General features: G+C 46.6%; 2 protein-coding genes across 4 annotated transcripts; one reads left to right on the top strand and one right to left on the bottom strand.

Annotated features, from left to right (window-relative positions):
* Positions 1 to 15830: 15830 nt before the first annotated feature.
* On the top strand, positions 15831 to 57318 carry FGD1 (FYVE, RhoGEF and PH domain containing 1). 3 transcript variants are annotated; one of them, XM_034649001.1, is made up of 18 exons: positions 15832 to 16889; positions 34075 to 34248; positions 34556 to 34733; positions 34860 to 35298; positions 36606 to 36695; positions 37406 to 37554; positions 38908 to 39064; positions 39170 to 39308; positions 48236 to 48294; positions 48432 to 48578; positions 48947 to 49039; positions 49202 to 49281; positions 53372 to 53402; positions 53916 to 54017; positions 54390 to 54515; positions 54692 to 54853; positions 56144 to 56287; positions 56826 to 57318. In XM_034649001.1, exons 1-18 carry the CDS (start codon positions 16583 to 16585, stop codon positions 57129 to 57131), a joined length of 2883 nt encoding a protein of 960 aa, XP_034504892.1. In that variant the 5' UTR covers positions 15832 to 16582; the 3' UTR covers positions 57132 to 57318. The 3 variants fall into 3 exon arrangements, with proteins under 3 accessions (XP_034504893.1, XP_034504892.1, XP_034504894.1); XM_034649003.1 differs by having other exon boundaries at positions 16765 to 16889; positions 34059 to 34248; XM_034649002.1 differs by lacking the exon at positions 56144 to 56287 and having other exon boundaries at positions 15831 to 16889.
* A 393-nt stretch (positions 57319 to 57711) lies between these two features.
* On the bottom strand, positions 57712 to 62997 carry TSR2 (TSR2 ribosome maturation factor). Its single transcript, XM_002929669.4, has 5 exons — positions 62846 to 62997; positions 62592 to 62682; positions 59737 to 59828; positions 58991 to 59161; positions 57712 to 58762 (listed from the first exon to the last, which is right to left on the bottom strand). The coding sequence occupies exons 1-5, from the start codon at positions 62927 to 62929 to the stop codon at positions 58628 to 58630; spliced, it is 573 nt and encodes a 190-aa protein (XP_002929715.2). The 5' UTR covers positions 62930 to 62997; the 3' UTR covers positions 57712 to 58627.
* Between the last annotated feature and the right edge of the window lie 7866 nt (positions 62998 to 70863).

The raw sequence follows: 70863 nt of genomic DNA, 5'->3' as shown, positions 1-70863 counted from the left end.
GATTCTTGCTTTCTTGGGATAAATCCCACACAGGCATGGATTCTGTTTGCTAATATTTTATTTAGAATTTTGCATTGCTAAAAAAAATATTTTGCGTTGCTATTCATAAGTGAATATTGGTCTATATCATTTTCTTTTTCTTGTAAAATCTTTGTCAGTTCTTGGTATCAATATTATGCTCACTTTATAGAAAGAATTTGAAAGTGTTCCTCCTTCATCCAGACTCAGGAAAATAAAAATAGCATTCAAATTACCTGCTTTTTAGTGTTAGTAGACTTCCCCTGTGAAAGCATCATAGTCTGGTACCACTGGGGAAAAGTACCTCTATATAGTTTTCTCTACTTCTTCCATGGAAATTGGCCTATATGGGTTTTTCTCTTTTAGAGTCAAATTAAAGTAAATTATATTTTCCTAGGATGTTTTCCATGTCTTCTAGGTATTTAAATAATTTGCATAGAGTTGGACAAAGAAGTCTTTTATGCTTAAAATGTCCTTACTATGGTTATGTCCAACTTTTCATCTCCTAATTTGTAAATTTGTACTTTCTCTTTTTTTCTTTTTCTTTTTTTTAGAGAGGGGGGAGGGGCAGAGGGAGAGAGAGAATCTTTTTTTTCCATCTCTTTGTTTTCCTTTTTTTTTTTAATGATTTTTTATTATATTATGTTAGTCACCATACAGTACATCCCCGGTTTCCGATGTAAAGTTCGATGATTCATTAGTTGCATATAACACAGTGCACCATGCAATATGTGCCCTCCTTACTACCCATCACCCGTCTATCCCATTCCCCCACCCCCTCCCCTCTGAGGCCCTCAGTTTGTTTCTCATAGTCTATAGTCTTTCATGTTTCAATCTTAAGCAGGGTCCATGCCCAGCACAGAACCCGATGCAGGGCTCAATCTCATGACCCTGAGATCATGACTTGAGCTGAAACCAAGAGTCAGATGCTTAACCAACTGAGCCACCCAGAGGCCCCAGCTTTCTCCTTTTCTCAATTATGCTGTTTAATGACATACATATTTCTATTTAACAGAATCAGCTCATCTATTTATTTATTAGTTCTACTGTTATCTGTTTTCTAACTTCTTTATTTGAACTTTACTGTTAATTTTTTCCTTCCATTCTCCTTAACTTTATTTTCTTTCTCTAACTTTTTAAGCTGGATGCTTATTCATTTATTTTTTTTCCGGTTTTTAGTACAAGTATTTTAAGGCTATGAACTTTGCTTTATCTGTATCCATGGATTCTGATATGTAGTATTTTCATTATCATTATCTAGAAATTCAGCAGTTTTGATTTGAGTTTCCCTTCTGACCCAAGTTGTTTGACAGAGAGATTTTACTATTCAGATGGAAGATCCATTTTACATTGATTTCCAGTTTTATTCAGTGTGATCAGCAAACATTGTATTAGTTCTAATTTTTGGAATTTGTTGATATTTTCTTCTTGGTCTTATATTGATTTTGTTATTTAGGCTTTTTATACTCTTACTGTTTGCTTGTTTGTTTGTTTGTTTGTTTGTTATGGGTGTTGTTGATTTGATCTGTCCTGGAATGAGAAAGGTGAGTTAAATTTCTCCTGTTTTTAGTGTGTTTCAATCTATTATCTATTTTTCCTTGTATCCCTTAATATCTCAGCTTTATGAAAGCTGCTATGTTATTTGGTACAAAAATAGTCATAACTTTATATGTTCATTGTAAATTATGGCCTTTTTGCCTCAATTAATGCTTTTTTATAGCAAACTTTCTATTTTGGAATAATTTTAGACTTTCAGAACAGTTGAAAATTAGTGCAAAGTTTCCATATACCCTTCACCTAGTTGCCCCTCATGTTAGTATCCTGTATGACAGGGGCACCTGGGTGGCTCAGTCAGTTAAGCCTCTGACTCTTGATTTCAGCTCGGGTTGTGATCTCAGGGTCCTGAGATTGAGCTTCACGTTGGTCTCCAAGCTCAGTACAGAGTTTGCTTGTCTCTCTCCCTTTGCTCCTTTCCCCATTCTCTCTCTCTCTCTCTCTCAAATAAATAAATAAATAAATGAAGTCTTTAAAAAATATCTTGTATGACATTTGTCAAAACTAAGTATTGGTACGTTGCTATTAACTAAACTCCAGGCTTTATTCAGATTTCACCAATTTTCCCACTAATATTCCTTTTCTGTTCCAGAACCCAACCCAGAATCCCATATTGCATTTAGTCATCATATCTCCTCCAATCTGTGACACTTCCTCAGTCAATCCTTGTTTTTCATGACCTTGACAGTCAGTTAATGCCTTTGGTTCTGAGTTACTGATTTGTCTGATAATTAAGATTGCAACCCATGTTTTCTTTATTTACATTTGACTGATATACCTTTTTCTTTTCTTGTATTTTTAACCTTTCTGAATCAATTTGTTTTAATTGATTTTTTGAAAGATATTTTATTAATTAATTAATTAATTAATTATCTGAGAGAGAGAGAGTGCACACACGAGAGGGGGAAAGAGCAGAGGGAGAGGGACAAGCAGACTCCACCTTGAGCACAGAGCCCATTGCAGGGCTCAATACCAAGACCCCACCCAAGACCAATAACCCTAGCCAAAATCTGGAGTCTGACCCGAACCAACTGACCCACCCAGTCACCTCTTAATTGATTATCTTGAATACATCATTTGGGTTTTACTCAGTGATCCAATGGAAAAAAAGTTTTTCTTTAAACAAATTAGTTAAGACCATTTATATTTATCGATACAAAAGATGTTTGGTGTTAATATTGTCATATTATTCTAAGTTTTATTTTCTTTTTTAGCTATACGTTTATATATTAAAAGTATTTTATTATGTAGTTTGTTTTGTTTGGTATTTTAATAGTTACCTTGATATTTAGAAAAGTTTACATTTTGGCCTAGTGACTAATTTTAGGTATCTTATTTTTAATTACCTTTTTTCTATTTATTTATTGCTAATGTAAAGAAATATTGTTCCTAGAAGAGAACACAGGCAGTAATTTCACTGACGTCAGCCTTAGCAACATTTTTCTAGATATAACTCCTAAGGCAAGCAAAACCAAAGCAAAATTAAACTGTTGGGACTATACCAAAATAAAAGGCTTTTGCACGGAAAAGGAAACCATCAACAAAGCAAAAAGATGACCTACTGAATGGGAGAAGATATTTACAAATGATATATCTGATAAGGGGTTAATATTCAAATATATAAAGAACTTACACCAGACCTATGAAAAGACGCTCAACATCACTCATCATCAGGTAAATGCAAATCAAAACCACAATGAGTATCATCTCACACCTGTCAGAATGGCTATAACAAAAAGACAAGAAATAACAGGTGTGGAGAGGATGTGGAGAAAAAAGAATCCTCATGCACTATTGGTGGGAATGCAAACTGGTACGGTCACTGTGGAAAACAGTATAGAGGAATGCATCAAAATCCTAGAGGAGAACACAGGCAGCAACCTCTTTGACCTTGGCCACAGCAACTTCTTGCTAGACACGTCTCTAAAGGCAAGGGAAACAAAAACAAAAATGAACTATTGGGACTTCATCAAGATAAAAAGCCTTTGCACAGCAAAGGAAATGGTCAACAAAACTAAAAGGCAACCTAGGGAATGGGAGAAGATATTTGCAAATGTCATATCAGATAGAGGGCTAGTATCCAAAACCTATAAAGAACTTATGAAACTCAACACCCAAGAAACAAAAAATCCAGTCAAGAAACGGGTAAAAGACATGAACTGACATTTCTCCAAAGAAGACATACAGATGGCTAACAGACACATGAAAAAATGCTCCACATCACTGGGTATCAGGGAAAGACAAATCAAAACTACAATGAGATACCACCTCACAGCAGTCAGAATGGCTAAAATTAACAAGTCAGGAAACAACAGATGTTGGTGAGGATGTAGAGAAAGGGGAAACTTCTTACATTGTTGGTGGGAATGCAAGCTGGTGCAGTCACTCTGGAAAACAGTATGGAGGTTCCTCAGAAAGTTGAAAATAGACCTACCCTATGACCCAGCTATTGCACTTCTAGGTATTTATCCAAAGGATACAAACATAGTGATTTGAAGGGGCACCTGAACCCCAATGTTCAGAGTAGCAATGTCCACAATAGCCAAACTATGGAAGGAACCCAGATGTCCATCGACAGATGAATGGATAAAGAAGAAAAGAAGATGTGGTGTATGTGTATGTGTGTGTGTGTGTGTGTGTGTGTGTGTGTACACACACACAATGGAATATTACTCAGCCATCAAAAAGAATGAAACCTTGCCATTTGCAACAACGTGGCTGGAACTAGAGGGTATTATGCTAAGCGAACTAAGTCACTCAGAAAAAGATAAATATCACATGATTTCACTCATATGTGAAACTTAAGAAACAAAACAGATGAACATAGGAGAAGGGAAGAAAAAAGAAAATAAGATGAAAACAGAGATGGAGGCATATATGCAACTGATGTATCACTAAACTCTACCTCTGAAACTAATATACTATATGTTAATTAAATTGATTTTAAATTAAAAAAAATAAAAATACAAATGCCATATGATCCAGTGATTTTATTACTGGGTATTTACCCAAAGAAAGTGAAAACAGTAATCCAAAAACATATATGCACCCCTATGTTTATTGCAACATTATTTACAATAGCCAAGATATAGAAGCAACCTAAGTATCTATCAATAGGAGAATGCATAAGGAAGATGCAGTATATATACACAATGGAATATCACACAGCCACAAAAAAGGATAAGATTGTGTCGTTTGAGACAACATGGAATGACCTAGAGAGTATTAAGCTAAGTGAAATAAGTCAGATAAAGAGAAATACCATTTGATTCCACTCATAAGTGGAATCTAAAAAATGAATAAACAAAAAGCAGAATCAGACCTATAAATACAGAGAACAAACTGATGGTTGCCAGAGGGGAAAGGGTTTGAGTGAGGCAAAATGGGTGAATGGTAGAGGAGTATACAGTCTTCTAGTTATGGAATGAATAAGTCAGGGGAATAAAAGGCACAGCAGAAGGAATACAGCCAGGGTGCCTGGGTGGCTCAGTCTGTTGAGCATCTGATGCTTGATCTAGGTTCAGGTCTTGATCTCATGGTCTTGAGTCAAGTCCCATGCTGGGCTCTGCAGTGGGAATGGAGCCTACTTAAAAAAATAAAAAGAAAAGAAAAAGGAATATAGTCAATGATATTGTTATAGCAATGTAATGGGACAGAGGGTAGCTACCTATACTTGCGGTGAACGTACCATAATGTGTAAACTTGTCAAATCACTAAGCTGTACACCTGAAATTAATGTAACATTATGTGTTAACTGTACTTGAATAAAAAAATGGGGGGGAAAGAAACTCTATTGATTTTTATAAGTTGGTTTTGTACCTGGCCTCCTCACGAACTTTTTTTTTTTTAAGTTCTAATAGTGTGTCTGTTGAATCTGTTGGTTTTATTTCTTCTCTTCCAATCCTTATACAACTTACTCTTTTTCTCCCATTATAGCATTGACCAAGACTTCCAGTTCTATGTTAAACAGTAGTTGGTAAGAGTAAGTATCTAGTCTTATCCTCAGTCTTCAAGGAAATGCATCTTAAGTTTCTCCATTTAGTATAAAATATGTTGTAAGGTTTGGGTATGTAACCTTCACCAAGTTAAATTTGCCTTCTGGGGTGCCTGGCTGGCTAGGTTGGTAGAGCATGTGACTCTTGATCTCAGGGTCATGAGTTCAAGCCCCAGGTTGGGCATAGAGCTTACTTAAAGAAAAAAAGAAATTTGCCTTCTATTCTTAGTTTTCATCGTAAGTGGAAATGTAATATACTTATTCTACATCAATTGAGATAATCATATGAGTATTCTCCTTTAGTCTATTAATGTGGCAAATTACGATTTTCTGAAGTTGAATGAATTCTCTTTGCTTTCTTGGAATAAACTCGATCTGATTGTGATGTATTATTTAACCTACTGTTGGGTGCAATTAGCTAATATTTTATTTAGGATCTGTGCATCTATATTCACAATTGAAATGAGCCTATAATTTTCTTTTCTTTTATTATCCTTGTCTAGTTTTAGACTCAAGGTTTTGAAGATTGTACTAAACTAATAAAATGAGCTGGGCAGCTTTCCCTCCTTTTCTATTTTCTGGAATGACTTGTATAAAAAGAAAAGTAACTGGGGCGCCTGGGTGGCACAGCGGTTAAGCGTCTGCCTTCGGCTCAGGGCGTGATCCCGGCGTTATGGGATCGAGCCCCACATCAGGCTCCTCTGCTATGAGCCTGCTTCTTCCTCTCCCGCTCCCCCTGCTTGTGTTCCCTCTCTTGCTGGCTGTCTCTATCTCTGTCAAATAAATAAATAAAATCTTTAAAAAAAAAAAAGAAGAAGAAGAAGAAAAGTAACTATTCCTTGTGAGTCTGGCACAATACACCTGTAAACGTATCTAGGCCTGGATTTGGGGGGAAAGAATGTTCTTGCATACCATTTCAGTTTCATTAATAGTTAGTGGTTTATTCAAGTTCATTACTTCTTGCTATTCCATTTTTGTCATTTTATATTTTTCTAGGAATAAAATTTTACCTATATTTTCTAATTATTTCTGCCTAGTTCCTAATAGGTGTCTGGCTTGACTGCCTAGTGCCTTCATAGACAGGGGGTCACTGAAGGAGCAGCATGTCTGTCATTTGGGGCCAGAGGGAGTTTGGCTACCTTTGCACTTCCAGCAAAGCAATGGCTTTGTGTGATTCTCTGTTGCTTTGGAAATTCGTGATTGTATATGAATGTGTGCACTTTTATAAATGTGTTTGTTTACACATGATGCTCTAGTGTGTTTCTATTTATATGAAAATAGACCAAAAGAAAACAATTTTTCAAAGGGAAATTAGCTGGATGATTCTCTGTGTAGCTATTTTTCTGTGTCAATTTGTATGTGTCCCTGAGCTGTGAGGGGGTAATTCCATGGGCCTCTCAATGTCTCTGTGTATGTCTGCATCTCTGCCAGTGTTGATTCATTCTGTGTGTTTTTCAGTGTCTCAGAGTTTCTGCAGCTATGAGGGTTTGTGATTCTATGTGCATCTTTATGTCTCTGCACACGTCTGTGTCTCTAAGTGTGTGTCTTGGGGGCGGATTCTGTATGCATCTCTGTGTTTCACTGTAGAAATATATGCATGGAGTGCACATGCTACGTGGCAAGTTCAGACTCTCCAAGTCTGGAAGAAACATTACAACAGGAAATGCTCCGGATTCCAGCTTCCGGATGGAATTTCACTCAGAAAAATACCCCTTCCTGGTCCTCCCAATAACTGCAGCATTCTTTGTCTTTTTTCAAGAGGCTGGGTTGAGGGGGTTTATACTAACCTTGACCTCAGAGGCCTTGTCTTTCAGGAGGATTTGGCAGAGCCATGAAATTCCACACCCTGCCACTTTCCTCTTGCCAGGCCTACTTCTTCCTCCTAAAGCCTTTTATAGCTCCACATTATCTACCAGACCAATTCTGATCCAAATTGTCCAGAGAGGCCAGGGGAAAACATAGGGAGATGAGGAGAAAGAAACAGAATAAGATTTTTTAGAGTAAATAGATAAATAAAGATTTGATTTGGGAAGAGAGGAACAGATAAAGAAATGATAACAGGAGATAAAGAGACAGAGACAAAGAAATAGGGCCTGAAAGGAAGAGCAAATAGTCAGAAATTGGGATGAATAAATAAGGATGGGAAGAGAAAGATATACAGAGAGATGGTGTGGGCAGGGTGGAGAAAGAAGGACAGAAATGAGGCAGGAATGTAGGGAGAGGGAGAGAGATAAGGTCAAAGAGGCAGCTACATTAAAGATGAGGACAGAGATGGTAACAGCCAGGTATATAGAAAGGGGGTGATTGGATTAGATAAACAAAGACAGAAAGAGATAGGGATGAAGATGAGTAGAGAGGTTGATGATGTAGCAGCTGACATTTTTGAGCATTTGTTATGTCTGAGGCATGGCCCTACAAACTGCGCATGTGTTAGTTCATTTAATGTTCACAGTAATTGTGAAGCAGGTACTGTTATCAACCCTATTTTACAGATGAGGACGCTGAGGCACAGCAAGCCAGAGGCATAGCTAAGATTTGAATCCAAACAATCTAGCACCAGTGACTGTACTCCTGACTACTCTATCAGTGACAAAGAGAGACAGAGGAATGGGGAGCTAGGGACAAGATACAAACAGAAACAGATGAAATCCACATAGGGACAGGGAGATGGAGAGAAGAGACAGGCACATGAGGAGAGCAACCCAATAAGAGAGATGGTAAGAGATTGAAAAGGAGTGATAGAGAAATGAGGAGAGAATCATATAGGGAAACAAGGGCAAAAAGACCAACACAGAGGGTAAGAGAGACAGAGACAAAGAGTATAAATGTTAGAGGGAGGAGAGGAGATAAAAGAATGGAACAGAAAGGTGAGAATAGAGAAAGATAGGTGGGGAAGAGAGACAGAGGAATGCAGCAGTACAAACAGAAAGAGGAGGACTGGGAAACAACCAGACAGAAGTAGGGACAGAGCAATGGAGACAGAAAAGCAGACAGTAAAGAGGCCAAGGAGCCAAAGGAAACTGAAAGAGAAATAGAAAAGACAGAAATTCTGGAACACACAGAAATTCATAAACAGATGATGTAGAGCAATGTGGTATTATATATATGAGAACAGAGACTCAGACCAAGATGAGAATCATAAGTTAGATAGGGACGAAATGGAGACACAGCAATCCCCAACATATACAATATAAAAAGAATGGAGCAAGAAGAGGAGAGAGAGAGAGAACAGGAGAGACAGGAAAGAGAAACCACCAGAGAGATGTAAACAGAGAGACAAGAGAAAGTAAAACGTAGACAGAGATGAGGGGTATCTGAGAGGTGGTCACAGGGATGGTGAACTTGGGGGGCAGTAAAAAATAAGAAAGAGAAATAGAGACAAAGATAAAGTCATCTTGATCCAACAACTTACAAGTCTCTTGGATATATCAGGGCTGGCACTGGGCAGCATGGTGCCTACTAGACTATAAGCTTAGGAAGGCAAGGCCCTGGCCTTTGTTATTCACTACTGTATCCTCTACCCACAATATAGTCCCAATCATATGGGGGACTACTGTTTGTTAAATATTAGGTCCCAGAAAATGTGCATGCATTGCATGGATTTTGTATTGAATCCTTACAACTCTGATGTAGTAGGTATTACCATCATTCCCAGTTTACAGATGGGGAAACTGAGGCTCAGAGTGATGAGTAACTTGGCCAAGGTCACACAGAGGAACTAGTGAAGCCCAAGCCGAGTCCAATGGCAAAAGTGTTTCACGAACCAAGGATTAGGATGAATCTTTCCCTGACCATGCACTTGAGGTGCAAACAAATTCTAGTCTGCCTGATTCCAAGGTCTACACATTTGACCACCATGACACACTGCTTCAGTGAAGGCTTGCTGACACTGATGGAAGCCTGCTGAGCCAAGGTGCACATGTCCTAACTCCTCACCCTCTGGAGCTCCCTCCATCCAGTGAAGAAGGCTAACCAGGCTAGCTCAGAAAGACTTGAAAAAGTCCTATGAGTGGCAGTAATAAAGACCTGTGGAAGAACCCCAGCCTGGGGCAATCAGAGAATGCTTCCTGGAGAAGGAAGTAATTCAAAGAGGCCAGAGGCAGATTTACACAGAAGTTAGTGAAGGTTCAAGACCCCTTCTTTGCACAGGTCCCTTCTAAGGCCCTGCTTAACAACTGAAAAATCAGAGTACTAAGGATTTGTTATTTTGCAAGAAAATTGAAATGCCCTAACATCTTACAGCTCATATATGAAGGAAACCAAACAGAAGTTTTCCCAAATTTGGGGCACCTGGGTGGCTCAGTTGGTTAAACGTCTGCCTTTGGCTCAGGTCATGATCCCACCCAGGGTCCTGGGATTGAGCCCCACGTCAGGCTCTCTTCTCAGCAGGGGAGTCTGCTTCTCCCTCTTCCTCTGTCCCTGCTCATGTGCTCTCTCTCTCTCTCTCTATCCCAAAGAAATAAATAAAATATTTTTTTAAAAAAAGAAGTTTTCCCAAATTTGACTAGTCCTAAAAATGTACATTATTGTGAAGCTGAAACTTTTCCAAACTATCAATAGAAAAAACAAATTTCTATTGACCATGCTATCAAGAAAGTCTAATATTTTTATTCTTTCTGTAGAAAATAGCCTTACCTCATGCTTCAGTGACAAAATAGAAGCCATTGGACATGGTTACTGGGCCCTCATCTTCAAACCGCCAAATCTCTAAACCTCCCAGTAACTGTGTTCATCTTGTCTTGATCCTACCAGTTACAATGAGGGGCCTGAGGACCTCTCCTCCTCTTGCCCCAGATCCCAACCCCTCCTTTCCCTTCCTCTTCTGCATCTTTGTCCTTTCCCTCTCTATTGGATCATTCCCAGCAGCGAACAAGCATAGTCTAGTATCACCTATCTTTAAAAAAATCATTCTCTGACCCTCTTCCTACCATCACCTTATCTCTCTGGGCTCTGTTCCCATTCACAGCCAAGGTTCTCCGTGGAATTGCCTATACACGTAGCTCCACTTCAATGGGGGTGAGGGAAGTGTTCTGTTCCCTCTGATTTCAGGGAGGGTCCTGTAACAATTTATACTCTCACCAGCACTCTGTACAATTATTACTGTTTGTTAGTTAATTTTATTTTTCATTGTATACTTTATATATTTTAGAATCTACATATATAGACAATTTGAATAAATAATAAATATCTATATACCCATCACCCAGCTTCAAAACCAGATCATTTCCAATGACAAAAGCCCCTGGGTAACACTCAGTCACATCTCTTTCCCCTCCCTGAGGTAACCACTGCTGAATTTTTCATTTTTCATTCTTTGCTTTTCTGTATAGTTTTATAACATATGACTGTATCCATATACTGCATAATTTTTCATGTTTTTCAACTTTATATAAACATATTCTTCTATGACTTTTTTGAATCAGCATTAGGTTTTCTGAGTTTCATCCATGTTGTATGTGTAGCTAGAGTTCATTCATTTTTTATTTCTTTACAATATTCTATTGTATAAATATGTCTGAATTTATTCATCCCATGCTTGTTTCCATTCCTTGCTGGTACTAACAGGCTTTGGTGAATATTCTTGTAGTGTCTCCCAGTACACATGTGCAAGGATTTCTCTAGGGAAGCAATTCTCAAATTTTTTTATCTCAGGACTTCCTTTACATTCTTAAAAATCACTGCAAGATAAATAAATAAATCTTTAAAAGGGGGGGCAGGGAGAGCCTGGGTGACTCAGTAGGTTAAGTGCCTGACTCTTGATTTTGGCTCAGGTCATGATCTCAGGGTTGTGAGATCAAGCCCCCACCCCACGCACAGGCTCCAAGTCTACTTGAAATTCTCTCTTTCCCTCTCTCTCTCTGCCCCTCCCCCCATTCTCAAGCAGTGTACGTATTCTCTCTCTCTCTCAAATAAATAAATAAACCTTTTTTAAAAAATCACTGCAAGACCTCAAAAAGCTTTCACGAATGTCAGTTATATCAATTGATATTTGCTGCTTTAGAAATTAAAACTGCAAAACCTTCAATATATTAATTTTAAAATAACAGTAATAAATCCATAATATTCAAATAAATAACATATTTTATTAAAAAATAACTATTTTCCAAAACAAAAATAATTCAGTGAGAAAAGTGGCATTGTTTTACGTTTTTGCACATCTATTTATTGTATGGCTTAATAGAAGACAGCTGGATTCTCATATCTGCTTCTGCATTCAATCTGTTGTGACATTTACAATACTCCACTCTACAATCTTGAGATAATGAGAGTAAAAGAAGCAAATAATACCTTACTAGTATTAAGGTTTTGGCTCCCTGCCCCCCATTTCTACCCCCAGGATAATCCCAGACCACTGCTCTAGGATATATACCTAAAGGCTGGGTCATAGAGTATGTATATCATTCAACTTTACTAGAAAACATCCAGCTTCTTCTAGAGTGGTTGTATCAATTTACACTCTTACCAATGGTATATCCCATCCCTCTTCACCCATTCTGGTGTTCACCCTTACCACTCCATCAAAACTACTATCAAGGTCACTACCAATATCCATGTTGCCATATCCAATGGGCCCTTTTCAAATCTTCATCTTAGTTGACTTCTCAGTACTCTTTTTAAAAATCTCCAACACAACCCTAGTTATGTCCCCATCTCTTTATCTCTTTCTCAGTCTCCCTGCCACCTTCTGCTCCTTCGCCCAGTCTCTAAAGTTGGAGCTCCTTGGAGCTCAGTCAAGGATCCTCTTCCTTTCTCTTTGCTCTCTTTCAAACTGACCTCTTCTCTCATGACTTTTAATGCCATCTCTATAGTGACAACTCTCATTTATACCTGAAACTCAGACCTCTTCCCTGGAATATATATACCATTCCCTGCTTTGACCTCTCCACTTGATTACCTTAAGAGAGTGTAGAAATGAACCCTTGATCTTCCCTCTGAAAACTTGTTCTTCTTCCTGTTTTTCTCATCTCAAAGAATGACCTAGCCCACATCAGATCTGTGGGAGCCACCACAGATGCCCCCCTCTCCCTCCCTCCCCCAAGCCACCACAGCAACCCCTTTCAATTCTAAATATCTCCCAAATCTGTCTACATCTCTCCATCTCCCCAGCCACCACTTTAGTCCACTAACCAGTATCTCCGACTGCAGTAAGCTTCTAATCTTGCCTACCTTCAATCCAATCCACAGCAGCCAAAGTACTCTTTTTAAATCATACCACTTCAGGGCCGCCTGGGTGGCTCAGTCGTTAAGTGCCTGCCTTTGGCTTGGGGCGTGGTCCCGGAGTTCTGGGATCGGGCCCCACATCGAGCCCCACATCGGGCTCCTCCACTATGAGCCTGCTTCTTCCTCTCCCACTCCCCCTGCTTGTGTTCCCTCTCTCGCTGGCTGTCTCTCTCTCTGTCAAATAAATAAATAAAATCTTTTTAAAAAAATCATACCACTTCAATCCCAAATTAAAAACCTTTCAATGTAGCGTATTTCAGCATTTGGGAGATGTGAATTATCTACAAAAGAGATACTATTTCATCATGTTTCAGTTCATATGATACAACCTGAAACAAAAGTTTCATGAAACAAACTTACCCTTCCTACATGATTCTATGATCCATCAATATTTTCTATTCTTTTCTCAACTTGATTTCAGTACCTTCTGCAGTTTGACCCACATTTAAAAGCACTGCTTCAATACCTTTCCATTGCTCACAGACTAAGATCCATTCTCCTTTCCATGGTCTATAAAGCCCTATATAATATGGCTCTTGCCTACCTCTTTGACCTCATATCCCACTCCTCTCACTCTCAGCTCACTATGTTCCAGCCACCATGGCCTTCCTACAGTTCCTAAGTATACCATTTTCCCTCCTCCCCAGGGCCTTCCCACTTGCCGTGTCCTCTGTGTGAAACGCTTTTACCTCCACTCGTCATCTGCTAACGTCCACTCCTTCACATCTCAGTTTAAATATCAGGCTCTGCCTGACCCCTCAGACTTAATTGCCCCCACCCGTTACTCTCCCTCATATCACCCTGTTCTATCTCTTTATACAGCCTTATCACAATTTGTAATTATGTGTGTGTTTATGTGTTGCAATTATGTGTTTGTTTACTTCACATCCTTTCCAGCACCAGACCATAAACTCACGGTCTGGTTCATGTCTGTCTTATTCATTGCTGCATAGCTAGTGCCTCACATGGCACCTGGCCCATGGTATGTGCTTAAAAAGACATTCATCAAATGAGCAGAGATCTGAAGAAAAAATGAAGTGGAATTGGGGAAATGTGGAGTTTCACACAGAGGCAACAGCATATGCAAAAACTCAGAGTCTAGAGAGACTAAGGAATGGTTTAAGACTTTCAACTTAGACTCAAGAATGAAGTCTGGAGAGGCTGGCAGGCATCAAATAAATCATCAAGGGTGCGGCTTAATCTTCCTTGTTGAAGAAGATAGGTTTTCTTTGAGCCAGTGGGGACTCAATGAAGGGTTCTAAACATGAGAGTGATATGAGTTGATTTACCTTTTGGAAAGATCACACTGCCTACAGTGTAGAGAAGGGATTCCAGGGAGCAAGACTGAAACAGGGAGGCTGTGACGGTATTGCAGTTTGGATGTGGTGCTGGCCTATACTAGGGTCATGTCAGCAGAAATGGAGAGACTGCATAAATAAATTTGGGAGATATTTGGGAAGTAAAAATGACAAGATTTGGTGATTGCATGGGGGTGGAGGAGAGAGAAGAGTCAGGGTATAACTCAGGTTTCTGCTTTGACTGGGGTCATTCACAAAAGTAATTTACAAAGAAGGACAAACAGGTTGGGAGGAGGATGCCTTGAGGTGGTAAGAAAAAAAACAACAACTGAGGTTTTAGGTGCTTCTGGAGTGCTCAGGTAAAGCTGTCAACCAGTTGAATGCATTGGTCAGGAGAAATATCTGGCCTTGAGGTATCGATTTGGGAGTCATCAGCAAAGAGATGATAATTGAAGCCATGAGAGCAAATGTAATAATTGCAGGAAAGAGCATAGAGAAAGGTGAGAAGAGAGTTCAGACCAAATCCCTAAGGAGCACCACCATTTAAGGATTGGACAAAGAGAAGTCTGGAAAGTAAACAGGAATTTAATCAAGGCAATAGAAAAAAATGAGAGTGTGCTGTCATGGAAGTAGTTTAAGGAGGAGGGAGTGGTCATAAGTGCCAGATACTACCAAGAAGTCAAGTAGGATAACCTCTGAAAAGATTCTATTGGATTTTGTGACATAGGCCATGGCAGACCCTGATGAGAGAGCAGTATTAGGCAAGTAGTGGAATCAGATTGGAGTGGGTTGAAAGATAAGTGGAAAGTGGGAAAATGAAGACAGTTAAGTTAGGCAACTCTTTTGAGAAGTTTATGGAGAGGAGAAGAGAAGATGGTGGTTGGAGAGGGAGACTTTTCAGCAATTGTTTATTGTTTTCAGATGGAAGAGACCGACCTGAATATGTTTAGATGATGATGGGAAGAAGCAAGGACTCTGTAGGTTTGGTGGCCAGAAGTCCAGAACTTCCTTTCAATGACTTCTGTTTACTCTGTGAAGTAGGAGGTCGGGTCATCTGCTGAGGCTTGGGGCATATGGAGAAGTTGGGGGTTTGAGGAGAGGGGAGGTTTGAAAGGGCTGCTGTGGAGCATGGGGGAAAGGGCAGTCGAGGGACACAGTAGAGTTGTGGGTCAGTACTGAGGGCCTCCTAGATGCTGGGGACCATGAGTTTATAGTGGCACAAATCTGTGAGACTGAATAGTTTTCTCCAGCAGTGTTTAACTGCCTTTGCGCAGGCATGGAAAAAGCGGACAGTTGGACTGATCCAAGGTTGGGATGTTGCCAGGCGGACGCAACAATCCTGACAACTGAGGCTGTTGGCAAGAGAGTTAAAGCGAAGTTAAAGACCATAAGGTCTGGTCTGAGCAGAGTGAAGCGTATCAAAGACAAGTCCTCTATGAGCCAAGCACTAGGGAGACTCTGGAACCTGTGGAAAGGTTTCTGGGAAAGAGATTGAAGGACGAGCAGTCAGAGGAAGACCTGAGAGAGGGGCAGAAAGGCAGCTTAGGGGTTTGAGCCCAGAGACTTGCCTGTGTGGGACCACGGAGGGATGGGGAACGAAGGCTGAGGGGAATGTTTAAGGGGAAGGAGGGCTTTTGGGGGCGGTCGCAGCGAGAAGCGAGGCGGGTCCGAGTCAGGGGGCGTGGCTAAGCGCAAATCCCGGGCGAGGGGGCGGGGCCCGGGTAACTGGGTCCCAGCGCCGCTGTGGCTGCGTCTGCCTCAGCGACGGCTCCCGCCTCCCCACCCCCCTTCTCCGTCTCCTTCCTGCCCGCCGCCGCGGAGACCTAGGCCGAAGCTGTTACCCTGCCCCCGCGGCTGAAGCATCGTCCAGAGGGATTGGCTGAGGGCGAGCCCCGCAGCCCAAGCGCGCGACGCACACGCGCGCCCCCCGCCAGCGCCGTCCTCTCCTCCCTCTCTCCCCTACCCTGCCCTCCCTTCCCCTCCCCTCCGCCCCCCAGCCTCCGCTGCGGCGGGAGGAAGAACCCTTTCCGACCAGTCAGAAGAGCCCAGATCGATTCCCATTCGGGGAGAAAGAGACCCCGCACACCGAACAGACGGACCGCTCGCCCCGGGGCCACGGAAGTGGCTCTCCTCCTAAAAGAGAGCCCGCGCAGAGCGCAGCCCCCCGACCCTCACCCAGCCGCTGCCGCATAGACAGCGCTCCTCAGCGGGCCCCCGGCCCCGCCGAGCCCAATCCCCGCGCAGGGCCCGGGCCGGCGATGCCTGGCACGGCAGCGGCGGTGGCTGCGGCTGCTGCTGGTACTGCCACTGCTGCCACGGCTGCTGGCCCGGGCCCCGGGCCGGGGGCTTGAATCTCCGCAGTGGGGCTGAGCCCGCAACCCCGCCCCCCGAGCCTGAGGCCGCTGCTCCGCCGGGCGCCGGGCCTCCTCCGCCCGCGCCTCCGCCCCAGGAGCTGGAGCCAAGCGGGGAGCCCGGGCCCCGCGCCCAGGCCCGGACCATGCACGGCCACCGAGCCCCGGGGGGCGCCGGGCCTTCCGAGCCCGAACACCCAACCACAAACGCCCCCAGCGCCGCTCCACTGGTCAGTGCCGACACCGACCCAGGAGCCTCCGAGACCGGACTGCCTGTGTTTAGGGGATCAGGCTCGGCTCTCGGCGGCCCCCTCGATCCCCAGTTTGCCGGACCCTCGGACGCCAGCCTGGGCGCTACTCCAGGCCCCCGGGTCTTACCCTGCGGCCCCAGTCCACAGCACCACCGGGCCCTACGCTTCTCCTACCACCTGGAGGGCTCACAGCCCCGGCCTGGTGAGTGATCGAGAGAGCATGGGAGCCCGGGCCACGGGCCTGGTACTGGGAGCGGGTTCTTGTTCTCGGGCCCTCTAAGCCCCACCTCGGAGCCGGCCCGCTCACCGGGGCCCTTTGAGTCTTCTCAACCCCCACCCCCTTCCCTCGCTCCTCTTCCGTCCAGTCCTTTCAACCTCTGTCCGCGATCTCCTCTCTGTCCCCTTGCCCCCTCAACCCTTCCCACCTCCTTCTTGTCTGTCTGCTGAGACTAATGGGAGAGGGAGCACTCCAAGAAAAACGGGCAGAATTGCAAGACAGTAAGGGGAGTTTGGTTGGGGGAACGGAGTTTGTTTGGGGGAATAGGAGAAAAGGAGTCTCCCATTTGCCAAGCGCCTACATTGTGCCAGGCACTGGGCTGGGTGCTTTATACGGGCTCTCATTTCATCTTCAGGAGCCTCCTGTGAAGTAGGTATCATTAGTCCCATTTTGTAGGGTAGGAAACTGAAGCCCAGAGAAGTTGAGTAAGTTGCCCAAGGTCCCACAGCTAGAATGGAGCCAGGATTCAAAACCAGATATATTTGAGTCCAAAGTCTGTGGTCGTTCTCTTTCCCCAAACTGAGGTTGGAGACCGTGAAAGTAATGCCAAGCCTTCTGCTTATGTGATTTTCTCCTGTACTGTTCAGCAGCTCTGGAGTATGAGTGGAAAGAAAAAAAAAGAGGGATGGTGGATTGATCCAAGGTTGGGGTTTTGCCAAGGTGTGTGTGGCAGGAGGACAAGGGAAGGAGGGAGTAGAAGGTGCTGATGGGCGAGATAGGTGGAGGAGGTGGGCCTTGGGGGTCAAGCTGGAGGAGAGGGCTGGGAGGGCTGGTAGGTAGGGAGACAGCAGATGGGGTGGGGGGCAGAAGTCAATTGTAGCAGAGCTGTAGAGCTGCAGGGCTGCAAGGATGGTTGTGAAGAGAAATCAAGAGGCTTGAACTTGGATTTGCAGAGGTGGAGCAGCTCTAGGTCAGGCTGGGGCCACAGACTACTGCCTGGAGAGGCATTTGCGCTGCACAGACCTGAGTGTCTGAGGAGTCCAGCAGGGCCACCCCCATCTGGGAACATCCCCATATGGACCTGAGCCCAGGAGCCACAGAGAAAGAGCAGTGTATTTCTGGTCTGCCTTCCACTGGGCAACACTGCCAGAGCTGTTGAGCCCCTGCAACCCTCCCCCGACCCCCCCACCCCCACCCCCATCTCCAGGGCTCACATCCCCAGGGTCCATAGGTCTCTGGGACTGTGGCCCAGCACAGTTAGCAGTAGTGCTGTTGTGACCTTGGGCTAGTGATGGAACCTCTGGGAGTTTCCAGGGTCTCCCTCAGTGTGGGGTGGTGATATCCAGCTGACAAGAGGCCTTTAACACCCTGCCCTGCATGTTGCTCCTGCTGGCTTTCCAAACACCCCTCAACAGATACTGTGTGGAGCAGGCCACTTGCCTGCCTTACTGCAGCACCTTCTTTCAAAGACCAAAATATGCCACAAGGACTCCCACCTCAGGGTCTTTGCATCTGTTTTTCCCTCTGCCTGGCAGCTCTTTCCCCTGCTCTCCACCTGGCTTGTTTCTTATCTTTCAGGTCTCAGCTCAGATGTCACCTCCTCCAAGAGACCTTCCCTGACCACTCTGGGGGGGGGGCACTTGTGAGTCTCTGACACAGCTTCCATCCTTGCCCTTAGTACAGTCTGAAATTATCTTATTGTATGTGTCTACTTGTTTATTGCCCATCTTCCTCCACTAGAATGTGAACTCTGTAAGGGCAAGGGGGTTGTATGTTTTGTTCACTGTTGTATCCCCAGGGAGTAGGGCAGTGCCTAGCACACAGTAGGTGCTTAATAAATCCTTGTTGAACAAATGCCTGAACAGATATGAAGGGAACACATAGTAGGCCCTCAGTAACTATTGTCTAAGAGAAGGACAACAGAATTCCTGCCCTCCAGATGCTCTTGGTCTGAGAATCAGTAGCTGGGCAGTGTCTCGACCCCTGGTTTCTAGGCTCTGATTGATACTGTCACTGCTGCCACCCCCATGATGGTGATTCTTTTTTTTTTTTTTTTTTTTTAAAGATTTTATTTATTTATTTGACAGAGATAGAGACAGCCAGCGAGAGAGGGAACACAAGCAGGGGGAATGGGAGAGGAAGAAGCAGGCTCATAGCGGAAGAGCCTGATGTGGGGCTCGATCCCATAACGCCGGGATCACGCCCTAAGCCGAAGGCAGATGCTTAACCGCTGTGCCACCCAGGCGCCCCTCATGATGGTGATTCTGAGTTGCCTTCCCACTCTATCAATCCTTACAAATTACCAATCACAATACCCATCCTGAACTACTCCCCTTCTCCCCAAAAAAGCAAAACAAAGTTTCTAGTTTTTGCCAATGAAGTCCTTGTGTCTGTAATTGGTGGCTGATATATATATATATATATATATATATATATATATATATATATATACACACACACACTCCAAGATGGGGATTAGGAATAAGAAGAGTGTTAGGCAAAGACCTGGCTTCCCAACCAGCCATTCCTAGCTGACTCACTGTGTGACCATGTGTGAGTGACTTCCCTTCTCTGAGCCTCGATTTCCTCATCTGGAGAATGCCATGAGGAGTCTATGAGATACTGGTGAGATGCCTGCAGAATTAAATAAAAATTTTTAAAAATAAGGGAAAAACCTTCTGAAGAGGAGGCGGAGGAATTACTCAGGCCCTGGCAAAGCAGGCGCTGGGCCATGTGATTCACAGCAGCATGGGGTGTGAGAGGCCCGCCTCCCCCACTGCCCAGCCGGCCCAGGGGTAGGCACAAGTGACTTGCTTCTGTCTCCACAGGACTTGCCTATAATTGGCCCAAAGAGGGCAGGGTTGGTGGTTGTTGGGTGTGTGTGTGTGTGTGTGTGTGTGTGTGTGTGTGTGTGTGTGTGTATGAGAGAGAAAGAGAGAAAGAAAGAGAGTCCTCTCAATGAAAGGGTTGAAACATTTTAGTCTACATGTTAAGATTTCTGTGTGCCTGCAGACTTCCTCCCTCAGACTGCTGAGGCTTTTATTGAATCACCATCTTTAGGGACCAGTGGCCCATCCTGGTGTGTGGGGGGGTGCTTTTAAAAATAATGCAGTTGCTCCTTAAACAATGGGGGAATTGGGGGTATGAACCCCCATGCCCCTACTTGCACAGTCAAAAATCTGTGTATAACTTTTGACTCCCCAAAAACATAACTAATAGCCCACTTTTAACCAGAATCCTTACCAATAACACAAACAGTCAATTAACAAATCATTTTGTATATGTATTATATACTTTATTCTTAAAGTAAGCTAGAGAAAAGAAAATGTTATTAAGAAATCATAAGGAAGAGAAGGGGTGCCTGGGTGGCTCAGTCAGTTAAGCATCTGACTCTTGATTTCAACTCAGGTCATGGTCTCAGGGTGGTGAGATTGAGCCCCACATTGGGCTCTGTCCTCAGCACAGAGTCTGCTTCGGATTCTCTCTCTCCTGCGCCCCCCCCCCACTTGCACATACACTCTCTCTCCCTCTCTCTGTCTCTAAAATAAATAAATAAATCTTTTTAAAAAAGAAAGAAAATCATAAGGAAGAGGAAATATTTATGGTACTATAGTATATTTACTGGGAAAAAATCCACATATAAGTGGACCTGTGCATTTCATAGGGTTGTTCAAGGGACCACTGTAGTTATGTCTTATCCATGCTTCAAAGTGCTTTCTCTTTTGGTTACCCTGATTTCTGGTAGGGAGGGGGCAATTGTTTTTATACCCATTTTCCAGGTTAATAAAACCTGGAAAGAGATGCCAGAGAGGGCTTTGAGAGAGTCAGAAAGGAGTTCTAAGCTGTAGGTTTGATCACAGAGATTTGGGGAAAACCCTACCCTATTCCTCAGTTTTGAGGCCTAGAATATCCTTCCGAATGCTGGGTGGGGAGTAGCTTGGGGTCTGTCTCACTCAAAATAGTTGCACCTGATGTAAGAGTTTTTCATGCGTAGTAGGAAAACTGAGCCAGTTGGGGGGGGGGCAGCAATAGGGCTGTCTCCCTCTAATCTGGAGTCTAGGGCATCATCAGAGACTCCTAGAGTTAGAATGGGAACTGGAAAGGGCCCTGGACAGCATCTGGTTCTGGGTTTCCCAAACTGGGTGAACATCAGAATCCCCGGTTGACTTTGAAAAAATAAATGTGTTTCCCAGACTCCACCTCAGAGCTCCAGAATCTTGGGGTTGCAATCCAGGAATCTCTCTTTAAAGCTTCCCAGGTGATTCTGATGCACAGCCTAGAGTGGGAACGGATTTTTAGTTGGTGCAGCGGAGGCTCAGAGAGGCAGTTTATTCATGGTCCTACAGTGAATCAGCATGGTGAAGGCCTGGAGGATGCATAGGCCTCCCCTCTGAGGCCCTCTTCTCAGGACCCTGTGTGGGCCTACCTCCCTCCCTCCCAAGCCCAAAGGAAGGCAGGGGATCTAAGCTAAAGGGAGTGAGTCGACCCTTCACACATATGCACAAACACCGGCTGCCTCAGTTTACCATCTATGCCTGGCTCCAGTGAATGGCTGCCATTTGGCACTTCAAGTTGGAAAGCAATTGTAGTTCTGGGACTCTAGGTCAAGGAAACCTCGGCATCAGCAGCACCCACCACAGGGCCTGACCCAAAGCAAGGGCTCCAAAGGGTGTCAGCAAGGCTTGTAGAGCTAGGAGAAACATGGAAGGTAGTTCAGGTAAGAGTTTCAGTGGGAGCAAGGGCACTGAGGCTTGGGGCATGCTGGAAACTGGGAGTGGTATTGAGAGGAGTAAGGGATAAGGCTAGGAAAGGGACTTTATCCTGAGGGCAAAGGGGAACTGTGGAGGGGCTTATCAAGCAGGGGAATGATGTGCTCAGATGTGGGTGTTTGGGAGATCCCCAGAGCTGCATGAGGAGAGTGGATGGTAGATCCCATCCTGCAAGAATGGGAGCAGGGAGACAGGCAGGCGTGGGTCATAGTCATCCCAGTGACAGGTGATCGTAGCTTGGGTTAGAGTGATGGCAGTACGTAAGGACAATAAGATCTGAGAGATATTTAGAGGCTAACGTGGATGGGCCTTGGTGGTGGCTTGGATGTAGAGGCCAAAGAAGAAGGAAAAGTCCAGGATGAGTCTGGGTTGTTGTCTGAAACCAACTACAGTGACCCAGTGGGTGGTGCTGGGGCCATCTACCTGCACGAGAAGGAGCAGGTTTGAGGGAGGATGTTGAGTTTGAAAGGCCGTGGGGGACATCCGGGTGGAAGTAGCCAGCAGTCATCTGTAGGTAGGGTTGGAAAGCTCAAAAGAGAGAGGTCTGGGCCAGAGATGTTTGGGAATTCTTACAACCAATGCATACAATGGATCACAAAGCAGCTCATGGGGAGAAGTGTGTGGTTCTAGGGGCCAGTCCCATCCCTGAAGACATAGATAGTGAGGTCAGCAGGGTCACACTCTGGCGGATCGTTCATTACCTGTCCAAACTTTGCCTTAGAAATGCCTTGGGGAGGGAGGGCAGTTTTTAAAGCACATTTGCATAAAGCTGAAACTCCTTTCACAGATACCCAGGGTAGTGGCTATTGCAAAGAACTGCGGCAATACTCCTGAAAACAAATCAAACATTGGTAAATTCCTGTGGCTCCCTCAATATTCTCCCTTTTGAGAGCATCCTGAGGGAGGTAGTTCATGGAAAGAGGAGGGGGCTCCTGACAGGAGGGACTGGTGGGCTCTGCTGGGGATTTTTGGAGAGCGGCAGTTTGAGAGTCTGAGGAAATGTCTGGGAAAAGACCCAGATTTGGTTCAGTCAGCTGGGGCCTTCCAAACAAACGCAACAAAATGTAAAAACTCTGGATAGCTGGGCAAAGGACTTCCCCAGACAGGACTAAAGGAACCGAAGCTTCCAAGTTGCAGATGGTTGGCACCCCCGTTCCTCAGCCCTTGTGGGTGCCTCTGTCCCTGTGGGAGGGCCTGGCTGGAGCTGCCTGCCTCCTCAAGGGTGAGTGGCAGCTGTGTCTGAGACAGATACCAACCATTGCTTTCTGGGGGCTAGTTAGCTAAATGCCTTAGGCAGATGTGGAGCTGGCCAGATCCTGGCTGGGTGGGGCTAGGACCTGTCTGGAATGAGGGCAGGAAGCACAGTCTGCCATTGGCCAGCCCTGCAGAGTTATGTTCCCTCTTCTGGAGAGAGCAGACATCCTTGGAGCAGTAAGTCCAGCCTCTCTGGGCTCTAATACCCAGTTGCTTGGACTTGGAAGGCATCACATCTCCACAAGGTGCTTCAAAACCCACACAGAGCTGAAGACAAGGATGCAGGACAGTAGCTGAAGGAACCTCAGCACTCTGGGCTCTGCCATTGGCACACTGTGCCCCCCCCCAGGCCTCCTTTCCCCTCTCAGAGCCTTAGTTTCCCCATTTATAACCCTGGGACCTGATCGTCGCGTTTGTCTGGCATGTAACATGGCATCAATAAATACTCGGTAATAAATACTTGGCAGATAAGGGAAAGTGAAAGGGGAGGAAGAAGGGCATTTCTTTATTCAACAAATGTTTGTTGAAGATGTACTATGTGCTTGGCCCTGTGCAAGGTTCTTGGTGTGCAACAAGACAGGCACAATTCTTAGGCTCGCAGAGCTTCTTCCCAGCAGGGAAGATCTACATGACAAGTAATTCTAAGCACAGATGCTCCAGGAACATATGAGGAAGCGGCTAAGCAGGGAAAAGAGGGCACTTGAGTTGAGACTCCAAGGATAAATGGAAGTCCAGAGGTAAGGCAAAGTGGAAAAGTCATTCAGGCCACGGGAACAACATGTGCCAAAGCACCAGGCGGAAGAGGGCACTTTCGAGGAACAGACAAGAGGCCATTGTGGCTGGAGGGTGGGGGCAGGGAAGAAGTGTACTTGAGCAGGGCCTTACTTGTCCCCAAGCTCAGGAGGTTGGAGTTCACCCGGGAGGCAAGGGGGCAAGGGGAGCCCTTCACAGGGCTGCAGGAATTGAAGCAGACTGTTTACATAAGCTGGTGGTGGTGTGGAGAATGCCTTGTAGAGAGGATGGGAGGGAAACCAGTTAGGAAGCTGGACAGTGGGGAAACGCTTATGGATTCTAAAGCTAAGAAAGTCAGGTCTACTCGGGCTTGGGGTCTGGCTGGATGTGTGAGTTGAGGGAGAGGGAGGAGACATGGAGAAAGCCCAGCCTCTGGCTTGGGGAACTTCGGGGATGGATGTGCCACTCTTGGGATGGGGAAGGCAGGAGGAGGAGCCACTAGGGGCTGGGTGTGGCTTGGGATGCACTGAGTCTGAGTGAGCTTGAAGACCTGATGGGGTCAAGCATCAGCTGTGCCCCCCTGAGCCCTAGAGTTAAGGGCTCAGCTGTGCCCCCCTGAGCCCTAGAGTTAAGGGCAGGAGGGTGAGGGGCACAGGTATGGGGCTGAGGCCCAGAGGGAATGGGAGGCTCTTCCTGGTGCGGGCAGCTTTCAGCCTTCTGTGTTGTTTTCCTGTAGCCCGTGCATGGAAGGGGTTAAGTCACAGAGGGAAGGCACCTGTAGAAACCGGGAAAGGCAGGACTGGCAAGGCTGGCCCCAGGGCTCTGCAGCTGGCATAGCAGTCCTTCCGCTTGGGCCTGCTAGGCATGCAGCCTCTGCCCACACCACTACCTCTGCCTTCACCTTCACCTTCCCTGCTCCCCCGCCTTAGCTTCTTCCCAGATCCCCTAGGCAGGGCCTCCCTGCCTAATGCATTCCAGGTGCCACGGATGGCAGGAAGTAGGGCTGGGAAGGTGTGGGTCTCTCTTACTGTGCATCTCTTAGGGGCTCCAGTCTCCATGCCTCACTGACCGCTTCTTGTTCTCTGGAGAATTCCTTCAGGTATCTCTGTTTGGGTCCTAAGTCTCTGGCAGGGTCAGGCAGTGGTGAGAGGCCCCCCTACCCCAGACCCAGCTCTGCCACTTTCTAGCTTCCTGTGACCTTGGGCAAGTCTCGGCACCTCCCCGAGCCTCAGTTTTAACATCTGTAAAATGGGGTTATCATGCCCACCTCTTAGTGTTGTCTTAAGAATTTGCCACAGGTAAAGAAAACCCCACAGCACTCAGCATGTCAGCCTGTAGCCATGTTCAGCACATGGCCCTGCTCTGCCCTTTTTATTTCTGTCCGTTTGCCTCTCTAAGCCTGCATCCCTCACTGTCCCTGTCTCACTTCTGACTTGCCCCCCTTTGACCGTTTCCCTCTCTAGCCATCGAGCTCTCCAGGCTCTCCGTAGTCTTCCTTCCGGTCTTCTCCCTCCTTGTCTTGGTTCCAGTCTCTCTCTCTCTCTCTCTCTCTCTCTCTCTCTCTCTCTCTCTGCCTTTTCCCCTCATGATCTCTCTGTCTTACTAACTCTCAAATTTGACCAGGCTTCTGGTGAGAGGGGAAGGGAGATGGGTGGATCTTGGGGCCCCTGGGGTCACACACAGCAGGGGTCAGCGGGGCCATCCCACAGTGGCTTTGTCCTCACAGGAAGGGAAATCCCAGCCAGCGTGGCAGCCCCAGCACTGGGTAATTACTGCCCCCAGTGCTCCCAGCTGCAGCTCCACTCCCTTCCCTTCCTGTCCTCTGAAGTCCCCAGCCCCTCCTGGGGGTGGAGCAACCGCCCCCATCCTTCTCTGGCCTGAGGTCCAGAGGCACAAGGAGGAGGTGGCCAGGCCCTTACAGCAATCCAGCAACTGGAAGAGGGATGGGCTGCCTGTGCTCCCATGTTGCTGTGGTGTGTGTGTGTGTGTGTGTATGTGTGCACACATGTGCATGTGTGCACATGTGCCTGGCTTCCTGGCTGTCTTTGTCCCCAAGGGTCTGTTTTATGTGTATCTTAATGTTCTTATTTCTGTATGTCTATCGGTATGTTTGACTGTGTGTCTGTATATATCTGTGTGTGTCTATGTGTGTCTTTGGGTCTGTATTTGTTGTATGTTCCTGTTTGCCAGCTTGTGTGTCACCTTGGTTCTGTCTAAGCCCCTGGGAGTTTCTAGATGTTTCTGCATGTGGGTTTCTGTATGTAGATCTTGTGCATCCGTGTATGTGTGTGTGTGTTTGTGTGTGTGTGTGTGTGTGTTTCTTTGCCAGTGTCTGTCTCTGTATGCCCCCTATGAGTTCTGTGTCTTGGTTGTGGTTGTGGTTGGTGTGTGTGTGTGGGCAGGGGTGCCTGCCTGTCTTTTGGCCCTTCCTGCCCCCTTCCTCCTTTCCTGGAACGTTTTTTTACAAACCTAGGACTCTGTTCATTGTGCCCTCAAACACACTCTTCACCTTCCCACATGATACTCACACCTTTGCCAGGACCACGTCCAGTCCACCTAAAATCAAAAACAGAACAAAACCTAACCAAAACAACAACAACAAAACCACACCCCATCCTGGATGGCTGAAAACCACCTCCTTTAGAAAGTCATCCATACTCCCCCCTCCAAATGTGATTTCTTTCCCAACTCAGCAAACATTGGCTGAGGATGTGCTCTGTGACTCTGGACACAGACATGCTTGGGATCCTGTCCCAGCTCTGTGTATCCTCAGACAAGTTATTTTGTTTCTCTGGGTCTTGCTTTTCTTGCCTGTAAAATGGAGCTAATAGTACAGAGGGTTGTTAGGAGGATGCCATACAGGAAAGCATCAACACAAAGCCTGACCCAGAGTAGGTGCTTAACAAATAGTTAAACCCCCATACTTTATATCCTCCACTAAAAAAGTGAACATCTTGAGTTCCAGAGAGTTCTGAAGGTTCTTGAAATCCCCTGCTCTCTTCTCCAGGCATCTTTCACAGGGCAAAATGTAAACTGGGCCAGGCAGAACAAAAGGCAGATTCCAGTTCAGGGGACTGCTGACAAGTACTGCATGAGCCTGCTCAGGCCCGGAGAAGATTGGGCCCTAGCAGAGGGTGGAAGAAGGGACCTCCAAGGCTGCCGCCCAAAGGCCAGAGCATGTCAGATAGGGCAGGAGATAAATGGCAGAGGTGGAGGGGACCTTAAGGACCATCTAATTCAGATACCACAAAGTGGTGGCCTACAAGTTGAATTTGACTCATAAATATTGTTTGGCCTACTCACTGTTTTCAAAATTAGGGGATTTCACATAAAAGTCCAGATTTCTGATTCTCTTAAAATATCGGAAGATCTGAAAACACAGGGCCCTGTTCCTGCGAAGTGATAATTAGATAGAAGGGAGGAGCTACTGTCCCTACTTCAGGTGAGGCATGGGGTCTCTGGTTTACCTCAGTCCTTACTATTCCCTAATGCCTTATACTGTTCCATTTTACAGAAAGGTCCTCACTCTACATGAGTGTACACACTTTACAGAAACATCCTTCACTTTACAGAAGGGGCCTCACTCTACGAGAGACTTCCTCCATTTTACAGAAGAATCTTCTGTTTGGGAGAGAGTCCTTCATTTACAGACAGGTCATCCGTTTTACAAAAAGGTCTTTATAGAACTCTCCTCGCTTTACAAAATGTCCCTCCATTTTGAAGAAGTCTCCTCTGCTTTGTAGAAATTTCTTCCCTTTACAGAAGGGGCATTCTTTTTATCAAAGAAACCTCCATTTTGTTGAAAGTTTCTCTATTTTGCAGGAAGAAACACTCTAGGAAACTCTTGGAAGTGGCTCCCACTTTCCAAAAGTGCCTTCGCTCTGCAGAAGGTGCCTCTGTTTTTCTGCAGAATCCTTATGTTCAGAAGACCAGTCCACTTCAGGGAAAGAACTTTCAGATCTACCCACAGGGTTCCTATAGACAGCTCCCCCTGCACATCTCACACTTGACAGAGCTTGTGTTTTAACTTTCAGAGAGAGCATCTGTCAGGTCAAGCAAGGCCTGGGTCAGTCTGGCCGCAAAGGTGTAGGGCAGCAGGGCTGGACCTCACATTCAAGTGGAAGGTGGGAGAAGTGGGGCAGCTATGCCTTTATCCCCTGCTTTCTTCTCAAACCGAGGGACTCCTCTTTTCCCCTTTGCCCAGCAGAGCTGGCTTTCCAAAAGGCATTTTCTTATTTGCTGTTGTTCTTTCTTCTCTACTCCCTCTGTTCCCTCTCTCCACCCCATCCCACCCCCAGGAATTCCAGCTGTCCCTGGGGCCTACCTCTTAGCCTGGAGAGACAGAGATCTGAGGGCTGCAGGGAGAAGCACGCAGTGGGGGGTCAGGAGGCCTGAGTGCTGGGGCCAGCTTCTGCCCACTCTAGCATCTCACCAGGTCCTCAAAATGAGGAGCACACACATATTCTCCCCCATTTTGCAGATGGGGAAATTGGGGTCCAGAACTGTGAAGCAACTCCCCAGGTCACCATGGAGTTAATGGCTGAGGTCCAGTCTGAGGCCCTATTAGCTAACTTGAGATTAAGCCAAGGCTACAACTAGGATGGGAGAGGGGGTGTTGCTGGCCAGGGAAGGGGCATGCTGGGAGCTGAAATTACCAGAAAGAGGTGAGGGAGAGGCAGGGTCATTATCTTCCAACAGCTAGAGGACAGACCTGCTCTGCCAGGAGCCCCAAAGCATGTGCTCAGGGCACCTGCCAAGTAGGGGCATGCAGCAACCAGAGACAATTTTTGGAATGATTTTGTTATTTCAATAAAATAAGTTGTCGTGGAAAAATTCAAAACTCTCTTACACTTCTGAACGCTTATTTTACAGTTTTGTATGATTTGTATCTTCAATTGAGTTTGAATTACGGGATGGGGTACCATGGTCTTTTCTTTGCACTTCTAGTAGGAATCCTGCCCTGATCGGAGGAGCTGTCGAGGAGGGTGGGGCTGGATTCTGTGTCCATCTCGGGCTGAGTTTGCTCATGTTTCTTGGTGTGTCAATAGCTCTGTGTTGGGTTGCAGCCTACGGCCTGTGGGTTTATGTATCTGTGTGCATAGTTCCGTGTCTTTGCAGATGTGGGGTTCTGTTGGCTTTCAAGTTTCATTCACATTGCTGTGTGGGTGGGGGGCACTACACTCTTTCCCTTCTGTGTTTCACAGACTCCCCAAAATCAGGGGGCTGTGATTACTATCCAATTTTCCAGAGAAGGAAACTGAGGTTCAGTTAGAGAGGCTTGCCCAGGGTCACACAACTAGTAAGTGGGGGTGTTGGGATTTAACTAGGGTCTCTATGACTCCTGAACCAGGTCTTCCTTTTTTTTTTTTTAAAGAAAGGGAGAGAGCAGGAGAGGGGCAGAAGGAGAGGGAGAGAGAACCTCAAGCAGGCTCCACGCCCAGTGCAGAGCCTGTCACAGGGCTTGATCTCACATGTCATGACCGGAGCCAAAATCAAGAGTCAGACGCCCAGCCAACTGAACCACCCAGGCGCCCCCTGAACCAGCTCTTTCTAATGAAGGTGCCACAACACCTCAACACACACAGTCTAGTCAGTGAATGCAGTCATGCCACCCCTCTTTGGTAGAGTCATATACCACAGGTTCTAAATGATTGTCCTTGTTTTTTTAATAAATAAGACCAAATTCAAGGTTATTCCTGAAATACTGTCACTGTCATGAGCACTCAGGGGCCCATTGCAGGGAAATTGGATAGAGCCCACAGGTTTGTGGAGGCTTAAACGGTCAAGAGACTAGGGGGCCCTGGTTGCCAGGTGCCTCCTCAGAAGCCCAGCTCTGCCTCATTCACTCCAAGCCCTCCTTTTTTTTTTTTTTTTAGATTTTATTTATTTATTTGACAGAGAGAGAGAGAGCCAGCAAGAGAGGGAACACAAGCAGGGGGAGTGGGAGAGGAAGAAACAGGCTCCCACCAGAGCAGGGAGCCCGATGTGGGGCTCGATCCCAGGACTCTGGGATCATGCCCTGAGCTGAAGGCAGACGGTTAACGACCGAGCCACCCAGGCGCCCCACACTCTAAGTCCTCCTTGACTGAGGTTGCTAAAACTTGCTCAAATAAAGTACAGGTAGATTTGAATTTCAGATATTTGACAAACAATGTTTTAGTATGGCATAATAAATTCTTAGTGTAAGTATGCATGACACATGCTTATTCTAAGAAATCATTCATTGTTGATCTGAAATTCAAATTTAGCTGGGCATTCTGTACTTTATCTGGTCACCCTGTCCTTGGCCTCTCCCTCCCCTCTGTTTCCCCACTCCCAACAGGCTGACCCCCCCTTGCACTTCCTGAGCCTCACTTAGCTTTTCCTGAATGAGAGTCTCTTGTCTTTGAGATTGGGAGCTCCCTGAGGGTTAAGATCATGATTACCTTTTGCCTGCTGAATGTTTGCTGGGACTGCACACCCCCACCCCCACCCCCACAGAAGAGCTGGGGCAGTGCCCAGGCACTCCTGGAGTGCCCAGGGTGTGCTTCTGGTCAGTGACAAGAGATGCCAGAATGGCAGCAATGGTTGTGTGCAAGCCTGATGTGCCGAGCACGTTGCATATGGAAATGTGAACAACTCTGTGGCTCTCGCTGGGTCTTTGAGGGCTGTGCATTGTCAGTGTGTGGCTGGGTACATTTTCACAAAGTATCGTAAGGTTCGGTGGTGTGACTTTCTGTATGTGGGGTGAGGCCCTTTGTGGCCTCTGCTCTTATGGGCCCTGGGAACTCTGGTAAACCCAGTAGTGGAGGGGGCAGTGCTGCTGGAAGATTCCATCAGGTGTGTAGGTGTGTGTGCATGAGAGATAATGTCATGGATTGTCACCTGTAAAAAATGGGCTGGAGAAAACCAATGCAGGACCCAGCCAGGAGGGGATGGGATGGGGCAGTGGGAAAGGCTGTGGTATCCAGGAAGGGAGAAGGCCTCCCTTGGGAGCTCCCTAGGGGCAGAGATGGGATTTTCACATCTTCTAGCAGTGAGTCTACTGGGCTCAGAGCAGGGCTCAGAAGTATCTGGGGGAACTGAGTTAGCCTAGGGAAACCAGAGAGTTCAACAGGATCGTGGGGTGCCATGGAGGCCTCACTGCGAAGTTCCTATCTTCCCCATGGGCAATGGGAAGTCACAGAAGGCTCTTGTGGAGGTAAGTGTCATGACCTGAGCTGAAGGTCCATCTACCCACATGGAGGGAGCAAGGCCTAGGGACAAGGGAGCCACTGACGGAAGGCATAGGAGGAGACAAGGAAATGCAGGCGGAGGGACAGGCATGTCAGGAGCACCAAAACAGGAGAGGGAGGGATCTTGCACCTTCTTCCTTCCGTGGAGCCTTAGCCGGTTCTTGGCCCGGCCTAGGCTCCTGAACTGGAACCCTGATGTCATCTCCCTGTAGGTGGGCATCGAGGTATTGTATTCACTAGGCGCACTGCAGCTCACAACTTTCTGAAGCACTGGGGTACAACCCTGCCCCTCCAGCTTCCCCTTGAAGAGCAGGATTAAGAAAGAAGTCCAGTGCAGGACCAATCTGTTGAAGCTCTGCCATTGACTTGCTGTGTGACCTCTGGCAAGTCACTGCCCCACTCTCTGCCTTCATCTCCTCATTAGCTACTGAGCTCACATTCCCTGCCCCTCTCTCCTGGGAATCCAGAGTGTCCCAGAATATTTGAATTTTATCTATCCTTCCATTCTGCAGGGCTGCCCGCAAGGAGGCAGAGAGAAAGGAGAGCAGGCCCACTGGTGGGCTCCCAGATGAGGTGGGTGAAAGGGAGTAGAGGGTAGGCCAGAGCAGGGCCACAAAGAATAGTATGGTCACCCTCTTCCCAGAAAGCAGTGGAGTGAAGAGAGAGAAGCCCAGCCAGGGGCCCCCCAACTGTTCTGTACAGACTGGGTAGGGAGGACTCACCCAGGAAGGCCTGCCTGCTTTGAGGTGTGGAGACAGGGCGAGGTGGAGCCCTGAGGAGGCAGGCAGGGGGCACCTGAGACCCTGGCACCTATGTGTGTATCTCAGAGGGGGGGTGTCTCTGCACAGTCGGGTGCCTGGCTTTGCCTGCTGGATCTCTGGCACTGTCAACTACTCTGTCTCTCACTTTCCCTGGCCATGTGTCTCTCAAACTGCGTCTCCTCACGTGCCACCCTCCAAGTGATTCATCCTCTTCAACCCCACACCCAGGGGGAAGGCAGGGCAGGACCAGGCCAGGATGTGCTGAGCAGGGCAGGGTAAGCGGAACTGAGAGGAGCACGTCCTCGCTTCCGGTCAGGGCCCTGCCTGCTCAGGTGGGAAAGGAAGTGAGGAAACTGCACCCAGGGCAAGGCACAGGATGGAGGAGTGGGGCTTGGCCTGGGGCCTGGGGCACCATGTTCCTTCAGGGCTGGGAGAGGACCATGGCCCGAGTTCCCTGGGGCCTGCCTGGCTGGACTGGGGCCAGAGTGGGGCCAGGGACCCAGGAAAGCTGCTGAAACACTGTGGGTTGGGCTATTCCTTCCCTCTAGGACTGGGAGACCTAAAATTCCCTGTGACTTTTTTTTGCCCGTGTGACCCCCTAGGGTGTCTCTGCGTATTGTAGCTGTATGTTTTTGCAACAGAGGCCACCTGTGACACCATGACCACTTAGACCAGTAGGTGAATGTCAGGTGTGAATGTGTGCCTGAGCCCCTAAGACCTAAGGACACCTTGGACATGTTTGTTTCATGAGTATGACATGAGAGTAAAGTAGGCCACATGTCTGTGATTGTGTGTGTTTCTGGTTACATGATGGTGTGTGACTTCATGATGTCATCCCATTGTGTGAGGTTGTATCTAACATGGTATAATGACCCTGTGTGGCTATAGTCCTCCTGACTGTGTGAACCACGTACAGGTGTGGGAACCTGTAACACCATATTATGGTATGTGTGACAGGCTGTGGCCCTGTGATTGTGAGACACAGTATAAATGACACTGTATGTCTCTGTGACTCAGTGTAGCCATATTTGAGGAGCATATATGATGGTAAGTCGTTGGGAAATTATTGTATGAAACTGCATAAAATGATAGGCTTGCCACTGTGTGACTGTCTTTGTGACTGTGCGTGACTATGTTTGCTTGTGTATGTAATATTGCGGGGCTGTGTGATAATATGTGAGTTTGTGACTGTGGGTCTTGGTGACTGTGTGACCAGCTTTCAGGAGCGTGATGGCATGTGATTGGATATTTGAATTTGTGTGGCCCTGCAGTTGTATAAAACAGTCTAAATAACACCATGTGGCTCTGTAACTGAGTGGGCCCTTTTGTGACTGGTCAGTACGAGACTCTGTAACACAGGGTAACAGATACTGTGGCTGTGAGAGGCTATGTGGCTGTGGCCCAGCAAAACCAACACCACGTGTGGGTGGGAGCTCTGAGAGCACTTGGCTGACACTCACTCTCTTGTCCTCACACCTGTTTGCCTGCATCCTTCCCTACAGCTGTGGCCTTTCATGACTTCCTTCTGCCCACAGGATGGCCACCTAGCTCCTCAGCCTGCCTCCAGAGTTCACCCTCTCTCCTCCGTCCCCCACCCCCACCCCACACTAACTTCTCGGTCAGATGAGACCCTCCACAGCTCCCTGCCCAGCCAGGCCCACCTGAGCCCCACCCTCCTTCCCTTTGAGACATTGTCATCCTGGAGGGTCCCTCATTGTCTTCCAGATGGAATCTTCTCTCCCAAAGGCAACCATCATCTCCCCTAGGACCAAAGACAGAGGTGGACTTAAGGAGTCTACAGTGAGGGAAGATGGACAGTGCAAAAGGGCCTCCCATTTTCTGCATTTGTTGCCTGCCGCTTTAAAGCCATTCTTGTGACCTGAACTCTGGGTGCTGGGTGTGTGCGGTTGTATGTGAGTGTGGAAGTAGAGGAGGGTAGTACAGATTAGTGAGAGGCTGGGATTTTAAGGAGCAAAACTTTTGCTTATGAAATACAATTTGTCATTTTTGAGCACACTCAGCTGTATGAAATTGTAGACAAGGAAGGCCAGGTATCTTCAGGGCCTTAAGAAAAAGGGTGAAGAATGGCTTAGGCTCAGCATGGCTATATAAACAAGGGCTGCAAACACATACACAAACTGTAGGGTGCTCGCACCCACCCCTAGCCTGGTTAAATGCCCTAATAATAATACCTGCTGAGATACAAGGAATCAAGGTACAGATCACAAAGAACCCTTGTCTATTGATGAAAACAGCCAGCCACAGCCCTGGGCCTGGCTCCCCATCTGAGGGCTGTGGTAGGGGCTTCCCAGAAAAGCAGTGTGCCCCTGAAAGGGGCTCAGGGAAACCCAGTACTCCAATACCTGCTAAGACATACAACTCCCCAGGCTCCTTTGGGGTAACATCAATTGCTTCACACCCCAGTTCTCCTTTTCTGCAGGGCTGCACCAAGGAAACCGGATCCTGGTTAAAAGTTTGTCCCTTGACCCTGGCCAGAGCCTTGAACCTCATCCAGAAGGTCCCCAGCGGCTTCGCTCAGACCCAGGCCCCCCCACTGAAACCCCCAGCCAGCGTCCTTCGCCACTGAAGCGGACACCAGGCCCAAAGCCACAAGGTAAGTGGTTCCAGCAAGGGGTGGAGAAATGGCCCAGGAGAGGGGATAACGGAGGGGAAAGTTTGACCAGTGGCAGAGGAGAAGTCTTGTTAGAAGGATAGGAAGCACTGTGGTCTAGCAGCAGCAGAGGGTTGTGGCCCAGGGCTGACGCATACATACTGGGATTTTGCCTCAGGCTTGTTCTGTACCTGCCTTGGGCAAGGGTGCAGACTGGGGGTTTGTGGAGGGCCTTGTGGCCTGACCATGAGAGCCACCTCCAAACTCAGCTCACTGGGATCTCTCCTCTCTTCCCTGTCCATCTCTCCAGTCCCCCCAAAGCCCAGCTACCTGCAGATGCCCCGGATACCCCCCCCACCTGAGCCCATTCCTCCTCCACCATCACGCCCGCTGCCTGCAGACCCCCGAGTGGCCAAGGGCCTGGCCCCCAGGGCAGAGGCCAGCCCCAGTTCTGCAGCAGTATCCTCACTGATTGAAAAATTTGAAAGGTGAGTCTGGTCCCTGGGGGACCCTGTGGAGGTGAGGGTGGGCCTGGGGCAGGAAGGACAGCTATAAGATGGGACTCTCAGTCAAGCTCATATCCTGCCTCCATGTGTGTCCACCACCCACCTCAGAGAGCCTGTGATTATCGCCTCGGACAGGCCAGCCCCTGGCCCCAGCCCAGGTCCCACAGAGCCAGCCGTGTTGCCACAGCCACTCCCGCAGCCACCAGTGCCCCAGCTTCCCGAGGGTGAAGCCTCCCGCTGCCTGTTCCTGTTGGCCCCTGGGCCCCGGGATGGTGAGAAGGTGCCCAACCGGGACAGCGGCATTGACAGCATCAGCTCGCCATCCAACAGTGAGGAGACCTGCTTCGTCAGTGATGACGGGCCCCCCAGCCACAGCCTGTGCCCTGGGCCCCCTGCCCTGGCCAGTGTCCCTGTTGCTTTGGCTGACCCCCACCGGCCCGGCTCCCAGGAAGTTGACAGCGACCTGGAGGAGGAGGACGATGAGGAGGAAGATGAGAAGGACAGAGAAATCCCAGTGCCCCCGATAGAGAGACAGGAGTCTGTGGAGGTACTGACCCATATTCACCGAGAGACAGGACCATGTGGAAAAACCAGGAGCCTGGCTTTTACACTTGGTTCTTCCCCAGCTCATTATTTCTCAAAACAGGGCATTGTTTCCACTTTGGATGTTTGGCTTTCCTGGTCCCCTGGTACTCAATGTCGGTAGCAAACCCGTACCTCGCCCACCCCACCTTCACTGTAACTACCAAAATGACTATGCGCAGTTCCAAATGCCCACTGGGAAAATTGTTCTACCCTCATCAGAGAACCACTGGCTGGACCTCAGTTTTTCCATCTTAAAGATGTGCATCCTGCTTGGGGATCCTTAAAGTCCTACTCCAGCTGGAAAATCCCAAGACTCAGTAGCTATATGACAGTGGGCAAGTCTCCACTCCCCTACCACAAGCCTCGGTTTCCTTATTTATAAAATGGAAAGTCTCTCACATCCAGAGAGACTTCCCAGCAGTTGGCTGCCAGAGGGGCACAAGAGCTAGAGCTCCTCTTGCCCAAAGGACCTGCAGCTGTGGCCCTGAAGGCTCTTGGCCGCAGGAAACCCTTTCTGTGCCCCAGCAGCCTAAGTCTGCTTTCAAAGGCATCCTTGCACTTAAGTTAGGTTGCAGCCAGAACACCTTCTTCACCAGAACCCAGTTCAAATGTGGGGGCTGAGGCCAGGGACTCAGCAAATATGTGTCCAGTGATGTGGAAACTGGGCCAACAGGCGATGAGTTGTATACATTTTTGTACTTTTGTGTTTTCTTTACACCCCAGGTACTCGGCAAGCCTTTGCTGACAGTGAACTGAGTGGGTGAATAAATAACCTTTATAGACGACTGAATCTGTAGTCTGCTATGTTTTACTTATAGTAAATCATTTAATTATCTCAATTACAAATGGACTTGGGTCCTATTACTATCAATATGTGTAGATGAGGAGACTTAAATACAGAGCAGTTACACAACTTGTGCAAGCTAATGAATGGCAGAGCTAGGATTTGAACCCAGGAAGTCTGACTTCCTGGCCCACACAGTTAACCACTGTGCTATGCTAAATGAATAGAGAGAGCACACGCCTGGGTGCATGAGTGGCCAAGTGAGAGGGTACGTATCATCGGAATTGCAGAGTGGCCTTTATGATACTCTGGGGAGTCAGAGATTGAAGCTGGGAGGCTTATAGGTCCAGAGATGGGGGAATAGGGTTATCCCAGGGTGGCACTGGGCTCAGAGTAGCATTTGAGCTGTTCTGAGAATTCTGAGGACTTGGGTGAAGATTAGGGTACAGGGTGATGGATGAGTGGTTGCCTCTTCTCCTTTCCAGTTGACTGTGCAGCAGAAGGTGTTCCACATTGCCAATGAGCTCCTGCAAACCGAGAAGGCCTACGTTTCCAGGCTCCATCTCTTGGATCAGGTGAATGATCCCTCGGGGTCCCAGGGTCCCAGGGTCCCAGGACTTGGTAGGTGGGTGCCAAGGAGGAAGTAATAGGGCCTGAGCCCAAGCCTACTATTACCAATCTAGAGTTGGTAAGACCCCTTTCTGACCTTGACCCCCATCCTGTCTCTGAAGTCAATTCTGATTATGACCCCAAGCTTGATCTTTCTACCAACCCTCATTTTCCCAACTTTGGATGGGTACATCAGCCCTGACTGCAGCTCTCACCTAGATCCTGAATTGACCCCAGCTGTAAACCAGACCCTGATCCTCATTCTAATCCTGGCCCTATTCCTGACCCCAAATCCGCTTGAATCCATAAGGGTAGGAATTTTTGCTTGCTTTGTTCACTGTGTTATCTCAGCCATTACAACAGTGCCTGGCACATAGTAGGCATTCAAAAATATGTGTTAAATGAATGGATCTGACCCTGAATCTAATTCTGACCTTGACCCTGCTCCTGACTTTACATTGTTCCAATGCCTACCTCCAGGTCCTAACCTCGATAACCCCAAATCCAACCCCACATAGAAGCCTAACTCCATTCCCTCTCTCCTCAGTCTCAAGACCAGTGCTGATCCCAAAGCTCCACAGAGCTGCCCACAAACACTGCCCTCACCTACAAGCTGCCCCTTCCCCAGCCAAGCCCCAGGCCCAGCTAGGCTGAACATGCCTGCCCTGCCCCACAGGTGTTCTGTGCCCGGCTACTGGAAGAAGCTCGGAACCGCAGTTCCTTCCCTGCTGACGTTGTCCATGGCATCTTCTCTAACATCTGCTCCATCTATTGCTTCCACCAGCAGTTCCTGCTGCCTGAGCTAGAGAAGCGCATGGAGGAATGGTGAGGGACCCCAGATCTAGGCTGCCTGCCCTCCTGTCCACGTGCCTGCCAAGCCCAGGGCACAAGTGGGCACTAGAGTTCGTTCTGCCCGTCCTCTCCTCTTACTGCCTTTCACAAAGAGAATCAGACCGAAGCTCCACCCTCTCTGCCCTCCCAGTCTAATATGAAACACAGACCAGGACTCAGAAAATTACAATAGAATAGCACAGCCCTTAAGAGTATGAGGTAAGGAGCCAAATTAGTTGGGTTCAAATTTCAGCTCTGCCATTTGCTAGCTTTGTGATATTAAGCAAGTTTTTTCAATTACTGTGGTTCAGCTTCTTCCTCTATGTGATGAGGGTAATAATAATAGCCTACCTTGGAGGGTTGTTTGAAGGATTTAAATGAGTTGACACATGTCGAGAGCTTAGAACAGTATCCCGTAAATAATAAGTGCTCAATGTGAGCTGTGTTTTTTTTTTTTTTTATCAGACCTATGATAGCACTGAGAATGGGAGGCTGTAGGAATCCAGACAAATGGACCAAACCTAGTCTGGGGTTAGAGAAGGATTCAAGGAGGAGCTGATTCCTGAGCTGAGTCCTGAGGTAGAAGGGCAGGGTTTACAGGCAATCTCCCAGCTGCCAGGCTCTCCTCCTCCAATCCATCCTTTAGAGTCTATACCACCTGCGATAATTGTCTTTCTGAACTACCAGACCATGTTACTTCCTGCTTAAAATCATCTCCATGCTCCCCACACCCACAGGATAAAGTATGTCTCCCTCACTAGACTTGTCATGTGAGGGCTGTCATGAAGCCAGTTCCTACATCTTCCCAATTGACTGTCACCCCTGAGGGATAGGCTGGCTTGGTTCTTGTGTGTCCCCCAGCAGACCATCACCAGTGAGGGCTAAGACCAGGTCTGTCCTGTGTGTCCCTCAGCGAACTGTGACTCCTGAGGAGTATGAGCAGGCTTGTTCACTTTGTGTCCCCTATCAGACAGTGACGCTGACTCATTTGTGTCTTCGAAACCACCCAGAATAAGGCTGGGCACAGAATCAGTAAGAAGTGTATGAAGTGGCCCCTGCAGTGAGGTCAGGGCAGGTACTTCAGGACATGTTATTCCTGGTACTTGAGAAGGGCACAGTTGGGGCAGGTGGTAGCCCGGGCCATGGTTTCAGGTCAAGCTGAACCTCTTGGCCTAACTGGCCTATAACATAAGCGGCAATTCCAGAGGAGAAGAACTGACTGAGAAGCAGATTTCCAGGAATGCGATGAGAGTAGCTTCCCTGGGACTAGAGACCTAGAAAGAACCCTGGGAGAATTCTGGGGGACAAGGATCAGCAGGACCGTGCCAGCCCCTGCTTCCACCCCAGGGACCGCTACCCACGCATCGGAGACATCCTGCAGAAGCTGGCACCCTTCCTCAAGATGTATGGCGAGTATGTGAAGAACTTTGACCGGGCTGTGGAGCTGGTCAACACCTGGACAGAGCGCTCCACCCAGTTTAAAGTAATCATCCATGAGGTGCAGGTAAGCAGCAAAGCTGGATGGGACAGACTGGGGAGGAGAGGTCTGCAGGGACCCAGTGAGGGGTCTGTGACCAGACCTGAGCCCCTCTGCTTCTGCCTGTCACAGAAGGAGGAAGCCTGTGGCAACCTGACATTGCAGCACCACATGCTGGAGCCCGTGCAGCGCATTCCCCGCTATGAGCTGCTTCTCAAGGACTATCTGTTAAAGCTGCCCCACGGCTCCCCGGACAGCAAGGACGCCCAAAGTGAGTGCACACATCCGGGCCCTGCCCCACCCCATCCCCCAAGACTTAACTCACCGAGTCAGCCTTCCGTTGCAACATAATGAGGTCCCAGAATAGGATCTCCAAACTGAAAGGTCCACATTGAGGCTCTGGAGTAAGACCCCAGGATGAACCTCCAGGTTGAGTCTCTACCTGAGTACCCAGACAGAGCCCTCAGGAATCCCCCAGCCTGAAGTCCCCAACTGGAACCCCACAGTTGGAAGAGTATACCCAGAATGATCCCCTAGAGGGAGCCATCTGTTTTCTAGCCAAGACCCCTAGCTCATCCCTAGACTCATCCTCAAATGAAGTCCCAAGTCCAAAATGAAACTGAGCCCGAACCCCCAGGCCAAGAGCCCAGACTGCCCCCTCAGGCCAAGCCCTCTTTACTGAATCTCCACAGCTGAGCTCCCCACAAAGAGAGTTGTCTTATTGAGCCCCTGACTCTCCATCATCCACATTTAGAGCTGCACTCTGTGTCACCAGTTGCTACCTAGAATGAACCTCATGAAGAACCTCCCAAGTCCGGTCAGAGCCCTGCCAGAATTATGTCTTCAGAACTGAGCCCCGTATTTTCTACCTCCAAGAATTGGATCTCTAGGCTGAGATACTGCCTCCTCAGACTGAGTCCTCACACATTGACCCACTAGAAGAGTATTTCATTCTGATTACTCCAGTATGAGACCCACTCCCTGCCCCCAGGGTCACACCTCAAAGAGTGCCTCCCCAGAGTCTCCCCAACTTTCTCTCCCCAGAGTGTTATTTCCATTCATTCCTTCATTTCTATAGCAGCTATTTACAGAGCACCTTAGTTCTGTGCATTGTTGTAGGCACAGGGGATATGTTAGTGAACAAGACAGACAGCAGATAATAAAGAGAAGTAATAAATACACAGGAGAACATTGGATGGGTGCTGCGTGTAATTCAGAGAATAAGAGGGTGATGTTACAGGGACTGGGGGGCTTACTTGAGGTTGGGTGGCCTCTCGGAATAGAAGATATTTGAGTCAGACCTGAATGACAAGAAGAAGGGAGCCACGTACCAACAGGGGAGGAACATATTCCCCAGAGGCAAAAGCAGGTGCAGAGTTCCTATGGAGGAGGTAGTGGCAGCTTGCTTATCTCTGGACCAACAAGAGAGCCAGTGTGACCTGAGCATGTTAAGTGAGGGTAGAATGGTAGAAGTAGGGTTGGAGAGAGGAGCAAGACTTTAAAGTCCTGGATAAGGAGATGGATTTTATTCTGAGTGCAGTGGGTAGCCAAGGGAAGATTTGGATCAGGATTACTTGGGAAGCTGAGAGAGCAGTAAGAAGCCTTTGCAATAATCTAAGAGGGAAAAGTTGGCTTGGACGAGGGTAGTAGCAGTGGAAGTAGAGAGAAATGATTGGATTCAGGATTATATTTGGAAGCAGCACTGAAAGAACCAGGATGGAGTGGGTGTGAGGCTTGGGAGAAAGAGTCAAGAATTACTTGCAGATTTTTGGCTAGTGGTAATAGTTCTTGAGATGAGCTTAGGAGGTTGATTTTGGACATGTTCAAAGTAAGCTGCCAGGTAGGCAGTTAGATGAGTCTAGAATCCCAGGGAGAGAGATTTGGATGTCACTGTCTCATAGATAGTATTCAAAGCTGTGCGGCTGGCCCTGATCACCAAGAGAGTGAATGTAAATGGAGAAGAAATGGGGGCCAAGGACAAAGCTGAGGGAGGTGGAATCAGCAAAGGACTTAAAAAGGAGCAGCTCTACAATTAGGAGGAAAGTTAGGAAAGTATGGGGTGCTGGAAGCCGCAAGAATCAGGAGCAGACAGTTGTGTCTGCTGCAGTGTCTACTTCCCAATTTGAGCCCCCCCACCCTACCACATGGGGCACTTTGCTACCAAGCCAGCACCTCTAGAAAGAGCGAGAACCCTAGAACATCTGACAGCTGAACTCTACAGACATCTGCAGACTAAGTGCCTCAATCTTCTCCCCAAATGAGAGCCCCCACTGAAGTGCCAGGATGAGCTACATAATCTAAACCTCGAGAAAAAGCCTTCCAGACTGATTCCCTGGGAGCAGTTCCACGGGCTGACATATCCAACCTGAGTCCCCAGGCTGAATCCAGTAGGAGGTTCCAGTTAAAGGACCCCTCCCCACACACACTGGTTTCCCCAAACTAAGATCTGGGCCTCCAGAATGCTCTCCCCACCCTGAGCTCTGAAAGCGGGTTCCCAGTTAGAGCCCTCAGCCTGAGGTCCCATAGGGAGAGTCCCCCAAAAGAACTTCCCAGTCTTATCTCCATGGCCACCATTCTGTAAATAGGTATTGCCAAACTTAGCACCCTAGATTCATCCCCCATTTACTGTCCCTCAGATTGGGACATCTATCCTGAGCCCAAAAGATTGACTGTTTTGTCAGGGACTGATCCATGCCGCAGACTGAAACCACTGAGCCCTTAGACTGATTTCTACATTCCCCAGTGTGAACCCCACAGGGAGCCCTGAGATGAAGCTACACAGTCTGAGCTCCAAACAGAGACTCCAGATTGTGTTCTCCCTAACCCCAGTCCCCCAGACTGAAGACCTCTGTATTCCATCCCCTTCACTGCGCCCTGGGGCTAATGCCCTAGATTTTCCCCCAAATTAAGTCTGATCCTCCAAGTCTAATCTTCCCAGTCTTAACTCCCAGACTGACTCCCCACAAACAACGCCCCCCCACCCCAGTTTTCTACATCCCAGCCTTGGATTCACAGATTGAGATTCCCAGGCTGAGTCCTGCAGAATAAGGTCTCCAGACTGGGCTCCATATTAAAACCCAAGAAGGACACCTCACTGCCACACTGAGTCTCCACATTCTATAACCCTCTAACTGGGATCCCCAGAAGAAGCCTCCTGGCTCATTTCTCCACTCAGAGCCCATGGATTCTACAGAATCACATATCCACATTGAGCCTTCAGGACTGAGTTCTTTCAATTTTATTTCCACACTGGATCCCTAGCATGACATTTCCAAACTGAAATTCCCCAAATGAGCTCCCTGTACTGAACCCCCAAAGTGAGTTGACAGTGTAATATTCCTAAACTGGGCACCAGGTAGAGTCCCTTTTACCAACTCTCTGTCCCTGGGCAAGCTGCTCAGTCTCAGTTTTCTCATGTGTAGGAGGGGGATGATAAGGATACCTCCCTCATAGAGTTGTTTTCAGGATAAATGAGATAATCCAGGTAAAGCTATTAGCACAGTAGCACATGGCAAAGGCCCAATAAATGTTAGCAGTTATAAAAACTGATGCCCTCCATACTGAATGCCCATAAAACCAGCCCCTAGGTTGAGTGTACCTAATTTAGGTTCCTATTTTGTACCAATCTCAAACCTATCTGAGTCCCCAGAACGAACCTCAGAGCTTGAGCTTTCCCAGCTGAGCTCCCCATGCTAAAGATTTTATTTTATTTATTCGACAGAGATAGAGACAGCCAGAGAGAGAGGGAACACAAGCAGGGGGAGTGGGAGAGGAAGAAGCAGGCTCATAGCGGAGGAGCCTGATGTGGGGCCCGATCCCATAACATCGGGATCACGCCCTGAGCCGAAGGCAGACGCTTAACCGCTATGCCACCCAGGTGCCCCACCCCCATGCTAAGCCCAAAGATGAGCCCCCCTGCCGCCCCACCCAAGAAAGAATTTTCCAGTCTAGTTTTCTGAGCCGCTCAGAATGAGAATCTGTGAATGAGAGCCAGCCCAAAATAATGTTCACTAAGCTACCCAGCCCAAGAACTTAAGCTTACCTCCCAATTTTTTACCCCTCAGACTAAAATCCCCAGAAAGTGCCTTAAGGTCTGAGCCCCACTGAATCATATCTCTTGTTCCCTAGACTCATTCCCCCCACTTTCTACTTCCTAGACTGAACTCTGGAACCTGGACTCTAGATGGGCTCCTCAAACCAGGCCGGGTGGAGCTACTGGCCTGAACTGCCTACCCTGAGCCCAAGACTGAACCCCAAACCCAGGCTGCCAAAGCCCCAACAGAGCTTCCAGACCAAGCCCCTACACTAAGTTCCCCAAACTGCACTCCCTAGTCCAAACCCCCAAATGAAATCCTAGACTGACATCCCAGACAGAGCCTATACACACTGGACCCCTGGAAATACCAGTTTGTACTCCACATAAGGCCTCTCCAGACAGAGGTCCTGATAGCAAAGCCTCCAGTCTGAGTCCTGTGACCTGCACCGGCCTAATTGTGTATGCCCACAGCTTACCAGAGTGTTCTTCCTGACCCTTCCCTGGTTACCTCCTACCTCTACCACCCAATATGCCGCCTGCCCTGGGGTGGGGGAGATACAGAATGTGTAGGAGAAAGCACAGATGGCTGAGCAGTTCCAGGTCCGATGTCGGCTCAGCCACTTCGCAGGTGGACAACCTAAGGCCACCACCTCTTCTCTCTGAGTCTGTTTCCTCATTTTGGACAAACAGGGCACAATCACACCTATCTCACAGAGTTGTTGTGATTGAAAGGAGCTAATTTCTGCAAAGCATCTGATGGGGAGCCCTGGAGAGGGTGGGGGGACCCTGGCCCCATCCTAGGGAGTTCCTCATCTACTGAGGGATGCAGATTTGTCAGTACATGATGAATACACAGTGTGACTAGTGGGACAGAGGGAAGCGCAGAGGAATGTGGTAACTGAGACAGGGTCCCGACCCAGCCTGGGAACTCAGGGCAGGTTTACTAGAGGAGGTAAGCTGAATCCAGAAGACTGAGTGGCAGTTAGCCAGATGAAGCAAGACAGGACATGTTTAGGGAGGTACAAGTGGAGAAAGTTGGAGAGGTAAGCAGAAGCCTGATCTCCAAGGATTTTCAATGCCAGGCTAACAGGCTGGGTCTTTTCCCCTGCAGATGCAGGGAAGCTATTGACAGATTTAAGCAGAAGAGTGACAGCAAGCTGCATGTGAGAAAGATCCCTCTGGCAGCTAGGGTGGAAGCGGGGTTGAAGATTAGAGACTCCTGAAAGGCCTGAGCTGAGACAGGGGCTACAGATCTTGAGTACCAAGACTTGGTCATGGAGGCAGAGCCTCCTAGAAAAGCAAGAGTTGCTTTGCCAGCCATATGGATCCTCCTCAGAAGCACCTGTACGCCTCCATTACAGGCAGATTTTCCAGTGGGAAAATTCAGCACCATACAGACAAGAGTGGGATGCAGTTAAGCTGTAACAGGGCCTCAAGTGTGGGCAGGATTTGTTAGTGCGGGGGGATGTGTAAGGACTTATTTCAAGATTTTTTTTCCCCTGATGATACCTGGTCACTATAGGAAATATGGAAATAACAGAAAAGACAAAAGAGGTAGGGAAAAAGATCACCTGTGATACAAGCCCCCAGAGAATAAGCATAATGAACATTTTGACATATTTTCTTCCCAGGTTTTTTTAATACACATATATTTGCGAAATCGAGATCGTTCAGTGTACACAAGTTGGTATCCTTTTCTTAAAATATCCTGAGCATCTCACAAATTATGAAAAACTCTACATAAGTATCACTTGTAAAGGATGTTCAGTATTCCATCATACGAATGCACATTAATTTATTTAACTGAACCCCCACAGTTGGACATTTTTTTTTTGAGAAAGAGAGTGCGCATGCAGTGGGGGTAGGGGGAGAGGGAGAGAAAGAATCTTAAGCAGCACCAAACAGTGTGGAGCCTGACACAGGGCTTGATCTGTGATCATGACCCTGAGATCATGACCTGAACCAAAATCAACAGTCAGTCACTTAACCGCCTGAGCCACCCAGGCACCCCTACAGTTGGACATTTTTATTTCTGGTTGACACTGTTGTAAATACTCCTGCAATGAAAGTGTGTTTGTACATAGAACGTGTATTTTCTTTTTTATTATGTTTTTACTTTTATTTTTTAAATATTTTATTTACTTATTTGACAGAGAGAGGGAACACAAGCAGGGGGAGTGGGAGAGGGAGAAGCAGGCTCCCTGCTGAGTAGAGAGCCCGACGCAGGGCTCGATCCTAGGATCCTGGGATCATGACCTGAGCCAAAGGCAGACGCTTAACCTACTGAGCCACCCAGGCTCCCCTAAGTTTTTATTTTAATTCCAGTATAGTTAACATACAGTATTATATTAGTTTCAGGTGTATAATACAGTGATTGAACAATTTTACACATCACCCGGTTCTCATCAAGACAAGTGCACTCCTTAATCCCCATCACCTACTTAACCCATCCCCCACCCTCTTCCCTCTAGTCTGGAATTGTGATACCTCCATTTTGTTTTTCTTTTTCAAGATTGCTTTGGCTATTCAGGGTCTTTTGTGGTTCCATACACATTTTAGGATTATTTGTTCTAGTTCTGTGGAAAATGCTCTTGTTGTTTTGATAGGGATTGCATTAAATGTGTAGATTGCTTTGGGTAGTATAGACATTTTAACAATATTTATTCTTCCAATTCATGAGCATAGAATGTCTTTCCATTTCTTTGTGTCATATTCAGTTTCTTTCATCAGTGTTTTAAAGTTTTCAGAGTACAGGTCTTTCACTTCTTTGGTTAAGTTTATTCCTAGGTACTGTGCAATTTAAATGGGATTTTCTTAATTTTTCCTTCTGCTTCTTCATAATTGGTGTGTAGAAATCCAGTGGGTCTCTGAACGTTGATTTTGTATCCTGTGACTTTACTACATTCATTTATCAGTTCTAATAGTTTTTTGGTGGAGTCTTTTGGGTTTTCTCTATATAGTATCATGTCTTCTGCAAATAATGAAAATTTTACTTCTTCCTTACCAATTTGGAAGCATTTTATTTCTTTTTGTTGTCTGATTGCTGTGGCTAGGACTTCCAGTACTGTGTTGAATAGAAGTGAGGAGAGTGAACATCCTTGTCTCTCAGTTCTCCCTATTGAGTATGATGTTCCCTGTGGGTTTTTCATAGATGGTCTTTATTATGTTGAGGTATGTTCCTTCTAAACCTACTTTGTTGTGGGTTTTGATCAAGAATGGATGTTGTACTTTGTCAAATGTTTTTTCTGTGTCTATTGAGATGATCATATGGTTTTTGTCCTGTCTCCTGTTGATGTGATGTATCATGTTGATTGATTTGCGAATATTGATCCACCCTTGCATCCCAGGAATAATCCCCACTTGATTGTAGTGGATGATTCTTTTAATGTATTTTTTTAATACAGTTTGCTAGTATTTTGTTGAGGATTTTTCATCTATGTTCACCAGGGATATTGGACTATAGTTCTCTTTCCTTGTGGTGTCTTTATCTAGTTTTGAAATCAGGATAGGGGCACCTGGGTGGCTCAGTCGTTAAGCGTCTGCCTTCAGCTCAGGTCATGATCCCAGGGTCCTGGAGTTGAGCCCCACATCGGGCTCCCTGCTCCGCTGGGAGCCTGCTTCTTCCTCTCCCACTCTTCCTGCTTGTGTTCCCTCTCTCGCTGGCTGTCTCTCTCTGTCAAATAAATAAATAAAATCTTTAAGAATAAATAAATAAATAAATAAATAAATAAATAAATAAATAAATAAATAATGGGATCAGGATACTGCTGGCCTCATTGAATGACTTTGGAAGTTTTCCTTCCTCTTCAATTTTTTGGAATAGTTTGAGAAGAACAGATATTTTTTTAGAAACATACTTTTTCTTTTTTTAAAAAGATTTTATTTAGTTATTTGTCGGAGAAGGAGAAAGTGAGCACAAGCAGGGGGAGCAGCAGGCAGAGGGAGAAGCAGACTCCCCCCTGAGCAAGGAGCCCAATGTGGGGCTCAATCCCAGAACCTTGGGATCATGACCTGAGCCGAAGGCAGACACTTAACAGACTGAGCCACCCAGGTGTCCCGAGAAGAATAGATATTAACTCTTCTTTAAATGTTTGGTAAAAATCGCCTATGAAGCCATCTGGTCCTGCGCTTTTTTTTATTGGGAGTTTTTTTTATTACTGATTCAATTTCCTTGGTAATAGTCTGTTCATGTTTTCTATTTCTTCCTGCTTCAGTTTTGGTAGGCTATATGTTTCTGGGAATCTATCAATTTCTTCTAGGTTGTTCAATTTGCTGGCATATAGTTTTCACAATATTGTCTTACAGTTGTTTGTATTTCTGTGGTGTTGGTTGTTACTTCTCCTCTCTCATTTGTGACTTTATTTATTTGAGTCCTTTCCCCCCTTTTTTCAATGAGTCTGGCTAGGGGGTTATTGGTTTTGTTGATTAGAATGTTTATTTTCTTAGTATAGATTCCTATAATCAGTATTATTGAGACAAAGAATAGGCTCATCTCTTTCTTTTTTTTAAGATTTTATTTATTTATTTATTTGAGAGAGAGAATGCACACAAGAGAGGGAGAGGGATAGAAAGAGCATGAGTGGGGTGGTGGGACGCAGAGGGAGAAGCAGACTCCTCACTGAGCAAGGAGCCTGATGCAGGGCTCGATCCCAGGACCCTGGGATCATGACCTGAGCCGAAGGCAGATGTTTAGCCCACTGAGCCACCCAGGCACCCCCTTTGTTTCTTTAAATGGCTTTTTTTCTGATTATAAAAGTAATACATGCTCTTTGTCAAAAATATGGAAAATACAGAAAAATCTAAAGAACACAATAAAAAGCACCCAAAGTCCCACCATTCAGAGACAACTTGTTAAACATGGGTATGTTTCTTTCCGGTTACCGATGTAACTATTATTGTTGTTATTTTTAATGGTAATAATAATCCTGTTAAGCTTGCATTTTATTCATTGCCAGTTATTCCATGTACTATGATTCTGCTATTGTGGGATTAATTGAGATAGTTTCTGATTTTAAGTGATGTTGCTATGGACATCTTTGAGGCTGGTGCTTTCTGGGATGGGGAGGGTGTAGTCAGGCCAGGAGGAGGTATCAGGGAGCAAAGAAGCCCCCAAGAGCCTCTTCTCTGCTAGTCCCCCACTTGACCTCCCACTCTGCCCACAGAGTCTCTGGAGCTGATAGCCACAGCAGCAGAGCACTCTAATGCTGCCATCCGCAAAATGGTGAGTGGCCCTTCTAGCCCCTGCCCTTCCTTGGCCACCCACCTGTGGTGTCTTTGTCCTGGGGGGCTTGTGACTTGTGGACATGTCAGGGGAAGCCAGCACCCCAACCCTGCCTTCTGCTTACTGTCTCCTGCCAGGAGCGAATGCACAAGCTGCTGAAGGTATATGAGCTGCTAGGAGGTGAGGAAGACATTGTCAGCCCCACCAAAGAGCTCATAAAAGAAGGCCATATCCTTAAGCTGTCAGCAAAGAATGGGACCACTCAAGACCGATACCTCATACTAGTAAGTGCCAGGTGTGGGGTTGCACACATTGGCTTGGAACTCACTCAAGACTATACCTCCTGCTAGCCATACTTTCCTCTATTAATTCATTGTATTTTCACTACCTACACTACAATTTTTTTTTTCTCTACCTCAGAGGAGATGTAACAAGACTTAGAAGTGACTTGCCCAAGGTCACCCAACTAGGCAGCGACTCCAATGCCTAGGCTCTTTCCTTGTGACCCTTGTACCCAATCTGGGCTGTGCTTTCTCTATCTATTGCCTTGATTCCCCAGCAGTAAAGATTCAGGAGTCCTATAAGGATAGGGAGCTGGTCCACACCTCTCCTGGGTCCTCCACACATACATCCCCAAACTTTTCCTTCCTAGTTCAACGACCGCCTCCTTTACTGCGTGCCCAGGCTGCGGCTCCTTGGCCAGAAGTTTAGCGTGCGGGCACGCATTGATGTAGATGGCATGGAGGTGAGCACCAGGAGGTGGGAGATGGGGACCTGGAGTGGGGCCTTGGTGCTGGGAGGAATAAAGTTGTTCTTTGACCCCAAGTCTTTGTGTGCATGTGTGCAGAGGGTGAGGGCCCCGTGGAGCTTAGTAGTCCTCACAAAGCCTCTTTCTCCCTCCATTCAGCTGAAGGAAAGCTCCAACCTCAATCTGCCTCGGACCTTCCTGGTGTCAGGAAAGCAGCGCTCCCTGGAGCTCCAGGCTAGGTACTTGCCCTTACCTATACCTTCCCTCCAGCCCCCTCTTTCCCTTCAGATATGAGGCATTGTAGGCCTAGTGCCAGGCTACCTCCCCAAGGAAGAGATCCTTCCAGAGAAAAGACGGACACCTTTTCCCAAAGATGTAGGCTTGCTCTTCTGGTGGGTTTTGTTAGAGGAGAGGGAAGAATGAGATATTAATCCAAACAGGAATAACAACAACACAGTTTATTGTAGATTCAGAGACTTAAGAGAAGTAACAACCAAATGCAATGCCTGGTCCATGAGAGGAGCCTAAATTGAGCAAAACCCTAAAATAACATTTGCAAGACAAAAGGGAAAATGTAAATATGAACTGAACAATAGCTGTTGGGTAATTATTGCTAACTTTTTCAGGTGTGATAATGGTATAATGGTTATATAGGAGAAAAAACAATGGCCTTGTTTTTTCATGATGCATCCTGAAGATTTAGTATCATGATATCTGTAATTTATTTTTATTTTTTTATTTTTTTTTAAAGATTTTATTTATTTATTTGACAGAGATAGAGACAGCCAGCAAGAGAGGGAACACAAGCAGGGGGAGTGAGAGAGGAAGAAGCAGGCTCCTAGCAGAGGAGCCTGATGTGGGGCTCGATCCCATAACGCTGGGATCACGCCCTGAGCCGAAGGCAGACGCTTAACCGCTGTGCCACCCAGGCGCCCCTGTAATTTATTTTTAAATGACAAAAAAATACATAGATACATATACACACACATATATACATACATATGTAATGATATGTGAATATACACATATATATGAAGTGAATATAGCAAAGTATTTTTAAAATTTGCATCTATATAGTAGGCATACATGTAATGAATTTGTGCTATCCTCTCTGCTTTTTTGTATGCTTGAAATTTTTTATAACAAAACTTTAAAAAATTATAACATTTAAAAATAATGTCTAGCCATTTAACAAAGGGGATTTCATATCCATCCTCTACTTGGATGATTATAATAGCTCGCATTTAGTGAAGACTTACTCTTATGTTAGGCACTGTTTTAAGTTAATTTTAACTTAGACAATTTAAGTTTAAACTGACTAGCTGAGTCCTTAAAACAACCCTTTAAGTAGGTACTGTTACCATCAACCCCATTTCACAGATGAGTAAACTGAGGCACAGAAGAGTTACGTACCTTGCCCAAGATCCCATAGCTAGAAAGGAGCAGAGCTGGAAATAGAGCTCATGCTGCGTTCTGAGGGCCAAGTGGTAGGGAATCATGGTCAGGGCCAGGGCCAGGGAATGGATGCATATGGGTAGATGATCTGTTTCTGTCAGGCTGCGAGGAAGTGAGAAATGAGAGTCAGAACCCTCATTGCTGGGATGGCATGGAGGCAGGAAAGAGAGATGAATAGGGCTAGAGGGTGTCCTCCTGGAGGATGAGAGATGGGGGTTACCTTTGAAGCTCTGGGAGACTGAGAGAGCATCCCCAGAGGCCTTCGGCCAGGAAGCAAGAACAAAGCCAACATTGGGCACATCCAGGAGAGGGCTCAGCAGAACCTGAGTGACAAGTTACATGACTCAGGTCTTCTGCTGGGAGGATGGAAGGGAGGGGGCTGCTGAGAGGCAATGGAGCCAGAAAGGAGCACTAAGCAGTGTAGGGTTTCCTCCTTGTGGCAGATGAAAGGCATGGAGGGTTTGCTTTGGAATTGCTTGGACTGCCCTTTAAAAAAATTTTGTAATGAAAAATTTCAAATATCCAGAAAAGTAGAAATACAACAAACACCCATATACCTACATTTAGACAACTGGTGCTCTACCTTGGCGACACAGGAATCAGCTGGGGAGCTTTTAAAAAATACTGATGTCTGAGGGGCACCTGGCTGGCTCAGTCAGTAGAGCACGGTTAGAGATTCGAGCCTCACGTTGGGTGTAGAGATTATTTAAAAATAAAATCTTTAAAAAATACCGATGTCTGAAACCCACCCCCAAAGACTGATTGAATTTGTCTGGGGTATAGCCTGAACATGAGGAGTTTTTTTTTTTTAATTTTATTTATTTATTTGACAGAGATAGAGACAGCCAGCAAGAGAGGGAACACAAGCAGGGGGAGCAGGAGAGGAAGAAGCAGGCTCATAGCGGAAGAGCCTGATGTGGGGCTCGATCCCACAACGCCGGGATCATGCCCTGAGCCGAAGGCAGACGCTTAACCGCTGTGCTACCCAGGCGCCCCTGAACATGAGGAGTTTTAAAGGCTACATTGGTTTCAATGTGTACACCAGGGTGTAGAACCACTGACTTAGGAGTCAACAACTATTGACATCTTGCCGTATATATATCTTTGGCTGACCCATTTTTAAATAAATTAAAGACATGATACTTCACCCCAGGCCTTTCCTCTAATTGCACGTATGTGTGTATACACACACACACACACACACACACACACACGTTTTCTTTTTTTTTTAATTTTATTTATTTATTTGACAGAGATAGAGACAGCCAGCGAGAGAGGGAACACAAGCAGGGGGAGTGGGAGAGGAAGAAGCAGGCTCATAGCGGAGGAGCCCGATGTGGGGCTCGATCCCATAACGCCGGGATCACGCCCTGAGCTGAAGGCAGACGCTTAACCGCTGTGCCACCCAGGCGCCCCACATTTTCTTTCTACATTTTATTATGAAAATATTCCAAATTACAGAAAAGTTTAAAGAATTATATAGTGAACAATTGTAACCCACCATACAGATTCTACAAGCGTTAGCATTGTGCTACATTTACTTTATCACAAATCTATCCTTTTACCCATCCACCAATCCATCTGGTTTGTTAACATGCATGTCAAACGAAGTTACGGACATTACTACACCTCATCCCTAAAGACTTTGGTGTGCATATTGTTACCGAGAGTTCAGTATTTGTTCAATGTCCTCTCCTTTTCTTGAGGCCAAATTTTCACACAATGAAATGCACAGGTCTAAGTGTGTACCATCAGTAAGTTTTGACAAATATAAACACTCATGTCACGTTTTTAAACAAAAATGGAATGCTATGTGTATTTTATATATGTTTTCACTTATCATGAAGAGTTTCCTATACCATTTATGCTGTCTGACAGTAATGATGTACCATCATTTCTTTTTTTTAATCTGATCCCCTGTTGTTGAACACTTAGGCTGCTTCCAATTTTTCATAATAAATAGCATTGCAATGGACATGCTTGTAGCTAAATACTAACTCCTATTAATTTTTCATGAAGTGGTTCTAAGGATGTAGTCAGATTTTCATATTAGAAAAATACTTTTGATGTCTGGTGTGTAGATGTGGAAGGGGATTAGAAGAGGCCAAGCAGGAGTTAGCCAAGAAACTGGGTCCTATTCCTAGTAAGCAGTTTACGGCACTGTACCAGCATAGAGGCCTTGGAGACTACAGGGCAGACAGGAGAGGTGGGAAAGGAAGGCAAAAGGAAGAGGTAACTCGCACTGATTGAGCAGCCAGTGGACCAAGGATTGTGCTGGGCACTTTACATATCACTTCAGTTACTGCTCAGAACAACCAGACTGATTATTCTCTCCATGTAAAATGGAGAAGAAAATGGACTAAAGAAAAACAAGCTGCCCCCCTTTCTCAAATTTGCCATTCCAACAACAGGGAACTATTTATGGTTTCTTGTATGTTCCATACTTTTACATACACCTCACCCATAGCCCTCTACCTGAGGCCCAGCACCGCCTTGAAGAAACCTTACCAGCCCCACCCAAATTCCAGGCTGGGGCAGGTCTCCTCTTCTGGGCTTCTCAGCCCTATTTTCACTCTGTCACAGTGCTGATCCCCCTGTATTGTCCCTATCTCCCCTCCTAGACCATGAGCTCCTTGAGGGTAGGGTCCTCTCTAAGCCCCAAGTTCCTAGCACAGGGTCTGGAAAGTATTAGTAACTGTTGAATAAATAAACTCAGACAGGCTACATGATTTGCCTAAGGTCACACAGTAAGTTAAGGACCAGAGGGTCAAAACCCTGGTCTGTCTGACTCCAACATACTTACTCTTCACCACTCCAGTTGCTTTTGGTTGGCCTGCCTAACCCAACATTTTTCTTTCCCTGCCTCTCCCCAAGGACTGAGGAGGAGAAGAAAGACTGGGTCCAGGTAACATCCAAGAAGGCTTTGTGGTAGGGGACTGGAGGAGTATTAACAGGTCTCCTTGGGGTTGGTGGACTCTCCCCTAAAACTCGTATCAGACCGGAATGGGCCCGGACACCTGCTTTCCAACAAACTTTACCATCCCCGTTTGACAGAGAAGCAAACTGAGGTCCACAGGTTAAACAGAAACTCAAAAATTCTTCCCTTAGAAAGCTGGCTCCACTGAGGGTGTAACCCCAGTGAGTTAAATCCTATAAAACCTTAAGCCCAGATAGTGGCCGGGAAGACCTTCTGAGGTTTTTCAACCACTGATCCTCTCCCCCATTTCACAAATTTAAGAACTGAGAATTGGATTTGGGATTGGGCTTGCTCAAGATCATATGGCTAGCAAGGGGTAGAGTTTGGCCTAGAAGCCAACTTTTCCGACGCCGGGCTAGGGCATAGGAAGGTGAGGTGAGGGTGGAAGTGGGTGGGTTGTGAGGTGATCTGACCTCTTATTTCTTACAACCTCCTTTATAGGCCATCAACTCCACTCTCCTGAAGCATGAACAGACGCTGGAGACCTTCAAACTGTTGAACTCAACAAACAGGGAAGATGAAGACACACCCCCTAACTCTCCAGTAAGAGTCCTCACCTTCTCCCCCTGTACTGGGACCCCTTCCAGGCTTCCAAGTCCCCACTTTACCTTGAAATGATCCTTGCCCCTTCCTGGAGAGTAAAGACCAGAGAGCCAGTGCATGACCTCAGAAGTTACAGTCTTCTTTTGGTATGGCCACAGAGAAATCATGGGGGAAACTGAGGCCCAGAAAATAAAAATGACTGGTCTTCAGTAGCACAGTGAGGTAGGGACAGAGCAAGGACTCAAAGGCAGGTCTTCTGAATGTATCTGCTGCCTCCCAATGATGATCCAAGCCTTGGGACAGAGGGCAGGGGCTGGCTGGACTGGGCTGGGGAGTAGCCATCTCTGACCTGGGACCTGGCCCTCTCTCCAGAACGTGGATCTTGGGAAGCGGGCACCTACACCCATCCGAGAAAAGGAAGTCACCATGTGCATGCGCTGCCAGGAGCCCTTCAATTCCATCACCAAACGCAGGCACCACTGCAAGGCCTGCGGGCATGTGAGTTTTGGCAGGCAGGGGCAGAGCTAGGGAGGGGACAGGCTGGCAGCCCAAAGGCCCACTTCTGAGTGGTTTACCCTCCAAGGGGGGGAGGCCATGAGTCCACTGTGGGAGTTGGGACACTGAAGGGAAAGACCTGCAGGAACTAGGCTGTTTTTGCCCACTTGCCAAACCAGGTGGTTTGTGGGAAGTGCTCCGAGTTCCGGGCCCGCCTCATCTATGACAACAACCGCTCCAACCGTGTGTGCACGGACTGCTACGTGGCCTTGCATGGGGTACCTGGGAGCAGCCCAGCCTGCAGCCAGCATACACCCCAGCGCCGGAGGTCTATCCTGGAGGTAAGAGCCAGGTCCCCGACTAACACTCCTATGCTGACCACATGGGCCCCAGCCACCCACCCAGTGTGACTGATGCCTGGGCATCTCTGAAATGCTAGGGTGCCATGTGCATCCACTGAGCAAGTGACCCAGGCTCGGAGTGAGTAAAATGAGTGCAAGAGTGAATGAAAGACGAATTTTTATTTAAGTGCTTTAGACATTTAATCCTCACAGTAACTAATCTATCCATACTGTTACTATCCCTGGGTTACAAATGAGGAAACTGAGGCCCAGGGAGTTATTTGCCCAAATCACACAGCCAGCAAGTGGCAGAGCTAGGATGTTTTTTTAATTAACAAATTATCTTTTCTTATTACAAAGGAGGATATGTGCACTGAAGAAAATTAGACTCTATAAACAAAAATAATAAAAACGCCGTATTCCTTCTACTCACTAGATTATGACTACTAAGAGTTGTGCTGTAGCACGCACATACACACATTTTTGGTTTTGTTTTTTAACCAAATTGAGGTATTTATTTTATTTAACACTTAGAGAATGCTTACTCTGGGGGTGCCTGGGTGGCTCAGTCAGTTAAGCTGTCGGCTCTTGATTTCGGCTCAGGTCATGATCTCAGGGTCCTGAGATCAAGCCCCACGGTGAGCTCCTCATGCAGGGAGTTTGCTTGAGGATTCCTTCTCTCACCCTCTTCCTCTGCCCCTAACTCCCGCTTATGTGCACGTGCGCGCGCTCGCGCTCTCTCTAAAATAAATAAATCTTTTTGGAAAAAGAATGCTTACTCTGTGCCAGGCACTATTCTGAGCATTTTGCATACATTAACTCATTTAATCCTTACAACAGACCTGTATATTCTCCTTCCAAGTCAATACATTTCCATCTCGAGCTGGGATTCTGAGCCAGACTGCCTTACCCAGCTACCCAGTCCTCTTCACTACAATGCTAGGTTGCCTCTTGCTAAACGTTAAGGCATGGATGTATGATGAAAGATGACCAACACGGGAGGTATAAAGGCATAAGTGACTTGAGGAATAAATGAACTGATGGAAGAAAGAATGCCTGCCTGGCATCTACGTACCCCTGCTAAGACACCCCTCCCACCAACTCTTAGGAGGCAGCAGCCATGGCAGTCTCGATTCTCACTCACTGGGGGTGGGGGGTACTACTGGACAAATCCCTCCTGCCATCTGAGCTTCCGCTTTATCAATCCCTGTGCTGAGGGGGTGTCAAAGCCAAGAGTAGCCAGGCCAGGCCTTCTATCAACACTGATGTCCCCTATGTCTCTGGCCACAGAAACAGGCCTCAGTGGCTGCGGAGAACAGCGTCATCTGCAGCTTCCTACACTACATGGAGAAAGGTGGCAAAGGCTGGCACAAGGCATGGTTCGTGGTCCCTGAGAACGAACCCTTGGTGCTGTACATCTATGGAGCCCCTCAGGTGTGCATCCTATTCCTTCAGGCCCTTTCAGCTACCTGGCAAAACCAAGCTGTTCCTCTTCCCCTTCAGTCCTTGACCTCTCCTTGGCCTTGGGGGATTGGGTAAGGCTAAGGGGAAATCAGAACCCCTAGACAAAGACCAACCAGAGACAAGGAGTGATCATGGGCCAACATGTGTACAGAAAAGCGGGATGAGCTGGCATAGCTAGTTTCCTGGAGGAAGCCAGAGTGGAGGTTAGGCACTGCTAGGTCCAGTTTGGAGCGGGGACGAACACATAAATGGAGGCTACAGCCAAGACAAAGGCCCGCAAACATTATTTGGTATATGCTAGACAGACTAGCCCAACTGGTTTTGGTTGCGGGAGTACACAGGTATTTGAACCAGCCTGCATGCTAGCCTCAGTGTCAACTTTTTCCTGTTGCTATCAGTGGAGCCATGGAAAGTTCCTGAGAAGGGGAAGAAAAAGAAGGGTTCGGGAGATGCAAAACTAGTGAGAAGCCCAGCCTCAAGGTGACCCCAGCTCTGTCCTGTTCCCTAGGATGTGAAAGCCCAGCGCAGCTTGCCCCTCATTGGCTTTGAGGTGGGGCCTCCTGAGGCTGGGGAGCGGCCTGACAGAAGGCACGTCTTCAAGATCACCCAGAGCCACCTGAGCTGGTACTTCAGCCCCGAGACAGAGGAGCTGCAGCGGCGCTGGATGGCAGTGCTTGGTCGGGCAGGCCGTGGGGACACATTCTGCCCAGGGCCCACACTGTCTGAGGACAGGGAGCTGGAGGAGGCACCAGTGGCAGCTTCAGGAGCCACAGCTGAACCCTCCGAAGCCCCCCAGACCCGAGACAAGACCTAGAGGGTTTGGGAGGAACTGGGGCCCCCTGCCCCACACTCTAGCTGCCCATGTCCAATTGGGGGCCCCAGCCCCCTCCCTCCCAGCTTGGTCAATACTTGAACTCCCATCATGGGCACTTTCAATCCCCAGTGCTGGGTCTTGGGTTTTTTAATTCATCTTTTCACAAAACATGGGCTTTAAAAAAAAATTCCTACGGTGATGTTAATTTTTTTTAAAATCCCTGTCCCCAGGGAGGGTGGGAGCTGTTGCTAGACACCCTTGAATTAGGCCGTTTTGTCCCCCATCCCCTTAACACCCTACAGATCCTGCCTCCACCCAGTTCCCCCCAAAGCACTGGAGGCAGGAGATCTGGATTCAAGTGCCAGCTCTGCCACTGACCCCATGGCCCTGGCCCACCCCTACCCCCTCAGCCAGTGTCTTTACACACGTTACATGGGGTGCTGACCATATCCCTCCTGCCTCTCCCATGGCTTACAGCTTCGACCCGGCCCCAAGGCTACCCAGTATTTTATCGTCCAGACCCATGGCAGGGCCACAGGGCAGGACAGGGGAATGGGGGAAGGACAATGGATACTCTTTGTTTTGTTTTTTTAAAGAAAAATACAGTTTATTTCGGGCTTATGGAAACTTTCAGAGTACTGCTGTGTTCCATCTGTCCATCTGTTTGTTCAATGTAACAAGCTGCTAGGGTGGACCCAGAAACTGCTCCCTTGCTGACCTCTGAAGCCCAGCTCCTAAAAGGCTGATTCCAAGGCTCTTCATGGGTCAAGTCGCAGATTAGTAACAAGAAGGTACTATTTCCTGAGGTTTTAAGCCTCATCCCTGGATTTGGATAAGTGTACGTACGGAAAGAGGTTGGAGGAGACGGAAAACAAAGCCCAAGCTCACCACCTAGCCAAAGTCTTAGACTTCCTGAAGGAACCCAGGGCTGAAGGCTATGCTGCAGAAAGGGAGTCTTCCTGGGAGGTTCCAATTTCTGGGCAGGGGTACACAGCTGCTATGTGTGTGTATGGGCAGGGGGAGAAGGAGAGGTACCACAGCTATTTTTGTTCACATCTTCAACTTATCTCGCTTCTGGTTTGCAAGTTCATCTCACCATTCCTGACCCAGCAGGGCTACTGGTTCTTGCTGGTCCTCTCCTTTCACAGATCCAACTGGCCACTGTCAACCAGTGTTTAGCTTCTCCTCCAGTCACACCCTCACCTGCTCATCCCTCCCTCTTCACACTGACTGCACCTGAGAGGCAATGTTCTGGGAACCAGGCCTCATCATGCAGATAGTAACTTAAGGCCCAAGGGAGTGTGGTGAACCAGGTCACACTACCTTGAGAGCCAGGACCCTAGGGCTCTTCTTCCCCTGGAGGAAACTCGACAGGGGAACAGGAGGAGGGTAGAGATAGGGCAACCAGTCCAGGAGTCCACCACCCTCCCCAAACCCCCTACAGACAAGTCTCAAAAACAACTAGCAAGCAAGGACCCAAACCATTCCAGCCCCACTTATTTCTTTCTCCGGACAATGGTCCAGCCATCCTCCACTATATCCTCTTCTTTAATAGTCTGGGAGTCTGGACAAAAGGATTCAGGCTGGGGGCAAACCCCATCTGTAGTTGCCCCATCACTCGTAGCTGTGACCTGGAGGAGAAATACAGGAGAGAGCTAAATACAACACCTCCAGGCTGTGGCCACTGGAGACCCAGGCTCTCTTCCCAGCTTTGCCAGGATTGGCTGTGTGACCTTAGGAAAGTTTCCTGCCCATTCAGGGTGATATACGCCCCCCCCATCATTTCCCTATGAAAGTAGCTGATTTCCCAGAAAACTGAAGAAATCTGCATCTCCCCACCCAAGGAGCACCCCCTTCACCTCCATCTCCTCCACGCTGTCCGCATCATCTTCATCCGTTTCTCTGGCTGTTGTAACTGCAGTGGCTCTGACCCTGCACTTTCTTTGGGTGATGTGGGAGGCCATCTCCTTCAGAGCAGCCCCATCACCCCTCTGGAAGTGGTAGAACATGGTCTGTAGCTGCTGGCTCACCTACCAAGAAAACATTCAACCAGCCTGGATTTTCTAGAGAACCTACAATACAACCAGCATGTGACTGCAGCAAGAGTAGGGAGGGGTTTGGAATCTTCCAGAAGAGAATGGGGCTCTTTCTTCCCCAAGGAGTTCACTAATGAAGGAACCATATATGAAGGACTCAGGTAAGAGCCTAAAGTATGGAAGGAGGGCTTCCTAGTAAGGAAGGCACTAGAACTTGGTTTGAAAGACAGAAGAGGTAAAAGGGAAGGCAATCCCAGCAGGAACTGGTGGGGAGAAATGTTAACCAGAGTAAGGGTGGAAATGTACCTGGCCTGATCTGCCCTTGGGATGGGGGTAAAGAACGGATCCGGTTGACAATGTTGTACGGAGAGAAATAAAAGAGAAGAGGCAGAGTTTGGAAAGACCTGGGAAGAGTAGACTTTTTCCTTTAGGCAAAAGGGAGTCACAGAAGGTTCTTGTGCAGGACTCAAGAAAAGAATGGTTTGACCCAAGAGTCTTGGCCTAAAAACAGACAGGGCGAAGAAAGACTGTGGGCAGGGAAATGGCAGTTATGTCCATGATATGCTCACCTGGGGCAGACTCCCATCCTCCACAACTGTATCGAATTCATTCGTCATGAGCTCCCCGAGGAAGTCCTCCACCTCATCTAGCTCCAAGTCAGCTGCGTAGGAAAGCAAAGACCAGCCAACTGAATCACTCCTGTCCACTACCATTCAATACCTACTTGGTGGGTCCACATCGATTGGTGGGTAAAGGCCCAAACAGTGAGCCTTTTATTTACTGAAGTGCTCTGTACTCCAGGTTTTTACGTAATTTTTAAAAACCAACCAGGGGCACCTGGGTGGCTCAGTCAGTTAAGCGTCTGCCTTCAGCTCGGGTCATGATCCCAGGGTCCTGGGATCGAGTTCTGCATCAGGCTCCCCGCTCAGATGGGAGCCTGATTCTCCCTTTCCCACTCCCCCTGCTTGTTCTCTTTCAGATAGATAGATAGATAGATAGATAGATAGATAGATAGATAGATAGATAGATAAATAAATATAAAAAAATAAAAACCAACCAAACACTAAATATAAATACCTAATTTCCAATCTCCTGCGTCCTACCAAACCCTCTCATTCCCACAGCATCCCAACCACACTCACCCTTTCATCTGACCTATTTTAACTAGCCTCCTCTCTGTGACCTTGAGCAGGTTATCTCTGCGCCTCTGTTTTCTCATCTACAAAGAGGGGCTAATAGCGGCCTTCTTGAAGGTCTGTTATGAGGAGGCCCCTAAATAATGTCTAGCATAGGAGAGACCCATAACCCGTGTTAATTTCCATCGCTCAAGGGCTAAAGTTTTTGAAATGTAGAAACCCTTCACAACTGTGGCTCCACTGAATAGGATAGGTAAGAAAAAAATGGATGTTAAGTACTTCCAATGATGAAATCATCATAGCCTTGACATCAACATCCTACTGTGTGAAATTTTGGCTAATCCCTCTCCTCGCTTCAGTTACCTTCTGGGCCCATGCTCTACTTTTTCTGAATTAGAGAATTACTGAAGAGGGTCTTCTACAAAACTCCTCACTCTCCCTTCCCTCTGGGAGAGCTCATTCACTTGACTTTCCCTACCACTCTCATCTAATATCCCCCAAAGCTGTCTCCAACCCAGACTACACTCTACCTGTTTCACAGATGCCTCAGGCCCTCCATATCTAAAGCCAAACTCATCACCTTATCCTTCAAACCTACTTCTCCTCCTCCAGGGTTCCTCTATTCAGGAAAGGCACCTAATCCACCCAGGGACTCAAACCAGAAACCTGCCTCCTTTTCCTTCCCTCTTCACAGCCAAACAATCTCCAAGGCCCTAATCCACCCCTTCTTTTCCATTGCTACTGCCACTGCCCTAGTTCTGGCCTCATTATTTTCTAGACAGAAATAACCTCCTCATCAGTCTTTCCCTCTCCAGTCCATGCTCCATACTGATTATTTTCTGAACTTTCTAGTCAGCAAATCCCATCCTATTATTCACCTTAGAAAGGGGGGCCCACGAATTTTTATCACCTACAGCAGTGTTTCATATCCTGCTTTTCAGAAATAGTTGTCCTGCTGGTTTTTAAAGAAAGCTATCCATAGAAAGCTAGCAGGAAACAAAGTAAACCAGGCTTTTTTGTGGTTCTTATCTTTATCCAAGATTTTATTATGTTAAAGATTATTGTGACTCCTAAGGAGGAGCTGAAGAAAAGAGCTTTTCTTATATAATTTGACTGGAGAAGCTTTTTCTTCACTGTACATCTAACAGAACTAGTCTTCCATAGCATGTATTTTGGCAAATGCTGGCCTAACAGACAAAACCAAAGGCATGTAAGGTCTTCCACGTCTTAATCTCTTCCCAGGGTCTCCCCACCCCTCAGCTTCATTCTCAACTACTCCTACCCTCCTTACACCCACAAGCACACACACACCCTTACTCCAATACTCAGCTCCCTGCCACTTTCCAAATATAACACATAATCTTCTCATACCACAGAACTTACTTGTGTGTTGCTCTCTGTCTCCCCCACCTAGTTAACTCCTTTTCATCCCTTAAGACTCAATCCAATCACTACCTCCCTCAACAACCTCCAAAAGAAACCTCCTCCTCAGTCTCAGGCTACCCAAGCACCCTGAGCTCCTCCTTATTACAACATCTATCACCCTGAGTGTAAATGCCTACTTACTTAAATGGACCCATCACTAGATGGTAAACTTCTTTGAGAAAACTCTGCCTAACGTCATCTCCAAGACTAAAAACCTGAATAAAGAATTTTGTAAAAATCTTATATGCAAAAGACCCTCTACTGGGTCCCTACATGACCTTCAAGACACATCAAAGGTGTAGATCTTCACTGTCCAAATAACCAAATGTGGTTACTGAGCACGCAAAATGTGACTAGGCCAAACTGAGAACGGGCTAAAACTGTAAAATACCCACCGGATTTTGAAAACTTAATACTAAAAAGGGATGTAAAATATCTCATTAGTAATCTTTTATACTGATTACCTGTTGAAATATTTTGGATATACTGAGCTCGGTAACATTAATTTCATCTGTTTCTTTTTACTTTGTTGAAGCGGCTGCTAGAAAACTTTAAATGACATGACGTGATTTGCGTTGTATTTTTATCGGACAGTGCCAAGGTAGGTACTTTAATATCCATTTTAGGAATTAGGAAACAGAGTCTCAGGTAAAATAACTTGTCTAGTGTGATACCCCAGGTCAATGGCACAGTCTGTAAGGCATCTAACTCAAGATTCTGACTCCCAAAGCCTGTATTCATTCCACCTCGATCTTAGTTAGGTCCCATCCCACAACTGTTCAAGAGGAAGTGCGTGCTCTCCAGGACCCGCCTCCTCCTCCCCACGCCCCCACAGACAGGTCGCAGCGGCTCCATTCACTCACCATTGCGGAAGAAGTACTCCTCTATTGCACCCCCCAGCCATTCGGCCTTCTCCCGGCTGTGCACGCCTCCGAAGCCATTCTCCACAGCGATCTGCAACACAGGCCCAAGCCCACCACGTCAGCCTGGAAGCCGGCCTGGCGTGGTGTAGGGTTGGCTGCTTATGCGGCCCGGTGGAGCCTCAGACGCGTGGTCCAGCCAACTCTGGTTCTGCCCCAGACCCTAAGCTAGGATAACTAGCCATGGCCCCACTCACCTGCAAGGCCGGCCAGGCCTCCAGCGCCGCGCGAACGCCAGCCCCAAACAGCGCCCGGGAATCTTCCCCAGCTCCGGCCATCATCCGGCCTCAGCCACGTGATGCCCAGGAGGCCCAATCGCTGCGCAGTACGGCCCAGGCCGAATGAGACGAAAGCCGAACCTGAGAACGCAGATGAGCCTTTGCGCTGACCCGGCAGTAAGACTAGAGCAATAGAAAAGTCTGTCAGAGCAATAGATGACATCACCACAGTTACTCCTATGTAGCAAGCCAAAGGAAGCCAAGAGTGGAGATCGCGCGGGGCCATGGGTTCTTGAAAGACGTGGGGAACTTAATAAAGATACGGATTCCAGGCCTTGGGACAGAGGAATCAACCTCAGGGAGCATAGCCTTAAAATCTAAGTTAAAAAAAAAAAAAAGCAGCCTAACAACCATAGAACACTGCACCCAACAGCAACAACAGAATATACATTTTTCTGAAGTGCATACGGAACATTCTCCACGACAGACCATATGCTAAGTCTGCTAAGTCATAAAGCAGGCCTCAGTAGACTTAAAGGGATTGAAATCATACAAAGTTTGTTCTCCCACCACAATGGAGTGAAATTAGAAATCAATAACAAATTTGTGAAATTCACGAATATGTGGAAATTAACACACTTCTAAATAACAAATCGGTCAAAGAAAAAAATCATGAGGGAAACTGGAAAACAAATTGAAATGAATGAAAATGAAAGCACAGCACACCAAAATTTATGAAATGTAGCTTAAAAAATGCTTAAAGGGAATTTCATAGCTATAAACACACATATTAAAAAAGAAGAAAGATCTCAATAACCCAGTTTTCACCTTAGGAAACTGGAAAAAGAAGAACAAGTAATCCCAAAGCAATCAGAAGGAAGGAAATAATAAAGATTGGACAGAAAACACATGGCATAGAAAACAAAACCAATAGAGAAAATCAGTGAAACAAAAGTTGGTTATTTGAAAAGATCAACAAAATTGACAAATTTTTAGCTAGGTGAACTAAAAAAAAGAGAAGACTCAAATTACTGAAATCAGGAATGAAAGAGGTGACGTCACTACCAACTAGTCAAAAAAGACTACATATTGTATGATATCATTTAATATGAAATGTACAGAATAGGCATATCTACAGAGATAGAGAATAGGTTAATGGTTGCCCAGGCCTTGGGGAGGGAGGAAATGGGGTTTCTTTGGGGGGAGATGAAGATGTTCTAAAATTTGATGTGTGATGGTTGCTGTTGGGGGCTGAGTTGTGGGTCATCTCCTCCATTCATGTTGAAGAACTAACCCCTAACACCTCAGAATGTGACTGTATTTGGAGACAGAGCCTCTAAAGAGGTAAATAAGGTAAAATGAGGCCTTAGAGGTACACACTAATTCAATATGATTGGTGTCCTTGTAAGAAAAGGAGATTAGGGCATAGAGGAGATACAAGATGCACAGAGGACTGACTATGTGAACACAGAAGGTAGACATCTGCAAGCCAAAGAGAAAGGCCTCAAAAGAAACCAAACCTGCTGACACCTTGATCTCGGAATTCTAGAATTTCAAGAAAAGAAATTTTTGTTGTTAAAGCCACCAGTCTGCGGTATTTTGTTATGGCAGCCCTAGCAAACTAATACAGTTGCACAACACTGTAAATACACTAAAAACCATTGAATTTTACACTTTAAATGTGTGAAATTTATGGCATATAAAGAATATCTCAATAAAGCTGTTTTTAGAAAAATAGCATAGGTGATTCCCTCTCACAGCAAGGGTCACAAACTTTGGACTAGACCATGTTAACAAACAGTACTGACACTTCTGTGCCTGGGCTGTGTTGAATGCTGCTGGGTCATGCATGGGGTTTGATCAAATGCCTAAGGAGATTACAGTCTGTCATGAAAGATTGGCCAAGGACCCTAGAGAATGATCGGTGCTCTGGGTGAATCTAGGTGTTAAAGGGCCTGAAGCAGATACAATTTTGGAAACTGTCTTTAAGAGGAATAGTACAAATTAGGTATGAAAGTATTGCTTTAGATTTATAAAAGAAATCACAAATGTTACAAATTACAAAATTTTTTAAAAACTGACAAATACCATAAACATTCTCAAACCCCCCCAAAAAACAAAATATTTTTGTCAATTGTTTGACTCACCTCTCCACTAATTTTTTTTGGCTACAAGCTCCTTGATACCCTCTTCTAAATAAATATGACAGTTATTTTATAATAACATTTTCTAGTGAGAATGCAAAGAAATCAATTGAATTCAATGTCATTCACTTGATAAAAAATTTGTTGGTAGTTTAGAAAAGTTTCAACATCACAATTTGCCAGGTAAATTTTAAGATCATCATCAAATTTGGGGAAACCTCTATCTAGTTTCTTTTATGTGTGAGTAAAATTTCGGAGTATTTTAACTGTTCTCTTGCAGTGACAAATCTTAAACGCTCTTCAAATTGACAGCGCTCAATAGTGGCCTGTGTAAGTACGGGGTGCTGAGGCTTAAGCTTTACGAGTTCTATAATAAATCCATCTCTGTGCAATGTTAGAGAAGGGAGCACAGGGGTTCATGAGAGTCCAGCAGAGGGGGCCCCTGACCCAGCCTCAGGGCTTGTGGCAGGCTCTCAGAGATGATTTTTTAGCTGATTCTTAAAAGTTTGAGTGGAATTTTGCCAGGTGGTGGGGTGTGTTACTGAGAGAGAGAGAGAGAGAGAGAGAGACTTTCATGCTGAAGAAACAATGTATATACAAAGAGATAGAGGCAGAAAACAACATGGTATGTAATGATAACCATGAGCATTCCCAGACTGATAACTTCAGGAGGCATAAACTCCTACAGAGCTACTGAGACTCATTCCAACAGACTCAACAACTTAAATTGAGTTCAAAGAAGCCAAACAAAGATACTGAGATTAATCACCTCTCCATGAAGTTTCCAGGGTGTAAGCCTCAAATGTACATGGAGATAATAGGTAAGATTCTGGTCACCAGCTCCAGTGTGTTGTGGAGGTTTTTCCCACACCACCAAGTAATTCTCAGACATCAGCTGTGTGTCCTCCAATTCAACTCACTTCTGATACTGCCTACCTGGAGATAGCCTCTGATCCCACAGGTTAAATGTTCAGTCTTACAAAACTGCCACCCCCTCCCCCACACACACATCACATGCCAAACACAAGTGCAGGTTATCACCTGTGCTTCTGACCAAAGGGCTATATATGGGAGGGCACAACAGCCCCCTCCTCAGGTTCAATTAATTTGCTAGAGTGGCTCACAGAACTCAGAGAAACATTTTACTTACTAGAGCATCAGTTTAGGGACACCTGGCTGGCTCAGTCAGAAGAGCATGTGACTCTTGATCTTGGGGTCATGAGTTGGAGCCCCACATTGGGTATAGATAGATAGATAAATAAATACATAATAAACAAACAAACAAACAAACTAAAGTTTAGATTACTGGTTTATTATAAAAGGATATAACCCAGGGCTTCAGAGGGGAGAGGGTGGGGGGATGGGCTAGCCTCGTGATGGGTATTAAGGAGGGCGTGTATTGCATGGAGCACTGGGTGTTATACGCAAACAATGAATCATGGAACACGACGTCAAAAACTAATGATGTACCGTATGGTGACTAACATAACATAATAAAAAATTTTTAAAAAAAGGATATAACTCAGGAACAGCCAGATGGAAGAGATGCATAGTGCAAGGTATTTGGGAAGGAGTAGGGAGCTTCCATGCTCTCTGTGAAGCTTCCTGTGATCATCAACCCAGAAGCTCTCTGACAGGGTTTTCATGGAGGCTTCATTACAAAGACACGATTGATTAAATCATTGGACTTCAGTGATTTGTTGTTGGTGGTGGTGTTTAATTTCATTTCAAAAATCAGGCTTCCATATTGAATCCTCGGGTGTTTCAGGAGTGAACTGTCGGGGCGCCTGGGTGGCACAGCGGTTAAGCGTCTGCCTTCGGCTCAGGGCGTGATCCCGGCGTTATGGGATCGAGCCCCACATCAGGCTCCTCTGCTATGAGCCTGCTTCTTCCTCTCCCACTCCCCCTGCTTGTGTTCCCTCTCTCGCTGGCTGTCTCTATCTCTGTCAAATAAATAAATAAAAAATCTTAAAAAAAAAAAAGAGTGAACTGTCAATGTTTAAGCTCTCAAAGTCATGTCCCCATAATGAACTTCTAGACAGAGGCATGGGATTGAGACCCTAAATTTAGCTTCTTGAAGGAAGATAGGGATGATATCCTGGAAGTGGTTCAAGGCTGAGTTCCCAGAAGGACACCTCACATGCCGAGGCCACAGATACATCTAAAGTGAGCCCATGTTCTGAAACAAGTTCCTCCAGAATGAAAACCTAGTGTCTGAGCCCCAAATGATGTGCCCAGAATGAGCCTTAGACTAGGGAATCCCCAGAGAGAACCACCAGTATGTATCCAATGGTAGCCATGAGAAAGCATCTCATAGACTTTTAATTTTTTAAATTTTTAAAATTCTTTTTTTTAAAGATTCTATTTATTTATTTGAGAGAGAGAGAGAGAACAAGTAGGGGGAGGGGCAAAGGGAGGGGGAGAAGGAGACTCCCCGCTGAGCACAGAGCCCAACTCGGGGCTTGACCCCATGACCCCGGGATCGTGACCTGAGCTGAAGGCAGATGCCCAACCAACCGAGCCACCCAGGCGCCCCTCTCATAGACTTTTTAGACTTCAGGGACCATAAGTGATCAAGTGCCCCAGCTGCTTTCTTCTGAAATCCATCCCTACATTTCTGCAATGACCATGCTTCCCACAAGCTACTCCTATCCTGAGTATGGCAAAGATAATCTGAAGACTGGTTCAGGAATCTCAGACAGCCCTGCCAAACCTTCCTTGCACTACACAGCAGTCTAAAACACTTCCATTCAACCTTTCCCCCTTCTCTCCTTATTTGGGTCAGACTACGTTGTGTTCTGATGACTCTCTCAGCCTTCCATGGCACCTACCCCATTTTCTGTCATGGTAAATGATAAAATCTTGCTCACTTAATCCCACCTTACTGTTTGCTTCTCAAGACTAGCACAAGCTCCTGGGCATGAGACTATGTGGTTAATTGCTCCAGACTAAGCTTCCATTTTTAGAATGAGCCTACAGATAGAGACCCGGAGCCACCGTGTTCCCAGATGAGCTAACAAGGTCTCAGCCTCAAACTAGTATCCCAGTTTGAGTCCTCAGACTTGTATGGAAGAGGGAACAGGTGGACTCCAGAGGCTGCCAGATTGAACCCCCACTCTCAAAAGTTTAGGTTTATGTTTGCAGAATTAGCTTCCAAGACTGAACCCCCAGTCTAAGTGCCCCAGAATGAGTTCCTGGATTATCCATTTAACTGACTTCCCTGAGGAAGCTCCCACACCAAGCCCCCAGACTGAGCTCCCAATGTTAGAGCTTCTAAGACATATGCCAAGAATGGATCTCCAGCCAGACATGCAGAGAGAGGGGGTCCTTGACAATTCAGACTGAGGACCCCACACTGAATCCCAAAAGTGATGAGTAAAGGCTGTCCCCCAAATTGAGCTAGCTCTCTTAGATTGAGCCTCCAAAAGCTGGGCTCACAAACCCAAGGCTCAGAATGAAGCACCTGACTGGCAATTCAGAGGCTCAGACTTACCCTGGACTAAGCCCAAATGTAGAACATCAAAAATCAGGCTCCCAGACTGAACTCTCATATTGAAATACTAGAATGATCCCCTAGTCTGAGCACCCCCAGACTGAACTTCCTGTAAATGGAAGACCAAGAATGGGAATCTGTAGACTGATTCTACCAGACTGTCCGCAGACTCAGAAATAGAACTGAATCCTTTAAAGTAAGCTTCTAGACCAAGGTCCCCCAACTGTGATCATGAAACTGATTCCCCAGAATGAACTTCCAATCTCTCAGACCCTAAATTCATACCCCCAGAATGAGTACTAAAAATGGACTCAAAATTTATACCCCCAGAATGAGTACTCAAAAACACAGAATCAGAGGTTCAGACTGAGAATCCCAGGCTAAGACATCAGTGCAGCAAGGCTGCTAGCTTCACATTCCAACTTACATTTTCCCTTTTCTCCTTTGGAACGGAACCCATATTTTTAGCTGGGTGGACATAAGTCCGGCTAAAAGGCTACATTTCCCAGTACCCCTTGCAACTGATGAACACATGATCTAAGCTTTGGCCAATAAGATTTAAATGGAAGAGTGAGGCAGTTCCTTCGGACTGCTTTTACATGAGAGAAATAAAGGCTTCTATCTTGTTTGAACCATCAGTATTCGTTGGTTCTCTGTTACATGCAATTGCATCTGATGCCAGCTGAGCTCCCTTTGTTGGAATGAAGTCTGATCTACAATGACTCAGCATTCTAAGCCCAAATCCTGATGAGCACCTAACAGTGAGTGATCCAGACAGAGCTCCTGACTGACCGATAGGGGAGAGACTGATCCCCAGTACGAAGCTAGCAGTGCCTTAGTCCTTAGACAGGCAACCATAAGGTAAGTGGTTCAGTTTCTAGACCAAACCCTGCAAAATGATGTCTCTGAGAACATATATTTTGCCTGAGCTCCCTGAAGAAGTTTCCCAGATTGTGTACAAGAAACAGTCTGCAGAACAAAGTTTCAGATCCCCATACTAAGGCCACGCTCTGAGCTCCCCAAAATGAAACTCCTTACCAACCTTAGAATGAACCACTGGATGGAGCACCAGCCCATTACATCCAGAGTAAGCCCCTTCACTGTGCCTAGTAGACAGAATCCCCTAATTGGAGCCTCCAAACTGAGTTCTCCAGAGTAGAATTCCCAGATAAATCTCCCTGAAGCTGATCTGCCAAACTGAGGTCCCAGGCCAAGTCCCCCAGGCTGACTCAAAATCACCTCCAATGATAGCGCTAGGTGGTCCACTCAGGCTGTTCAGATTGAACCCAAATATAGGCCCTCAAAGTGAGGGCCTAGGCTAGACCCCCAAATTGATTCCACAGATTGAAATCTTCAGATCAAGGTCCTGTACTAAAATTGAGATAACCAGTGAAAATGTTGTAACTTATTTGAGCCTTGTGTTCCTGAAAAACAGCCATGGTCCAAAACTCCTCCACACTTTGTGCTCTGAGAAAGGGCTAACTACCAAGGACTTCCCTGCTTCCACATATTCTGAGATAAGACTCAGCTCCCCCTTTCCTCAGTGACTCAGATAAGACCTGTCCCTATTCTTCCCAATCACCCTGTAAGACTCCTAAACTGTCCACCCTTGTCTACTTGCCCCCATGAAATTTCAGTCTCCCTCTCTTTCCTTTAAGACATTTCTCATTAGTGCGTGGTCTCTATTACAATAGGCTGAATAAAAATATCCCCTTAATTATCCGGTGTATTTTGTCTTTCATGCCAATCTCAGTCCTCACATTGAAGTACATTGCACTGGGGCACCTGGGTGGCTCAGTCAGTTAAGCATCTGCCTTCAGCTCAGGTGGGCTCGAGCCCTGCATTGGGCTTCCAGCTCAGCAAGGAGCCTGCTTTTCCCTCTCTTCCCAGCTTGTTCTCTCTCTCCCTATCTCTGTCTCTGTCTCTCTCTCTCAAGTAAATAAATAAAATACTTTAAAAAATGAAGTACATTGCAGTTAAATCCTCAGTGCCTCATTCATTCATTCATTCATTCGTTCACTCACTCATTCACCAAATATTGATTGAGTGCTGAGTATGTGCTAGGCACTACACTAAGCTCTGAGCTAACAAGGCTCTGCTTTCACAAAGCTTGCATTCAAGTAGGGTAACAGGGGAGGGAGGAACAGTTTTTAATATGGTGGTCAGGAAAAACACTTTTGAGGATGTAACATTTAAATTGTTCTCATAAGGAGGAGAGAGAAGGCCAGAAGAAGATGGTTCCAGAAAAAGGTAACAAGCACAAAGACAAAGATAATGGAACTTAGTATGAGAGGGAAAGAAGTACAGGAGGTGAGGTGTGTGACACCAGCAAGGGCCTTGTTAGTCCATGGCAAGAAATT

This window comes from Ailuropoda melanoleuca, chromosome X (assembly GCF_002007445.2).
Source record: "Ailuropoda melanoleuca isolate Jingjing chromosome X, ASM200744v2, whole genome shotgun sequence".
NCBI classification, from domain to species: Eukaryota; Metazoa; Chordata; class Mammalia; order Carnivora; family Ursidae; genus Ailuropoda; species Ailuropoda melanoleuca.
Note: the sequence above shows the minus strand (reverse complement) of the source record. Positions and strands in the feature narration are given on the sequence as shown.

Coding starts and splice junctions, on each gene's coding strand:
- FGD1 (XM_034649001.1), top strand. CDS start 16,583: ATGCACGGCCACCGAGCCCCGGGGGGCGCCGGGCCTTCCGAGCCCGAA. Junction 39,065..39,169: donor TAATCATCCATGAGGTGCAG/GTAAGCAGCAAA, acceptor TGCCTGTCACAG/AAGGAGGAAGCCTGTGGCAA. Junction 49,282..53,371: donor TCCCTGGAGCTCCAGGCTAG/GTACTTGCCCTT, acceptor CCTCTCCCCAAG/GACTGAGGAGGAGAAGAAAG.
- TSR2 (XM_002929669.4), bottom strand. CDS start 62,929: ATGATGGCCGGAGCTGGGGAAGATTCCCGGGCGCTGTTTGGGGCTGGC. Junction 59,829..62,591: donor GGAGTACTTCTTCCGCAATG/GTGAGTGAATGG, acceptor TTTCCTACGCAG/CTGACTTGGAGCTAGATGAG. Junction 58,763..58,990: donor ACAGCGTGGAGGAGATGGAG/GTGAAGGGGGTG, acceptor TTTCTCCTCCAG/GTCACAGCTACGAGTGATGG.